A 72,089-nucleotide genomic window follows, 5' to 3' on the forward strand; every position below is an offset into this window, starting at 1 on the left:
GTCTGACATACAAGCCCTTTTACTCTGCGAGTGGAAGGGGGGCATATTATGCAAGAGCCTGTGGTGTTGGAAGGGCAAATTACATCGCTGTCTCTTCCAGTGAGCGTCACATCGTCACACACACTGCTGTCCTTCCCCAGAGCTCACTGTAACCCTGAAGAACACACACACACACACACACACACTCTCTTACACACACACACACACACACACACACACAAAAGAGAACACACACACACACACACACACACACAGATTAGACACTCAGAGCAGTAATTGACTATTTCTGTTGAAGTGTAATGGAGTAAGACAGGCTGGTTACAGTCTTGGAGGACTAACATGATGAAGAACTTTACCACCAGAGTAGTTTGGATGTCACAAAACCTTTGTTTAATTGCCAGTAAGGCTTAAAAAGGAACAATCCACTGAATCAGAAAAATCTGGACCAAAACCTAGTGCACAGCCTTGCTTTTTACTCCCTTAGCTACCTTCAAAAGCAGCATTCTAGCTGTTGTTAGGCATTGAGATACTAACAATCCACTGTATATGTATATTTTTGTATATATATATATAATATATATATATATATATATATATATATATATATATATAGAAAAATAAAACATTGCAGAAATATTGGGTAAAATATTTATAGCTAAAAATATTTTACCCAAATTTTCTGCAATGTTTTACCTTCGAAAGCAGCATTCTAGCTGTTGTTAGGCATTGAGATGTGTGTGTATATATATATATATATATATATATATATATATATATATATATATATATATAAATATATATATATATATATATATATAAAACATTGCAGAAAATATTTATAGCTAAAAATATAGCTTTAGTTACAAAAAATTTAATTAAGATATAAAAATATTATAAAATAGTTTGTATTTTTCATTTTAATTTTAGTTAAAAGTTTTAGTAATTTTTGGTGTGTTTTTGCCATTTTTTTTTTTAAAAAACATTGTTTTTTTTTAATAAAAATATGTAGTTTGTATACTTTTTAGTTTTTATTCATTTCTATTTCAATTTTAGTTTAAGTTGTTTAATGCATCAAGTTAAACTACATGAAAATTAGATTTTTTTCAGCTAACATTTATTTTATATCATGCAACAAAAAATTTATTATTAATTTAAATTGTATTATTAATTAAAAGTGTATGTAAACAAAAATAATGATTATTATTTAATGAAAAAATTCATTCATATTCATATATATTATTTGTACATCATGATTTGGCTAAAATTAATTCTTAAGATGCAGCATGATGTCGCAGCCAACATTTTTGATGAGTCTTTGCATTAGGAGTGACAAACTTGTACATTATAATTTGGCTACTTATGGTTCCATGAAATGCTGTCTAGGTAGGCCGCAAAGTAGGATTTGAAACGCAGCCGTACTGTAAGAACATGGAAGGTCAAAATCTTCCGGTTAAAAAAAAAAAAAAAAAAAACGGTTCATTTTATGATCTCTCTATCTATCCATCTTCCTGTTTTCCCTTTGGTCATGCAGATGAGTCTTGTGAAGATTAATTAGTAAATGAACTGAGCCTCCCTCAGGACTTTAGCCACGCCTCCTGCCGTAGGAGGTGCACTCAATTAGATCTAAACAGAAGCTTTCTCAAGTTCCTGTGGGGAGGGGGACCTTTTAATTGAATTATCATTACGCCCTGTCCTGATTATTCTCTTTGCATTGTCCTCCATCGTGTGAGACGTCCTGCCTTCAGCGACAGCTCATGAGTTTAATGTGAGTAGAGAGGGAAACACACAGACGTGCATGTAAGCCCTCTTCAGCTGTGTGACCCAAGAAATATACGGTGTGGCACTGTGTGAATATGTAATTGGATGTATTCTATTTAATGCAAAGGCTAAATGATATGGACATTTGCCGTCTTTCAGGCACAAGTATTTCGATTAAATATATATATATATATATATATATATATATATATATATATATATATATATATATATATATATATATATATAATATTTTATTTTTCCTTGAATAAATAAATAAATTGATAACTTCATGTTTGTTTATATTTTATATAAATTATAAATCAATAAAATATTTAAAATATTTATTTATATTTTACATTGTATTTATGTATGAGGAAAAGTGTATTTAATATTTTTTCACCATTTTATTTGCTCTTTATTCCATGTAATCTCTCAAAACTCTCAAAACTGACTCTTTTTACTTGATTGCATGTTGCTGATCTTTTGCACAATTTATCAGTGCAAGTCATTTGAATGAAAGTTAAATTTAGTCTTTTATCAAAACTGAATAACTTGCTCTGCCTGTGAAATGCTGAAGCCAGAAATCGCTCTCAAGTTTTCAATGGCTTCCCAATCACAAGACTTCATTCTGATTGCAACATCAACTTTTAAGAATCCAATCAATTCCACATGCATAAACATAAGTCTTTCTTGTTCAGAAGTCTTGTGAGTTGTGAATGGCATTTTTTGAGGTGACTTTAGTATGAGTTCAAGTAGAATAATTCAAGAATTAAGTCCCCACTTATATTTACTGTAAACATACATGTGCACACATTTAAACATATTTGGACATGGCACATCCAAGTTGCGACAAGTTGAAATTCAGATGCATTCATAATTGTGCAAATTGCATTGTTGTGGATCTTTTCCTCTTGCTCAACATGGAACATGTTATCATTTCTTACATGTAAATGTATGACACATGCACACAGATGCAGGTTGAGGCATGTTCTGGCTCCTGTGTGGAGTCAGTGTGCTGCTGATTGACAGGTGATATACTGCAGTGGTCTGTGTAGCATGTAAACTAAGAAAACCATGCCATTCTGGTTGTTCAGTTCCCTCCAATTTTTAAAAATAGAAGTTCCAATCAGAAGATTTTTTTAAAGGAATAGTTCACACACAAATGAACATTTTCTGAAAATGTGTTCACCCTCAGGTCTTCTAAGATGTAGATGAGTTTGTGTCTTCATCAGAAAAGATTCGGAGAAACGTAGCATTGCATCACTTGCTCACCAATGGATCCTCTGCAGTGAATGGGTGCCGTCAGAATTAGAGTCCAAACAGCTGATAAAAACATCACAATATTCCACAAGTAATCCACAGCACTCCAGTCCAGCAGTTAACATCTAGTGAAGCCAAAAGCTGTGTGTTTGTGATAATCAAATTCATCAAGACGTTTTAACTTTAAACCACTGCCTCTGGCCCTTTGTCCATTATCCATAATAATGCTTCCTCCAGTGAAAAAGTCCATCCCCTGTTGTCTTTTCACATCAAAAGCCACTAACATATTTATTTAGGTCTGTTTTGGACTGTTTTTGCTTGTAAACAGTGATTGATCTGTGCAGATTTCTCTTCTGATTCAGACAAGCCAACTTTTTCAATACAGAAAGCAATATTATGGATTATGGACTATTTTAGCCAGAAATAATGTTTTTTAAGTGTCTTGATGGATTTGTTTCTTACAGACATGCAGCTTTTTATGGATTATTGTGATGTTTTTGTCAGCTGTTTGGACCCTGGTGATTCTGACGGCACCCATTCACTGCAGAGGATCCTTTGGTGAGCAAGTGATGGAATGCTACAATTCTCCAAATCTCCCAGTGTTCTAAATGAGAACATTAAAGAAGTCGCCATGGTTACTAAAAAGATGTGATTCCGAGTTCTGATGGAAGTTTAATGTAAAGCTTTCTCCAGGGAACCATATAACCAACTTGAAAACCCCAAATGAGACTCGATGAGAAGAAGAACCATTGATTCTCCGACTGTCCCGTGGCACACAGCCCTGTGTACATTTAGATGTTTGTTCCACTCTGCGGTGATCCGCGAGGCTCCTTCTGCGATGGCCGACAGTGTGTCTGCTTTCTGTCCCTCTACATCTGCAACTGATCTCCAGCAGACCAAAGATTCTCAGAGAGAGAGAGCGAGAGAAAGCAAAAGGGAGTAAAAGAAAAAAGGGGAAAAAGTAGTTTACGGCGCTTTGGTACATCCTGTCTTAATGAGAACCCCCATCTGTCCCCAGCAGGACAGAGAAAGGGCTGGTGCTGCGGAGAAAAAAAGGACAAATAAAGGAGGAGAAACCGAGGAGCCGAGGAAGGGGCAGCTCGGCTCTCAGTCGCGGGGGCCCCGTGGTGACCCCTTCTCATTAGCTTAAGCCAGGGAAGCTTGTTAACCTCGCTAATCGCAGAAGGAGCTCGCAGAAAGAGCTGGAATTTACTGCCAGTTTTTTCCTCATCAAAGGACAGCATGTTGCAGAGAAGCAAGGGGGGCGAGTGTGTGTTTAGGGAAGGTGTGGGGTTGCGTTGACGAAACCGCCAGATAATAGAGTCCCGTGATGGGAAGGAGCGTTCGAGGCAGGTGTGAGAATTTTGGTTGTTCATGCATGTGTAAAAGCGAGTATCAGGAAGCGTTTGCTTATGATTTACAGGAGAACAAAACAACCAAAGAGCAAAGTTGCTAAGAAGATCAAATCAAGTGTTGCTAGAAAATGGCCCTAACCATCTTCACGTCTCTGTGATATTCTAAGACATTTTAGCATGTTGCTTTGCATTACCTTGGTTGTTTTGAGTGTTGGGAATCTTTTGGATTCGACTCACGATTCGATTCAAAATGATTCTTGGGGTCATGATTCAATTTAAAAATTGATTCTCAATTTTGAATTGAATTTCGATTCTATGTATGCATAGATGTGATTTTAGATTTGATTCTAAACTTTGAATTTTATTAATTTTAACTAAAATAAAATTGATCAAATGAAATGTATCAAAAGTGACATTTATAATCTTACAAAAGATTCTATTTCAAACTTTTCAACTTTCTAGTCATGATAAAGAATCCGGAAAAATAAAATGCATATTAAACAGCACAACTGTTTTCAACATTGCTAATAATCAGAAATGTTTCTTGAGCAGTAAATCAGCATATTAGAATGATTTTTGAAGATCATGTGACTCTGAAGACTGGAGTAATGATGCTGAAAATACAGCTTTGATCACAGGAATAAATTGCATTTTACAATATATTCACATAGAAATTTTTTTATTTTAGATTGCAATACTATTTCACAATGTTACTGTATTTTGAATCAAATAAGTGCAACATTTGATGAGCATAAGACACTTTTTTTCAAAAACACAATTACATTTTTAAACAGAAGTGTATTTTAAATAGATAATACGTTTTATAGACTTAAGAAAAAGTGAAGGTATGTGGAAAAGTGAACGTCAGGAAACTTGTTTGTTGGGCGTCAGAATGAAGAAACCAAAGGCCAATGAATCAAGCCGTTAAAGTTTTACGAGCACAGCTCAACAGACGGGATGGCTTGCGTGTTTTTTCCTCGTCTGAATGCACGCACATTAAAAGACTTTCTAAAACAAATTGTCAGCCAAGTTGAACTCAACACATTTTCTTACCAAAATACACAAACTGCAGGTTAGTAAGTACAGCTAAACTTCATCAAGTGCAGTTCCAGTGTTAATAGTGAAGTGTTTCGCTCCTGTCATGCATGAACATCTTCAAGCCTGCAGCAACTTGTCTTGTTTACCGCAGGCGAGAAGAACGCTGCTTCCAGGAGACTTTCCACCGCTCACCTTTTGCATACCTCTCACGGTGCGTCACTCGCAGTACTGCTCATAGATCGGTTTTAATTTGCGTTCAGAAATATGCCCATCGTGCATCGCTCATTTAAGAGCTGTTTCAGACCAGATTCACGGTTCATTGACTGGGTTTCAGTGCATTGTGGGAAATGTTGTCAGTAGGGCTGTGTGCAAAGGGCGGCTTTTGTCGCTTTGTAAACTCTGAAATCCCGCGGCGAAGACAGAAGTGTGTGCAGAGAACATCTAATCCTTATGCTGAGTCTCATCTGTTGCTTCTTGAAATCCTGCCTGTCAGTTTTGGGGAGGTTGTTGTTATTCTTATTTTTCAGAATGACTCACGGTTATTGGAAATGGATAAAAAAAGGTTAGCCTTGTGTTATGAAAAGAGTAATACCGTGGTACTTGAATGCATACCAAAATACTGTGTGATTATCTTATTCATATACCATGATATTTTATGACAGAAAAAAATGGTTATTGGTTAAATAAATAATTAAATGCATGAATGAATGAATGTTGTTCATTTTGCTTTTTTTTGATAAAAAAATGCTAAATGAGGAATTAAGACATTTCATTCATTCATTCATTCATTCATTCATTCATTCGTTCATTCATTCCTAATGTCACTATGATCATTCTGTCTGAAATGATAAATTTTGAACCAACACATGTAGTCTTATTTATTAATGTCTCAAATCTCATGTATGTTCAGGAAATGTGTGAGGTGCAGCGAGATGTTTAGCCCATGATATGGCTCTGAATTCCCACTTCCTTTGAGATTTTGTTGTTGTTTACAGTTATGGGTTAATTATATTTTCCTCCTCTGTGCACTATCGCTTGTTTTCTTCATCACAGAAAACATCAAATAAATAGTTTTCTTTTACAGGACAATTATCTTGAAATAAATAATTGTGGTTTCTTTGTTTGAGAATGAGATGAGGGTGCCCTGCTCTCGGTTACTGAAGCCCTGCGACTGGCAAGAGCAGCTTCAAAATCCTCAGTGCTCATTTTGCTGGTCCTGTCTGCTGCTTTTGACACTGTTAATCACCAGATTCTCCTATCCACCCTCAGAAAGATGGGCATCTCTGGAACTGCACTCCAGTGGCTTAACTCCTACCTGTCTGATAGATCCTTCATGGTGTCTTGGAGGGGTGAAGTTTCTAAGTCACAACAACTTGCTACTGGGGTTCCTCAAGGCTCAGTACTTGGACCGCTTCTCTTCTCCATCTACATGACGTCATTAGGATCTGTCATTCAGAAGCATGGCTTTTCCTATCACTGCTATGCTGATGACACTCAACTCTACTTCTCATTCCAACCAGATGACCCGACGGTAGTTGCTCGCATTTCAGCCTGTCTGAGTGACATTTCTAGCTGGATGAATGACCATCACCTTCAGCTCAACCTTACTAAGACTGAACTGCTGGTGGTTCCAGCTAACCCATCGTTTCATCACAACTTCTCTATACAGCTGGGTTCGTCAACCATAACTCCTTCCAGGACAGCCAGAAACCTAGGAGTTGTGATGGATCATCAGTTAAGCTTCACAAACTCCTTCCAGGACAGCCAGGACCCGGTCCTGTAGATTTGCCTTATTCAACATTAGGAAGATTAGACCCTTCCTGTCAGAGCAATCCACCCAACTTCTTGTCCAAGCTCTTGTTCTCTCCAGACTGGACTATTGCAATGCTCTCCTGGCGGGCCTTCCTGCATGTACTATCAAGCCTCTGCAACTGATCCAGAATGCAGCAGCGAGGGTTGTCTTCAGTGAGCCGAAGAACAGCCCATGTTACTCCTCTCCTCATCAGGTTACACTGGCTACCAGTAGCCGCTCGCATCAAATTCAAGGTACTGATGCTTGCCTACAAAACGACCACTGGCACGGCGCCAACTTACCTAAACTCACTAGTTCAATCTTATGCACCCTCCAGAAGTTTGCGCTCTGCAAGTGAACGACGCCTTGTGTTGCCATCCCAAAGAGGTTCAAAATCACTCTCACGGACTTTTTCCTGGACTGCTCCCAGCTGGTGGAATGACCTTCCGATCTCAATTCGAACAGCTGAGTCTTTACTCATTACTCATTTCCAAAAAAAAAAAAAAAAAACCCTGGCTACATGTTCTGTACTAGACTAACTGAGACTTGTCATAGCACTTGTATACCGTTGTTGTGTTTTCTCGTTGATCTGATTGTTTCTACTGTTCTCATTTGTAAGTCGCTTTGGATAAAAGCGTCTGCTAAATGATTAAATGTAAATGTAAATGTAAATAAATAATTGGCATCTCTTTGTGTCAGAATGAGATGACGGAGCTTATGCTCAACAAATAATAAAAAAAAGATTTAGAAGAAGCAACTGTTTAACCATCATACAGTATGTAATATAAATAAATAAATAAATATTTTTTGACTGTCTCTACACTACCGGTCAAAAGTTTGGGATCAGAATGATTTTTAATGTTTTTTTTTTTTACAGGAGTTTCTTCTGCTCATCAAGGATGCATTTATTTGATCAAAAATACAGAAAAATAATATTTAATAAAATAAAAAAAATATTTGTCAGCACAACTGTTGCCAACATAATTCTAATAATAAATCAGCATATTAGAATGATTTCTAAAGGATCATGTGACACTTTATACTTGAGTAATGGCTAATATAAATTCAGGTTTGCATCAGAATAAATTGTATTTTAAAGGATATTAAAATAGAAGCCATTATTTTATATTGTAATAACATTTTGCAAGATTACGTTTTTTTTTTTTTTTTTTTCTTATGTTTTTTTGATTTAATAAATGCAGCCTTGATGAGTATAAGAGACTTCTTTTAAAAACATTACAAGTCTTAATGATCATTAAATTTTGTTCGGTAGTGTGTATATATATATTTAAAAACATTACAAGTCTTACTTATATATATATGTGTATATATATATATATATATATGATATAAATAATTAAACAAATAAAGTAATGGTGTTACTATGACATTTTTTGAAGGCCCTCAAACAAAATTACTGCAAATTATTCTGCTCTGTTCATTTATTGAGATGTTATTCTTATTGTCAGCTGTCTATTAAGCAATTGGAGCAGCTCAGTTTTGACAGTTCTCCGTCCAGACACACTGCCTGAGAGTCTCTGAGGGGCCCTGAGGGTCACTGTCTCTCTCTGACCGTCTGATGCCACCAGCACCACAAGTCTGTCAGAGCTGTCAATCACATCAGAAACACAACATTCCTTTGACCGTGACAGCGCGAGAAATTCTTGGTTTCAAATGACTAAAGTTACGACTGAGCTATGTATTTTGCTTTTTATGTTAAAACAAAATGCACATTATTCTGGGTTTTAAAATGTAGAACAAACCCTCTCTTAATTGGCCATGAAAAATGGAACACATTTACATATAGTTCTAAACTTGTATTACTTTTTATTTATTTCTCACTTTTTTTTCCTTTTTTTTTACATAAAATGACTGTAATTTTTACACATTTTTTTAACAGAACAAAAAGAAAGTAGGAAAGTAAGAGAGATGAATGTCCTATAGACTGTCATGAGAGAGTAAATGCATGACTAATTTGTAATTTTGGGGTGCACTTTCCCTTTAACATGTCTTCCTTTGAAGGTGATATAAACTCTAGAGTTTGCGTGTGGACTCTTTTGAGGAGGGTTGTTCGAGGACAGGGAAAATGAGTGCTGTGTGTTTGGAGCCAGGGATAATCAGGGAATTACTCTGGAAATGTCAGTTTCATCTGGATTTGATTATGGAGCGCATCCTCACGTGTGCCACTGCTCTAAACGCGCCTCCAGCACGCCGGAGACAATATCTCTGTGTGTGCTTTATTCATCAAGTCTGCAAATAAAATAAATAAATAAATAATTAGAACTAATATATATATATATGGAAATGACTTTTACTCTACATTCTAATCACAGTGCAAGAAAGTGATCTTCCTCAGTATTTTTGTTGTTCCAGTACATATGTCTAAAGATTCTTAAATTCCAGATACATTTACTTTAGAATCAAAATTATGTAAGAAATTGATCAAAATAAAGTGAGTTTATGCTTAAAACAAGAACTCTCCAATGGTCTCCTTAAAATTAAGCTTAATAAGAAGGGAATCAAGTTTACACACCCCACTGACAAATATTTGTACTTGTTTCAAGCATAAACTCACTTAAGGTAGGGTTTTTTTTTTTCTTCCAGAAAACAGCTTCTCATCTTCATTTGGCATCTTCCAGTATCAAGTAAAATACTGAGGAAGATACAAATTTTTTGCAGTGCATGCAACATTTAATGCCTTGGACCTTTTTTGGCCTTAATCTGTTGAAGTAATACTTTTTAAGAACCACAGAACCCTGGTTTAAGGCTTGTTTTAATATTAATCCTGTTTTTCAGTTATAATGCATCCAATTCTGTACATAAGCAGTTGACAAACAACATGCAAAAAATATGTCAGCACAAATATCTTACATTAAAATTTATGTCAAAAGTTGAACTATATTGTGTTTTTTGTGTGTGTGGATATGTTTAATTGCAATACCATGTTTAGGCCATTTTAATTTAATTAATACTGTAGTAATTATGCAGTTTTCTTTTTAATTTAAAATAGTTTTATAGGCAGTATAGCTTGTCACGGGGCGTCAACTGCAAAAATAGTTTTTTTTTTGATCAGCCAAATTTATTGCATGCAACATGCTTTGAATACCAGATTGCAATCTTGTAAGAAAGAATGAAAAGAAAAAAGAAAGAAAATAAAGCACAAGCTGTCAGCGCACTTGTCACTTCTAGCATGTCATGTTATAAAGGAAGCGTATGTAAGCCTCTGGCACTTTGACCTTTAGGAATCCAAAGCAAAGATTTGCTAATTAACCAAGAGCTCTCTCTCTCTCTCTCTCTCTCTCTCTCTCTCTCACACACACACACACACACACACACACACACACACACACACACACACACACACACACACACACACACACACACACAAATTCTGTTTGGTTCATTAGCCAGACATGCAGATTAGAAGATTAATCTGCATAAATGCAAATGACATTGGGATTAGGTTTGCTCAGCTCTTGGAGGAAGCACATTTAAATGTCAAACATCATTGACTCCTTGTTTTTATGGCATTAACTCGTTTGGTGAGAAAGCAACTTTTCATAATGTCATTGCTGCTATTCTCACGAATATTAAAGTCATTGCATTTGGCGCTTTGTCTCCTGCTGCAATATTTGCTCAAATCTGACACTAATTAGTGGGACACAAAGTGTCTTAATTAAAACATAGTGAACATGAATACATTAAAACAAATGAACCTTATGCATAGTGTCTGATTTTCTCACGTTGCACGAGAGAGCAGTGAATCTGGTTCTTCTCAAGATGCAAGATTATGTGCAGCACGCTAAAATAATATAAAACAGGCCGCGCCATAGAAACCATTCTAATCCGCTGATTTGCTGCTTAAGAAACATTTATTATAATTATCAATGTTAAAAATAGTTCACTTTTTTTGTGGAAATTATGATAAATTTCTCTTTAAATGAATAGAAAGTAGAAAAAAAAACAGCATTTATTTGAAATAATTTTGTGATGTAATAAATGTATTTACTCTCTGATTTATTAGTAGTAAGATTATAATTGACAATTTTCAATTTATTTGAAAAAAAAATTTCAAATAAATTATTCAAAAATTTGTTCTATTTTCGAAGGCACTGTGACCTGAGGAGAACGGAAGGAGAATTAAATTGGAAGCCTAACAGAGAAGCAGGCGTTTTTCAGTCCAGTTCTAAAGGAATGTTAAATAAACACTGTGCTTTTGTGTCCTCTCACCGCTGGTGCTCCAATAACGGCGCGGACAGCCGTGTGAAAAGGTGGAGTGAGGACGGAGCATTTACAGCGCCTGGTGGAGGGTGTGAATGGGGTAAGGAGGAGAATTGGGTGGTTGTGTTCATTAGCTGTGTGTGTGTGAGTATGTGTGTGTTTGAGGGTCCTGAGAAGCATTTGATCTCCTACCGAGGGCCCACTGAGATGCACTAGCTAATTATCATGATCTAATGGCTGCTCCGCATGGACGGAGCCAAACTTGGACCCCCACTGTGAGCCTTTACACACACACACACACACACACACACACACACACACACACACACTCTCACACACACACACACACACACACACACACACACACACACACCCTCTTCACACCCAGGCTGTGATACACACATAGCAGAGAAACTGCTTAGAAACAACCTGGAAACCACATAACAACATACTAAAAACATTCAGAATTTCTTAGCAAGTACATAGCAACACCCTGGCAACCACCTACAGCATAGTAGCAAATTTACTCATAATTTCATCGGGAAATGTAAAGCTCTGGTTGTAGTGGCTCACGCTAATTTACTGTGGTAACTGTGGCCATTTTCTTGTTCTTGTCATGTAACTCGAGTTGGCAGCAGGCGTGTGTGGGACGCCAGAGCAGGAGTCTAAAGCCTCCAGGTACATTAAAGTCTGTGTGTGTGTTTCCATGACTTGTGAAAAGTGCCGTGCGTGGGATCATAAGCGAGAGGGACAGTCGTCAGAGCGGCGGGTGTGTGTGCCAGTGACACCTGTCACCACAACTTACTGTGAGGACCTGCTGCTCAACACCTCCAGCGCTAGCCTCACTAGCCTCATGCCGCAGCTGGGCAGATTGGCGGCAGGGCTGGGTTTATCCCGCCCCTGAGCAGGGTTTACGGCCAGGGACTGGAGAGGAAGGCATGGGATGGTGCAAGAAAACACGTTGCGTCCTTCAAAACAACGTGCCCTCGAGAACAAACACGATAGATGAGAGCTCAACAGAAAGAATATTCATTTGAACTTTGCAGTATCATAATAGATGGAGGGAATTAACAGTTTCTTGAGTTGTTTGTAAATACTCCAGGAGAGCAATTGCTTTTTCATAGCAGATGTTTTTTTCCTGCAATTCTGTTGGAGCCATAAAAATAGATCCAGATGAGTCAGTGGTTGTCGTAAAGTAAGAGAACATTTGATGAGAAATGTTTGAGCTCAGATGAGATCTTTGAGCTTTGGTTGCAGACTTTGGCAAATCTGAGCACAATTGTTAAGATCTCTTCAGAAACTTTAGAGGAGATGACTGGGGTTTTAGGAGAAAAATGACGCTATCTCATTGCTGTCTAGAAAATTAGATGAGATATTAAAGTGCTCTCACTTAACACTCAATGCCTCGTTTAAACATGCCTCCACAAATCTATGTCACTGTGTTGGAAGATTTGCATAACACCACCCAAATGTATACGCAAAGAAAGAAGGCATAACTTTTATTCTCGCCGTAGTATTGTTGTCGTGGAGATGCTGTGTGTTTCCAAATATAGTAAGGGGTGTAACATTTCAATCACTCAATGGAGGTATTCGGCCAATCACAATGCACGGGATTACTGGCCAATCAGAGCTCACCGTGCTTTTCAAAAATCAATGAATTCAGAAAGTAGGGGCAGAGAGGAGCAACAGTAATGTACTGTATGTGGAAAATTCGTTTTTTTTTTTTAACCTTACACATTGCATTACACTAAATACACAAAATAATGCTCTTTTTAGCATCATCATATGACCCCTTTTAAAGAGTTTTTTTTTAATTCTGTGGGTGAAGTAAAAGACACTCAATTCTGAGCACATTTTGAGACATTCTTGAGACCTTTTCTAAAACTCCAAAATAGACGTGAGCTTACTGGGGTCTTCACTGTAAGGAGAAACTCCAGCTTCTTGCTGTCTCAGAGAAGCAGTTGAGACAATAAAGAGAGCTTATTTGTGATTTTTCTTGGCCAAACTACTTCTTAACCATCTATCCCCTGGTTTTATTTGAAAAACCCCTGACGGCTTTCCTCTCATTAACGCGAACACAGTGGCTTATAAATGTGCTGTAATATTCTGAACGTTGTTGTTGGTAATGGCTGTAAATTTTGGTGTTGGGCAGCGCCGGGATGGGGGTGAGAGTGAAGAGAGGGGGAGAAAAAAAGCTTGTTTGGTTCAGGAACCATTTAACAACTTCCTCTGGAAATTGAAAAAGGAAATAGTTTAGGGAAGGATTGCAGGAGGGGGGAGAAATGAAGCCCATATGAATTCCAGATGAAAAGTTGTACAGATATATTGATGGCAGGCGCAGACGGAGCTGTTCAGGAATCGTGTGTGTGTGTGTGTGTGTGTGTGTGTGTGTGTGTGTTTGGGGGGTGGTGAGGCTGGTGTTTATGAGGTCATTTACCAAACTTGTGTTTTCAACATTTCCTCTTGACTTAATTTTTTTTTTTTTTTTTGCTTTGTTCTGTGCTAATTGTTTCCATCCCAGCGAGATGAGAGAGTTTGAGAAATGTGCTTTCTGCAGTTCTCTTGCACTTTCTCAATTACATCTCCAGTCCAAGTCTTAGAGTGAGAATAATTCTATTTCGCATCTGTCTGATTTAAAGCCATTTAAAAATGATAATCTTAGCATAATGTGAGAGAAAAGTTGATTTGAAAAAATTCAAATTCAAAATCGACGCCATTAGCTTTTTAGATACATTCTCTTAGTCTTTTTTCCATCATCTCCAACCACCTTATGTAATCTATTCATGTTTATTCTTTTTGAAAAGCTCATTACACTCTAAAACTCTAAGGTTAAATGTGAATTTCTGACTTTAACATGCATAGAAAAATGCCTCAGTATTTGCTTTGTCTATTTTGCTTTAGTGACGGCAGCACTGAAGCTACATGAACAAAACCTGACCATCATGTTCTCCAACATTATTTGAGATCATTTTTCTGAAAGCATCCCGAGCTTCAATGGAATCAAGAAAAACTGACCATCTGTGCAAAAGGCAATTTTCTTTTTCTTATATGCATTATTATTTTAAAACAAGAAAAACTTTTATTTTATTTTACAATATATATTTATATTTCTTATTTTGTTGTTATTATTATTAGCAATATATCATTTTAAAATAACTTAATTTTGTATTTGTTTTGTAATTATTACATGAAAAAACCCACTTTTTCACAGTTTTCACTGTACACACACATGCACTGTTTGCACTGTTTGCACTGTTCAAATGAGATTATCTGAAATCTAGCAGGAAAAGCCCAACCGCCGTATGACATACACCAAGCAACAGTTGTTTTCTGATTATTCATGAAGTGTTTCACTGTCAGTCTGGTTTACAGTAAAGCTCCATCATATGAACTGCTTCTGTTTGCACATGCATACATCCAGATCATTCAGAGCATGTGCACAGTGACAGACAGAACAGAGTCTTTTAAGCATCAGGGTTTTTGACTTTCCTCATTCAACCACTTACTGATCCTTCACACGTTCTAATGTGATTTCATGTGCTTGTGGGAAGATAGGAAAAACCGTAGCGTATGTGATGAATCATTTAGTAGCCTTATCTATGCAAAGTTATGTCATGATTATGTAGACTAACTGGCAACGTTTGTACTGAATGTGCAAATATAGCAGAAAGGAGCTGTTACATAAAGAAAGAAATTATGTGGGATGCATAACCAGAATTTAATTTAGCTAAAAAAATAACAGCAGCATTTTTTTTTTTTTTTTTTTTTTTTTTTTTTTTGTGGAAAGATTAATTAAAGGCCGGAAACAACAATATGAGCATCAAATTTATGTTTGAACAGAAAATTCCTTTAAGTGACATACGTTTTTAAGATTAAGAATTAAATAAGACTGGATTTGTGTGCATTTGTTCCACAGTTTTGCAGACTGGAAACGTGAGACTGATTCAATTGATGCAGAAAGCCTTCAGGCCTGAAGGTTCAGAGTTTGACATGGAAGTTTTCAAGCCAAACAACATACTTGTACGATGAGTGTTTGACTTCTGTTTAATGTTCACTATTTACTTCCAAATCTATGGATTTATGCTGAATGTTCATCTTAACACATTCAGTCGTCTTGCTTTTATTGAAGCTTGCTTTTGCATACATTTGTGTCTTTCTAAGCAGCTCTTTTTGTATATGTGGAGATACAATATACAATTTTACTCATTCATGTATTTGTATTTAAGGAAACAGTTTTGATGTCTGTAGCTTTAACACAGCATCATACCTTACCTAAACTAACTGAAAACAACCAATGACTAATCATTTTAAAACAGGATCAAAGCCAAGCGTAGAAGATTGATGAGGATAAAGAGTGCTTGCCCTGAGGTGAAGGAGCTGTTGTTTTTTCTTCAGTCTCTTTGGTGAATGTTTCATTTTTATCAGGCTGATCAGAATTTGAACTTCAAACGAGAACTTTGTACTAAAAAGAGCCTGTGTGTGTACATCTACAACAAGACACTGATGCTGCTTTCAACACGCAGCGCGTGAGTAAACACTACCGATTACTTGCCATTTTATCTTAAATAAAAAATATCTCAGTTCTCTATTGACCAATGGTTTATCTTTCTATATATATATATATATATAGAGAGAGAGAGAGAGAGAGAGAGAGAGAGAGAGAGAGAGAAAAAGATTTTTTTAAATAAAATTTTTTAAAACTTTTACTCAGAAAAAGGAATTTTTAGTCAGTAATATTGAACTTATTAAAAGGTGTCCAGGGTTAACAAGAAAGCTATAAGCCATAAGTAAAGCCATGAGTATGTGGTCATATTGACTATCATTTTTATTTATTTATTGAAATTTAAAACACAATAAATGTAATTAATTAAAACTAAATATAATGTAATTAAAGATTATTTATAATAAATATTACAGAGGCTAAACTGTCATGTGATTTGAAATAAAATGTGTGAAACTCTGTATAGATGATCAGATGTTCTTGCATTGAAGCTGAAGATGCTCTATGAACATCTCAAATCATGCTGGAGAACATGATGATCAGCTATAGATCTGCCGTCATTAAAGCAGAAGAGGAACATAAAGAATAATAAGATGAACTCTCTCACAGATACAGTGACCAAACTCATCAAATGTCATCAAGCACCTCATTACATCTGCCTTATTTAACTAAATTTATATTCCCGCAGTGCACTGATTATTACGTGTGTGTGAGAGCGGTCCATGTTTGAGTGAGGTGAACCTCAGAGTTCCCTGTGTAACCTGAATGTGCTGCGAGTTCCCAGAGCTCGACTCCTCCCGGATCCACGCACACACACACACACACACACACACACACACACACACACACACACACACACACACACACACACACACACACACACACACACACACCGCTGCAGACGGGACAGTTTAATGTTCCTGTGACTGCAGAGCAGCTGGGATGAGCAGCACTTGTTTAGACACACACACACACACACACACACACACACACACACACACACACACACACACACACACACACACACACACACACACACACACACAAACACACACAAACACACACAAAAACCTTAACATATTTAAATACCCAGCACTTGTCCTTAAGAAATTATACCACACACTATGCCTCAGTAAAAAGTACAATGACATAAAAAAAAATATAAAAGTCGTATATAAATAAACGTTGGGGGGAAACTTTTATATTTTAGAATGAATTAATGAATGAATGTATATGAATTTAATTAAACAATTTATCAAAAACATATATTTAAAGACTTCCATTTTTTATATAAATTATATTTAAATGATATATGGACTTTCATACATTTATAACTTTTTATAAATATTTACTTTTATAATAAAGTATTTATCTAAAATATTTATTTTAAGACTTTTTAATATAGGCCTATAAGTTGATATCAATATACAGACTTTTATAATTATTTATATAAATGTTTTTTATTCATTTTTTTATTTTTATTTTTTTCAAGCTTTCCCCTTCAAAAATAACAAAAGAAAACATCATTATACTATGGTATTTTATACATGTAACATGGTATTCTTTATGTTGGAGTATCATGCCATACCACGGTAGGCTATATAAATTTGCTAATCAAAGTACCATGGTTTTATTTCAATAATGAAAAAATGTAGTAAAATCATATTCTTAAAAAGTTTAAAAATTTGAATTCACAAATTTGTGCACGAAGCACTTTGAAAATGTAACGCCGACTTTTTTGTGTGCGGTTGATGACGTCATTATGCCCTGTTGGGATATGGCGGGAATTAATTAAAGATGACCTTGTTGAGGCCGTCATTTCCACTCAGAGGACAGTCGGATGGCAACCTTCACTTACTCACATTTGTTTTAATTTACTGCCGTGGTAATGGTTGTTATAAGGCAGCCGTTGGCGCTAAAGCCTCCTCATTAATTAAAAGAGCATCATGGGTTGTGAGAGGCTCAGAGGCAGATGTTAAGTTGCTCAGGGTTGTCAAACACTCGTGCACGGAGGGGAATCGTGGGTTTATCTGTCTGGAATAACCTCAAGACATGGATATTGTGAGCAGCACTTCCATATTCGGTTAGATGTATATAGGATTGAACATGATCTGGCCTCAGTGCTTTAGATAACGCTTCAAGTTACAATTAGAGCTAATTGAGACAGTATTTCTTTACAAGTTTTTAAGATATAAATGCACTTATTTAGGATTTGGAAAGCACAAATGCATTCTCTGAATAATCTGTTTTATCCTAAAAAACAGAGATTAAATGGAGAACAAAAGGACTTTGCTATAGGGTCTCCCTTTTCTCAGATGTTTCTTCTCCAGTATGTGTCTCCTGTAGAGTTTCAACAGTGTCTCAAATGTCTCAGATTTGCCAAAGTTTGCAATAAAAAGTCAGAGATCTTAAAACTAGCTCCAACATTTCTCATCATGTGATCAGAATTGCTATGCACATTTATTTTATAGCCTCACTGTGTACACTTAATTACATACTTGCTGCATGTAAGCTGTTGACTCATTTGTGTGTAGTTTTATTTGTCCCAATGAATTTTAAGAGCAACGCCTGAGTTAAATGAAACATAACTGAGAACTTTGTTAAGTTTTATAATCTATGAGCAATATAATTCTGCTCTGGGCAGCAAAAACAAACTATAATCACATTTCCAGATTTACTAGATTCCACTTCAGCAGACATGTTCAACAGGCATGTATCATAATATAACAGTTACTTTTATTAATAATCTCTACTGTGTACATTTGTTGTTGTCTCATTCTGTTGATTTAGATTTATAGGCTGTTTAAATGATTCCTTTTTTATAAATACGGTACAGATATATATATATATATTCATAGTGTATGGGACTTTGTTTTCACTTTATTTCTTCTCATTTACAGTCATGTATATCTGAAGACCACCTTCCCAGAGAATGAGAGCGCTCTCTAGTGGTCACAACTAACTAAAGAACTACACTACAGCACTTTTGACAAGGTCAGTTTTTACTTGCTTTGTACAGTTTATGTGCATATTATGGCAACTATTTTGACCAGCTGTATTTACTGATTTAGTTTCAAACTGAAATCGCATTGGAATATTGAAATATAGCTCATAGAAATATCTTGTTCAGGGTACCCTTACCAAAAAGAAGTATACTTTGAGTTTATTTTATAAAGTATACTTAAGTAAAGTTCAAGTATATTTTTAAGTATACTTTATGTAGCAAATACAGATATCAGTGTTCTAGTAGTATACTTGTAAGTGTACTAGTTCAATACTTCTTGGGACTAAATTGGCCCACTTTCTAGTATATAAAAGTATATATTTTAAGTATACTTTAAGTATAAAAGTAGTAAACTTTGAATACACAACTAGTTTACATCTATGTTTTTAGTTTGTACTGCAACTATACTTATAGGTGTACTGATAGTTTACTAATTAAATACTTGTAGAATTTTAGTACGCTTTGAAGTATAGTCTCAGTGAACTACTATTTTACTAGTTTTATACTGCAAGTATACTTGTAAGTTTTCTTTAAGTGAACTTTACATCATACTTTAAGTATACTACTATGTCCCTTTTTAGGTATTAATTTGTATATATTTTGTTATATGAATATCTGAACATACAAAACATCCAAAGACAGAACAGGGTATCTGCTTGTACACAAAAACATTTTATTCTAGCTTCATGCATTCTTTTTTATAAACACTTGAATGTAAGTTCCATAAATAAATAAATAAATAAATAAATAAATAAATAAACAACATTTTGAACAAGAAGCTGAAAAAAGACTATGAATTGGATTCAGAATGAAGTTTTAAAACGTATATGGAGTCAATTAATGCCATCAACAGCATCTGTTGTTTCGGTTTCTTCTTTGCTTGTGTTTTGGAAATTCTGTACAGAAGGTGTGTAATAGCACTCCCTACCATATAACAAAGAAAACGTTGATTCCCGGAGCACAAGTAGCTATAGCGCATATATATTTAGACTTTTTCTAAGCATAAATCAAGTATACTTAAATGTCATTTTAAGTATATTTCTGCGAAGTACATAAAGCGCATTCTGAGAAGTACATAAAAAGTAGACTGAAAGTATACTTTCCTATTTTTAGTTTAAAAGAAGTATACTGATAGCATACTTCAATAAACTTCTTTTTCGTAAGGGTAGTTTGCATACAAGAAATCAGCATGTCCTGCAGTGTGACATGCAATTAAAACTGTTTTAAAAAGTGTATACTTGATTAAAAAAAAAAAAAATTAAAAAAAAAAAAAACCTAGTAAATATAAAAGAGTGATTTTAAAAGATGTTTTTTTTGTTTTTATTAATGTATGTTAATGTGTTTTATATATTTTTTATGCTGTTGAAGGAGTGTCCATTTTATTGATCTTTATATATATATATATATATATTTGCAATTTAAAATAACTGTTTTCTATTGTAAATATTGTAAAGTGTAATTTATTTCTGTGATGAAATGCTGAATTACACAATCCTTCAGAAATCATTGTAATATGTGATATGCTGAATCTGTGCTCAAAGTGAAACATTTTCTCTGAAATGCTGAATTACACAATCCTTCAGAAATCATTGTAATATGCTGATCTGCTGCTCAAGAAACATTTCTGATAATTATCAATATTGAAAGCAGTTGTCCTGCTAAATATATTTGTGGAAAGCGTGATACATTTTTATTTTCAGGATTCTTTGAAGAATAGAAAGTTAGAATAGCATTTCTTTGAAATGTAAATTACATTGTGTCAAGTGTCCATACTGTCACTTTTGATCACCTGCACATTAATTTTATAGCTGTATACTTATTGTTTACACTTAATTATATACTAACGCATCCTTGCTAATTAAAAGTATTAATTTATTTTTAAAAAAATCCAGTGCATATGCATGCATAAGTGAACCAGTCCTTGAGGTATGTGTAACAACACAACTCTAATAAAATATTCTATTGAAGGGGCGACAACAGTGAGCACATCAATAGCTGCTACAAATGGCTCTCCAATTGGAATTCCAAGGTTGTCCCAGACCGATTGTTTGCATGATTGAGGTCAGGTCAGCCGCAGTATGACTTCTGCTCCTCACACTGTTTCAGGCTGGGCCACTGAATAGCCGTCCCGGCCTGTAATTACCGGGTCCATTGCCCTGCCTATTGTCATGCATAGACGAGCAGGCACGACCCAGGGAGCACAGACAACATGCCAAACTAAATGTGGGGTGTGGCGGGTCACCTAGATCACCATCTCCTGATAATTACCCACAAGCCTCAGTCAGTAAAGGTGGAGGGGTCTGGGGGAAGGCGCAGGTTCCCACACAAAAGAAAAAAATGACAATAAACACATAGCTACATAATGACTCATCTTACCTTGCCTTTTTTCTCCTCCCTTACAATGGAACTTACTCATTTCTTTTGCTTTATAATTACCATGAGTGAGAGCAGGTGGGGTGAAGGTACAAACCCTTTAAAGCCCAGATTGGTTTATGATTGGAGGAGGTGATCACTTTTGTTGAAGGTGTCGGCTTTGCTGAACATCCACATTTCAAATCATTGTGCAATCGCTTTCAAATGAATGTATACGAGCGATATGTTCGGAAACGGGCAATGGCGTTTGATCGCGGGATGAAAGCTGTGGCACATCCCGTTTCCTTAAACTTTATATAAGGCATAAAACCACTTTCTACCGTCCTCAGGGCAGTAGTCACCAGGTGAGCCCAAAGAGTATAATTAACCAAGACTGTTGCAGTTAAAGAATATAGAGCGTGTCAGAGAGGCTTCTGTCAACCTTGGCCTTCGGCAGAAAACGGGGATTAAATTAGTCAGAGGTTCCTCTATGTGAATGTGCACATAGCCAGAAGGCCTGTGTTACGAAGATACAGATAGATAGATAGATAGATAGATAGATAGATAGATAGATAGATAGATGTGTGTTATTTTTTTATGTATTGATAGATATTCTTCTTAGCTACTATTAGAGGAACGTTCCATTTTTTTAAATATTTGTTATAGTGTAACATTAATTTCATTTAAAAACCATTACGAAAATGTTATTTCTGAATTGTTTTCAAATGTTCATAATGGGTATTTTAAAATCTATTTAGAACGTTTCTCCTTTGTTATGTGAACATTGGAGAAACATTCCATTCTGTAATTTTGAAAATGTTACATTTGAATGTTCTGTCAATGTTTAAAACACTACTTTTCATATTGAAAGAATGTTTATAGGAGGAACATACAATTTTATCATTTTAAAACTATTATGAAAATGCTCTCTCTCTCTCTCTCTCTCTCTATATATATATATATTTTAATGTATTAACGTTTTTTCTTGGTAATCCAATTCTTAGAGGAACATTCCATTCTATCATTTTGAAAGCCTTATGAGTGTTACATCTGTATGTTCTCTCAATGCTTAAAACACTCGTTTATTTCTTGGTTGTGGGAACGATAGAGGAACGTTCCTCTTTTACATTTTTGAAACCATTATGATACATGTTATTTAAATGTTCAAAACATCCAGAATGTTTCTTATTGGTTATGCAAACATTGCTGAAACTTTGTTTCTATTTTCATTAATGAAAAACATTATTGAACAGTTCTGAACAAGTGCTTGGAATGACTAGTAACATCATAAGGGCGTTCCGGGAACAATCTCTTTCTCTCAACATCACCAGAACGTACTGTATATCAAATATTAATAATCTTAGAGTGTTCCCTAAACCTTATTTAAGGTATGCTTTTCCTAACATTTACAATAGATAGTTTCAAAGTTCTCCAACAATCCACCACAAAAACAAAGAGAAAGAGGCAGAAGAAGGCAGCATCTAAACACACTGACATTTGCTTTGGATTTAGGATGTCTCATGCAAGCTCTCTCATCTGGTGAGGATTGGTTGAAGTGCACAATGAGCCTCTGTCCCATGTATGCTTTTGTGTTGTTTGGACTTTTTTGCAAAGTAGTGGCACATGAGGAGGGGCGGGTTGGACATTTTCCCTCCATTACGTTTTAATCATCTTTGTTTCTAGCAGTTCAGAGAAGCTTTTCTTCTCCTGGCTCTCTTTCATTCTTCACCCGCCACTCTTTTAATCGGCTCTGTCAACTCAAAGCAGCACAGTCAGATATGATCCCTTTTAGTGTTTATTTACCCCTAAACAAGCAGATAAGCATATGAAGAGAAACGTCCCGAGGGCTGAGAGAAGCCAAACGCAGGCGCTTGAATTAGCCCTGAATTAGAGAATACCTGAAACAATACATGATGCGGCAGAACAAAGGCCACGGAGACGATTGTTGTTTGCGTGTCTCAAACAGGCAGAAGGTGGTTTGTGAAATAATGAGGCGAGGTGAGACATTGTTGAAGTCATTTGCCAGCACTGGGAGCCTCGCGTGACAGCGCTGACTTTGTAGACTCAAGCTCTGACTGACAGATGCGTTTGGTTGTCTTCTTTTGTCTGAAGAACGGATGGGAATCTGTGAGAAGGGGACGGGTCCGGTTGCCTCGTCTCATGACAGAACTGCCTCTGGCCTTCACTGAGGATGCAACGTATCTCTTACAAAGTCAATCACAATATTTCCATAACATCTCTCTACTTGAATACAAATATATACATGTGCAATACTGAATTAGCCCAGAGAAAAGTTGTATTGTTGAGAGGCTGCTCTTTTAAAACTCAAAACCTTAAAAAGCCTTGAAAGCATATTTATTGTATTTAATACTCAAATCTACTACATGCCTTCTGTCGTCTGATTGATAGTTCATAATTTTTAATTGTACAAGCGTCCACCTTCAGCTCGTGTCCTTTTGCTGTTTTTATAAAGTAAATGCAAGAGTAACTTTGATATTGTTAGTAATATTTTGAGATGAACACTTACTGAACTGAAGCAAAATCATGTTCAAATATGAGCCTCAAATATGATCATCCGGTTTTTGAGGAGCGTTTATTTGTTCATCTCTTAATCATCATTGGGATTGGATTAAATGTTTTGATCATGTAAATATAATCTTACTAAGACATATTAATGGAGATACAGAGGGACGACTGACATTTATAGCATTTTATGTAATTATCTGCTATACTGTTGTAAAGATGTTATTGATTTACATTACATGCATCAGAATTTCATACTTTTTGTCCATACAAATATCAGCATCTGCACCAAATTGCATATTTTTTTTTTGTTTTTTATTTAATATGTTGTTACTATATCATGCCTTATGATCCATAAAAGCTGGATGTATCCCCCAAAAAAGCTGAATTCTAAACTTTTTTTACAAAAATTTTAATTTTTACTACTTACTTTTTTTGGTACAATAAATTGTTCTATTAAAAAAAAAAAAAAAAATTTTGTCTCATATTTTTCTTCTAAAAATCCTTTATAGAAATGCATTTAATTTTATGAGAAATATATTATATACTATATTAGCAAATCTAACTACTGTCTTTTTTATGTTGATTACTGGTCTTCCTCTAAGGAGAAGCTTATAAACGAGAGACTTTTGTCTCGTTTTGTTCTCCATTTTATCTCTGTGCTCGGATGTCTTTTGCATGGTTTATCACCTTGTTTTGAGCTGAAACATTTGAACGTTAAACAAATCCTCACAGTGAGCCACAAAACGTGTGCTTCCAGAAGAGCAATGCATTTGCAAGTTGCAAATGATGGTGCAACTTGCAAAATTAAGTAAGCAGTGAATGTAAATTACAAACTGCTTTATATCTATATGCATAAAAGCTGAGAAGTTTTTGAAATAAAGCTTCAGAAATGCATGGGTTTAATCAATAGGCAAAATATGTCACCTATTTTAAAAGGCTTTTCTTGTGAAGTAAGAGAAATATGGCTGGTAACCACATCACAGGGGGTAATTGCAGTTTGGCAGGTGTGTCATAATGAGCAGAGATAGAGCTCCCAACAGGATGCAAATGAATTTTGGCCCCGGGCTCTTCCAGCGCGATGCATTCAAGTCAATTAAGACTCTGCCACTTTCTACAACAGGGGTCAGATTCCCTACAGATCATCCCAATATGACATGAAAGATCTAAGAGAGCAGCTCGGCGTGTCAAAACTTGACGCGAGCCGGGGTGGCGATGAAAAGGAAGAGTTGGATGAACTTTGATAGACATCAGAAATCTGGGAAACAAAAACAAGGTCTAATTCTGCCAAGAAAGAGGAAGGATAAAAAAGGAAGGCCGTTTCTTTTGGAGATTATGCAAGCGTGTTTGGATGGGAAGGAGTTCAGATAATAATGAAACAATTAAAGGCTTTAAGGTTGACCTGAGCTGTAAAACTTTTTTTCCACTCCACCTTTGCATAAATCAAATGAAGAATGCTGAAGTTAAGGATCTGAAATCTATCTCATTCTCTTTATAGGGCTTGACTGGACTGATTACGCGGTCACCACACCCCGAACCCTTTCCTTCACATGATGCCTCGGGCTACAACGCCACACCCCACGAAAGTGCTCCCCCTCCTGAGTGGGACGGTCTCTGTGCAGGTGGGACAGGTAATTAAACTTTTACATCGACTCTCTTCTGTGGTGTAAATCAGCTTACTGTCACAGATCCATTCTGCTGGAAATGATGGTAAGACGAGGGCTAGAGCCGTTCAAACTAAATAATAAAAAAAGGTTTAGTAATGCTTTTTACTATATGCATTTTACTTTTTACTATATACAGACTCAAAATACTACATAGGTTTGAAATTGTTAATTTTTTTATTTTTTTAAAAAGTAACAAAAAATATATATTTTTTAAATAAATAATACTAATGAGATACAAGATAAATAATACAGAGATAAAGAGATAATAATATACTATAAAACTTATATATAATTTTTGATGTTTGTACTTATTAAAATAAATTACTTTCAAGCTTTAGTATTTTGAATCTGTGTATATATATATATATATATATACAATATATACAAAATAAATATTATATAATATGTATATATATATGTATATTTAAAAATATTTATGTTGAGTTATTTTAATAATTTTTGTGTTTAAGTATTTTATTATTTTTTGATTTTTTGTAATGATTACTTCTTTAATTTATTAATTAAATATCATTAATTAACAAATGCATTATAATCATTCTTCTTTGGACTCAAAAAAAAAAAAAAAAATTCTCATTGTTGGCATTTACACAGAGCAGTCCAACTGTTATGGGGTCAGATGGATTTCACAGATGGCATATTTTGTTCTAACAGTGTTTTGTAATTGGAAATCATGTATTTTAGTGTTGACATGATTAGCATGCTTCTGTTTGCTTCAAAGCTGTCTTCCTGCAGCTGTGTTGACACTCATGAATTTACTAGTGAAGAGCCCGAGGCAGACCATCACATCAGTGGGAATAGCTCACATGCCTCGTACTGCCAAAGCACAGCTCAGCTCCGTGTTAAAACTGGATCAATGATGCCTCGTTTCTTTCATTTGACCTTTTTTTTCTGCTGTAGGTTTTGATCTGTAACCTGTTTGTTACAAGAATTTTTAAACATGCATTTCAATTAAACAAAACCTTCAAATATCGTGATCCAAAATGTATCGGGATGGAAACTTTTTCAAAATAAAATAAACAGTCTATTCCATTAACTCTCTCAAAAGATCCTAACCGTTAACGAAATAATGTGTTGACAGCCTAAAGCAAATATGTACATATTGCATAAATATGAGTCAAGCAAATGTATTAAGAAGGAAATCAAATAGATTTCATGGCTATTTATATACGTTTTGTTTAAAAACACATTTATTTGTTGTTACACACCCATCTCACAATGAGCTGCTCATTTGCATCACGCAGATCACGCTATAAACTTCTCACCGATTATGAATCGGGAATCATTTGAATTGGCCGCCAGGAGGCTTAATATGTAAAATATCAGTTTAGCATTTATTAAACAAAAAAAAAAGAAAGAAAGAAAAAGAAATATTATTACTTATCTAGTATTTTGAGTCTGTAATAAAACAAGAAATGGACTTTGTTATATTTGTTGATTCTTTGGAACAGGTAAAGTTTAAGGAAGAGGAAATAGTGTGACAGGTAAAGATCCCTGTGTCTGATGAGTGCAACATCAAAACCGTGCCTATGTTCATGAGTCAGAGGCATTTTGCATACATATATATTGACTATAAACAGCTTGCCTTCCGGGTTCAACCCTTCAGCTAAACACAGCTTGAGAATCAGACTAGATATTCATGTGAACAGTCTTCAGTGTCACATTGAGAAATCTGCTTTAGAAATCATTCTAATATGCTGATTTGCCGCTCAAGAAACATTACTGATTATCATCAATGTAGAAAACAGCTCATATTTTGTGGAAACTGTGACACATTTTATTTTCAGTATTCTTTTAGTTTTGTACAACTATTACTAAAACTAAAACTGAAATAAAAATGATTAAGAACTGTTATTTTAACAATTATTTTATTGTGCATTAACGCAGTTTGTTATTATTATTATTATTATTATTTTGAAAGTAGGTTACTCACTGACTCTGAATTCACATACTGACAAACCATGGGTCACAGGACAGGTGGGATGTTGATCAGTACTGACCTTGGAGGGGCGTTGTCATGCGTGTCGACCAATGAGAGCATTTGGGGTGGGCCTAAGACTGCAGCAGCTCTCACATGAACGCTCCCGATAAAATGATTTAGGTTACGCATCAACGTTAACAAACCACTGTTCACTGTTACAGTATTTTAACAGAAAAGCAAGCATGGGCTGCTGCGTGCATGCCATGGCTCCCTTTATTATCACTAAAAAGTTGACATTTCAGTTCAATCGCTATCTCATAGCTCTGTTATAACACAAAAAATATATGCATGATGAATCTTGCATAATGTCGACACTTTGTGTGTTAATGAGATGATTCATAAGCACTACACATGAACTTTTGAGCGGTGAGTACTTAAACACACCTTTGATTGGCCAGTGTGTTCCTGAAATCAACAGATCTGTGACTGTCTACATTGCTCAATGCAGCAAACACTTAAATAGAAACTGTCTATGTTTGCACATTTTAATCATTTTTGTTACATTAGTTGTTCTTGTTGCTTTTGTGCAATGGATTAATAACAATTTATATATTGTTTTTAGATATTTTATGTTTAGATTTGTCTATTTTGCGGGAGTCCCACGAATCATTTTCTTCTCCCCATCCCGTGCACACACACAAGTCTCTACCCGCCCACACTCGACCATCAAGTGTTGTCCCGCGCCACACTCTGTTGCTCAGCGTTGGGTCTCTATTCAGAAGGTGCCTGTTATAATGTTATGATTGAGGCTCTGGATTTTTTTTTCTATAACAAATTAGACAAAACGTTAAAGTTAGTTCACAGATTAAAACTAGCCTGTGGTTTACTCACCCTCAAAGCATCCTAGGTGTATGTGACTTTCTCCTTTCAGACGAATCCAATCGGAGTTATATTGGGTATTGGTTGGCAACAGTTCAGAAGATGTGAAATAAAGTGCTTGCATCTGTAATAAAACGTCCCTAAGTTGTTTGAGGGATGTGATTGATGGGGGTCGTTTAGTGAATCCATGCATTTTTTAAAGATAAATTTTTTTATTTTAAATCTAATAAATATTTTTTACCTATTAATTACTTTTTTTGTGGTATGCGGAAGTCGTGCAGGTTGACAATCAACACCTGCTTACCCCCACTGAAAGGCTTGGAGGGGCCAGGACAATTTTTAATATAACTCTGATTGGATTCGTCTGAAAGAAGAAAGTCATATACACTTAGGATGCTTTGAGGGTGAGTAAAACACAGGCTAATTTAAATTTTTGGGTGAACTAACACTTTAATGCCATAGCAGTGGCAAATAGCTTTGGTTTTATATTTAATTTGATTACATTACTGTTTAAGTTGAGATTTACAAGTAGGGCTGCACAATTAATCAAATTTCTAATCACAGTTACAATTATGAATGCCTCATTTAAATAATCATTCAAAGCAGCGATTAATCGTTCATGTTATTCGGCATGCTTAAAATGCTGTTTTTTTTTCTTTCTACATGTTATCTTAAGTGTTTTTCCCATTATTTTTATTTATTTTTAGTATAACATTATAATACCATTCATATTTTTACTTTTTGAAAATTTAAAGAAGAAACCAATACAATGTACAGTTGACATTTGAGGCTTAATATTATAGAAAAGCACTAAAGAGTGTTTACAGCTTGTTTATTTTCATATAAAAATACAGCATGCAGTTGCATCAAACAATGGTATAAACATCACTCAATGTAAATTGTGATAATCGTAATTAATAATCGCAATTACAATTTCAAGGGAATAATCGACAATTATTATTTTTGTCATAATCGTGCAGCCCTATTTACAAGAAATAATTTAAATGCTACTATGTAAAGGGAATACTGCTGTAAAACAGCACCTTATTTCTTTAAAGTGTTTGCAAACAAATGTGATTGCACTTTTGTCCATATAGCAGTATTTTTAAAATAAAATTGCACAATTCACTACTTTTGAATTCATTATTGAATTTTGCACACAGAAAATCATGTGATTAAGCATGATTAAAAATGTTAATAATTTCCCAGCACAAATATATATATATATATATGTATATATATATATTTGAGTCATTTTTTTGGCATGAAGTACTGCTCATATATTTTTTTTTCATCGTGTACTTTCTGATGAACTAGTCTTGGACATATAGTATTGTTGTTATGCATTTGAAGGACATTTAAGCCTATAGAAATGCAGTCTGACTTAATTAAACCGCTGTGAGTTCGTCAGAGATGCTGTCAGTTTTGGCAGGTAATTGGTGTGTGATTATCTCGCAGCTTGGCTCACGCTGAGCCGATTGTGAGTGTCACTTATTAACGCAGGATGTTAAAAAGATTCTTTAAAGTAGTGTTTAGGGAGCTGCCCCGACAAGTTATGCAGGGCGAGAGGTTAGCAGTGTGTGTGTGTCATTATGTGTGTCAACACTGTCATATATGTGTTGAGTCTCATTTAAACAAACTCCCCATGCTCCACTTAACAGCTATGAAAAGTATTAAAAGTGTAAAGTTTGACTAAAAACGCCCTCCGGGTTTACAGTCATTGTTTTTGTTTTGAGTTTATTGTCTTATAAGGACAGTACGCTTTTTTATATCGCACATGAGTTCTGCATGTCAAACAAATAAAATACAAGCAGGATCGCTGATCAAATTAAAAGTGCTGATCTGATCAAGTGTTTAAATGAAAAGGTTATTGTAGGAAAATTCAATACGAGTCATTTTGTTTTAGTTATACGTCTGCATGATGCACTTTTATTTATAAAATGCAAATACTTAGAGGTATCAGAGTGTTTAAATATCTTTTGTGAAATGTGTTGGCTGTATTTTTTGATTGCAACAATATTTCTTATAAAATAAGAAAATGTCCTCATATAAGTAAAATACTTTTAAAGGTTTCTGCAGAGCAATAACACACGTTGCTAATAGTGGAACAAAAATGATGCAAAACCAATTTTAACTAAGAAATTGCAAGTACATTTCACAATTAATTACAAGGAAACTGCAGTCGCACACTGAATTAAGCATGGAATTTTACATTTTACATTTTTATATGCAGACTTAGTAAAACTTTATTTACAACTTTTGTATTTATTTATTTATTTTGTGTACATCCACATATGGCAGAGTCTCTGTGTGGCCTTCTTTTTCTTTTTTCTCCCCCAGCGGAACCACAGGACCCAAATTATAATTATGCTCTTTGAGCACATCCAGACCTTACCGTAGTAAAAGCCTTTCTCACAGGGGCCTGCGAGATCCGGATCTGTCCTGCAATGAAGAACTGTATGTGTGTTGGAACATACTGACTCAATGAATCACCAGTCAGCTTTATTTACAAGAAACTGTCATGCTTTTGAAAATGAAACAATAACTTTAGATACCAGCTTATTATATCCTTTCATGCTGCGTAACAATTTTCCAGCTTTCCATAGTTGAACGAACTTGTGTTCATTCTTTAAACAACGTAAACATTCATCTAAAGGCACAGAGCACATTTTATTATCACATGTGACAATGTTGCATGTAAATACATTTGTGTCACCCTGGAGCATAAAAGCAGTCTTAAGTCGCAGGGGTATATTTGCAGCAATAGCCAAAAATACATTTGAGGATAAAAGCAGTCTTAACCATTTTTCTTTTAAGCCAAAAGTCATTAGGATATTAAGTAAAGATCATGTTCCATGAAGATATTTTGTAAATTTCCCACCATGAATATATCAAAACCTAATTTTTGATTAGTACAAAATTATTTATTCTTATTAATTTGGACAACTTTAAAGGCGACTTTGTCACATGTGATAATAAAAAGTGCTTTGTGACTTTATATGAATGTTCACGTTGTTTAAAGAATAATAAAAAATTAATATTTAGTGGTTTTCATGCAACAAAAATGAGATTACATGGAAAATAAACTGAAACTTTATCTTATGTGAGTTTGAGTAATTTTACAGCTGTTTTCCAACAGTTTCAACCATTATGACACCACTGAATTATGAAATGCATTACGTCAATGAAGTCTTTAATGTTTTTATTTATTTTTTAATTAATTATTTTTATTTATTTATTTTTTGATTTTTTATTTTTACTTATTTAAAGTATTGTTTATTAATAGATTCAGAACTGTAAACAAATAAATAAACAAATGGTATTTTTAATATAAAAAAATAAATAGAGAACAAATGGAAACTTCTCTGCATTCTCTCAAATATATCTTATCAAATTATAGTAAATTATATTCACATTCACTTTATATTCACATTGATTTCATAACTCTGTACTTGTGAACTTAATGTTAGTTATTAAAAATGGTTATGTTAGTTCACAGTACGTTAACAAACACAACTTTTGATTTTAATAATGTATTAGTATGTTAAGATTAACATGAACTGAGATTAATGAAGGCAGTGCATGTAAAGTATTTTTCATTGTTAGTTCCTGTTAACCAATGTTGGCTAGTGAAAACTTGTAAAGTGTTACCATTTCCTTAAACATATCACTTCAAATAGAGTAAATGAGCTTATATCCACATTGTTTTTAAACCTATGACCTCTGAAACAAAATTGCTACTTCAACTGAAACACGATCTCTGAAGACTTCACTAAATCTCCAGAGTTATGAAAACAAAACATGAGCAGAGGATCCAGTAAATGATGCAACTCCACCAACTCTATTCAGGGCAGAGTTTAGTAATAGAAACTGGTCGTGTGCGAGTACAGTGGTGTAAATGCTCTGCTTTCTCACACTAAATAGTGCTAATGTGGCTAGATCCCTTTCTAGGGAGCTCGTCCCCACCCTCTTCACCGCTCTTCCCTCAAAGTCTTCTCCTCTTCCTCACATCTGTATAAAAATGTGCTTTACGTGTTGCTAATAAATCAACGTGACTAATCATGCCTTTGCAGTTTGATTCATGGCTCGGCTGACAGGTCAAATTGCCGGTGTGGATCTCTGGCATGGAATGAGAAGAAACTGAGCTGGTTTGGTCCCGAGGCGATGGGTGGGGGGAGGAGAGCGTGCTGGTGGGAAGCAACCCACTGCGGCTTTCAATCCTTTCTGATTTATGCCTCCTCTGATGTGCAAAAAACAAATGAAGAAGTGTAATAAATGCTCTTTCTCTCTCCGTATATATTGGCTGTTAAGCTTCAAAGTTTGAAATGTTATTAGCCTTCCCTTCCCAGATACACTTTGTTGTGTAAATCTACCTTTAGGTTCTTCCGTGAGAAAACAAGTGGGAAAAACACAATGTGCTGTATACAGAAAAGCGTATGAACTTTGGTATTTCTGTATTTTTTTGGAAATGAGATTTGACTGTACTGAAAAGGAAGTGAAAAACTATATCCTGGTCAGGTGTAAAAACCTCTGAAACAGACGGAAAACTGGCTTGAGAAACCTGGACTGAGTAATCAAAAATATTGGAGGATGTAAATAAAAAAAAAGCCCCCATGAAATCAGTGCATTGATATGCTAGACTGGCGGTTCTCGACTGCTTTTGCTTTAGGACACAGATATCAAGTGGCAGAAAATTATCAAATGTCCTTAAATTCAAACATTAAAAATGTAATAAAATTGAACTGTACTTGGTTTACAAATGCCACACAGTATAACTACTGCACATCTGAATGTTGTCAAATCCTCATGATAGCATAATATTGGTTCTATTTGCAGTGTGCTCAATTTATAATTGTACTATATATGTTCTGTGTGCATGCAATGGCACTGCTACACTTTCCAAAATTTGGTGATACTGCTTTTTGACTGCACAACAAATACAGACAACAAATACTGTATCCCTCAGATGCAGTGTGCTCAATCTGACCATACATTTGCAGTGTGAATTGTGTCCCTGGACCACAAAACCAGTCTTAAATGTCAAAATTGAGATGTATACATCATCTGAAAGCTGAATAAATAAGTTGTCCATTGATCTATGGTTTATTAGGACCAGACAATATTTGGCTGAGATACAACTATTTAAAAATCTGGAATCTGAAGGTGCAAAAAAATCTAAATATTGAGAAAACCACCTTTAAAGTTGTCCAAATGAAGTTCTTAGCAATGCATATTACTAATCAAAAATTAAGTTTTGATATATTTACGGTAGGAGATTAATAAAATATCTTCATGGAACAAGATCTTTACTTAATATCCTAATGATTTTTGGCATAAAATAAAAATCTATATAATGCTATTGCTTAAAATATACCCCAACGACTAAATACTGGTTTTGTGCTCCAGGGTCACAATTAATCACGATTGATCACACCCAAAAACAAAAAGAGTTTGTGTTATATATATATATATATAATATATATATATATATATATATATATATATATATAATGTTCACATGAATATCTAGTCTGATTCTCAAGCTGTGTTTAGCTGAAGGGTTGAACCCGGAAGGCAAGCTGTTTATAGTCAATATATATGTATGCAAAATGCATCTGACTCATGAACATAGGCACAGTTTTGATGTTGCACTCATCAGACACAGGGAATGTGAATAAAGTAAGTTAATTATATGTATTTACATAATTTAGAAATTATAATTTATCATATATAATTAATATTAAACAAATGATAACGAACGTGCATTAATTAATTTATACATATGTGTATATACAGTATAGCAAAGTTCTGCAAAGTGTGCAGAAAGGAATTCACCATTTCACTTCTGAATATAAAGCCAACATAATGACCATAATTACCAATCCAAAACCTATTTGAAAGGTAAGAGTTGAGCCTTTTCACATGTCTTGTGAGAGTTTGTGGTCACAGATATTTTAGCGTTTCATCATCTACTGTGGTGAAGATGCTTGAGGCCAGAAGCTCACAAATGTGCCTGTTCTGCTAATGCTGCCTACGTTAACATTGATTTTAAGAGATGTGTTAATCTAGAAATGTACTGTGAATAAGGTCTTGTGTCATTTAGTCATCTAAGGCCATGTGAAGGCCATTTCTGAAGCGAGGAGACGTGGGAATATTTTGTGTGAAATGATACGTAATTTAGCTGCGCTACAAACTGTTAGATGTGGGGACGACTCGGGTCGTATCTCTTGCAGAAACTAAAGGAACATACAAATTAACTTGTTAAGGTCTCTGAGGTCTTTCACCCCGTCCCACATTCACAGCAACACATGTGGCTCGAGCAAATTAGCATGTCGCTGGCTAACCCCAACCCTCCCGCGTCTCCCGCTTTCTATTTCCACTCGCTCTGATGTAAAAGCCCGTCTTTACGGTGGAGTTTTACAGTTCATTGACTCGACAGCTTGTTTACATGCAATAAATTGATGTGAAAATTGGCGCTGGAGCAGCCGGTACATTTGAAAGCCATTAGAGGGACACTGATGATGGAGCGGCTTCATAACCTCATAAGACCTTGCTGACTCAAGCTTTCAATTATCCCCGGGTGAATAAATCAACTTTAACAAAGTTTGGTGAAAAATGAGCACGTGCGGTCAACGTTGTAGGTCAGCGAGGCTCAATATTTCCAGAGTACCGTAATCCTGGTCAGCCAAACCTGTTGGGAAGAAAAAACACCAGCCAGCTCTGTTATATCTCAGTGCTTTCCCCTATAGACTGCAGTGTGATTAAATGGAGAGAGAGAGAGAAAAAAGTAAATTTTACAAGAAAATATTTTCAAAATATCTCACATTTACAGTAATTGTGCTTTTTTTCAGTGTGATCTCACAGGCATCTCCTTTAGTGTTTCAGATCTCAATCATGTCTCAGATTTGACAGGCAAACATTTCTCAGTCTTTCTAAATCAAATTAGCTTCATTGAAAAAAAAAAAAAAAAAAAAAAAAAAACATGTTTTATTTAATGTGTTACACTCTTTTTTCAGTGTAATCTCATATGCATCTCCTGGTCTGAGTTTTTCAGACCAGATCTCAACCTCTTATACTTTGTTTGGTTTTGTTTGTCATTTATGTTTTTTATTGAAGATATTAGCTTCGTTTACAGTTTTGCATGCCAAAACATTGTAAATTTTATTTTTTTTGTCAGTTTTTAGATTTATTTATATGTTAATTGACATTTTTTTTTTTTATTTTGGATTTTGAAATACTATTTCAATCTTTCATTTCTTTGTCATTTGTGAAATTTACTATCAATTTCTGAGTGAAAAGTGTTTAAAAAAAAATCCTATACTTTTTTTTCTCACATGCATTTCCTTTAGTGTTTCAGAAGAGATCTCAGCCACGTCTCATTTCAGACCGATTTGCCTTCATTAAAAGTTCTGCATGTCAACACTGAGAAAAAGAAAGATTATTAGAGAACATTTTACAAAAAAAAAATATTTTAGTGTATTTGTTTCCATTTCTTTGTAATTATTCATGTATTAGCAATTTACAAAAAATAAAAAAATAAAAAAAAATAAATCAGTCAGTTTTTTTCAGTGCCGTTGTGTTTAAGTGCATCATTTTATTCCTAAAAAGGAGAAAGATATGTAGAAAAAGTTGATATGTAAATAAAATAGTGTCTAATTCATAATACTGATATTGTAATTGATGCAAAATGCATGCTGTTATAAAGCACTAAAAGTCCCCATTATCAGTCTTTCTACTTGTTTCTACTGACTAGCAATTTCTAACTGTAAATTGTTCAAAGTATTTTTAATGCAGTTAAGTGTTATTTATATACCCATTAAGGACAAAAATATCTGCAAGAATGTTGTTATGTAAATGAAACTCTGTCGGATTCATGATAGTGATAGAAGGCTGTAATTGATGCCAAATGCATGCTATTATAAATAGTGTGGAGCACTCAAAAGTCCCCATCAACTCTCTGCGGTCTCTGAGTGAATGGTGATTTTGTTGGAGGCCTTACATGTGGCATCTCAGGCAATTAGTGTTGATGGCTCGGAAATTTGTTTTGCGTCCTAAATGTAAAACAAAAAGCACCGCATCAGGAAATAATGGATTTTCAGAGGAGGCTCTGGTGTGGCGTACAGTAAAAGAAACGCTCGCATTGTTACATCCAGCGTTTCAATCTCACGTTTTTCCAATTACTGCCGGCTCTGAGAGATGTCAGCGTTGTATACAGAAAACATGTTTCCACTAAAATCATGTTCTCTGCTGCCCCGAATGGAGTTTGGCTGGCTCAGAACACTGCCGGGCTCCAGGGCTCTCTGCGGTCCGTTTTCCCACAGAGAAACAGAGTCTGACTGACAAATAACAGGGCCCTGCCGGCCCTCGGGCTGAGATAGGCCTCATGGTTGGTATCGGAATCGGGAGAGCCGTGGAGATCGGGACCGGGACTCATGGACGTCCGCTCGATGGGAGAGCCACAATGTGGGCTGCTCTTCAAACGCCTGTCTAATTTAGTCATATGACGCTGAGGCTAAACGTCCCAGACAACAATATGTCATTTTAATGTCATTACAGATGTTTTATTCACAGAGTTCTGTGGTCGGGGCAGGGATTGTGAGGACTGGGAGGGTTTTTCCATCCTTTTCTTTTAAAATTAATTTCATATGTCGCAGTCTCGGTGTGCGGCCACGTCTTTCTAGTGTAAAGTAGCAGAATGATGCACTTCGTATGCTCATAATGAACTGCAAATTAAAGTACACCGTGACAGAGTTAATAAGGACTGTTCTGTATCAGAGTTAGATACGGTGTGCACAGCTGAAATGTCAAATGTATGTGATTTGGTTGTTGTTGTTGCATAAAATAAGTGTCACATTTATTTCATTAAAAAAAAATAGACAAACATTTTTCTTTGACTGTTATGTTATTTGAGAATTTTGGATATAAATAAATGCATGCATACATACAATAAAATAATAATAATAATATTAAATATTGCATTATAAAATCAGCGATTTATACCATTTAGACAAATTTTCATCACATATCAAAAGAATAAATAACATTTTCTGAAAGTCAATTACCTCTTTTAACTGATAAAACAAAATTTAAAAAATCATCAAATGACAGTAAAAAGAGTATTTCTAAGAATGGTAAACATGCATTTTAAATGCATATTTTAATTTCATTTTTAAAATGTAACTTTTAAACTGACTTTTATCCTGAGAAAATGTATGAAAGAAAATTGATTAATCCTCAATGCTATAATTGTATTGCATTAAGTCATATTGAAAATGTTGCTTTTTTGTTAAATTATTGCTACATATATTTATTTAGTGATAATTAATTTGAACAATCAATCAAAATTACTGTTTTGTTAACTGATCAGATTAAAAAAAATAAAATAAATCCATGTATAATCAATAGACTGAGCTTCATTCAACACATTAAAATCTGTCTTATGTTTTCGGGTCTTCATGCATTTCCCGGGAGACGACACTAAACACAATCTGCGTTAAGAGAGCGTGGACAAGATGCTGACGGCTCTAGACAAAACACAAGACATGACATCAAAGTTGAAAATATCCTATTTTTGTGTCTTGTGTTTGTCCCCACATCCTACAGTAACTCAGATTATGGCACAATGTGGCATTTGCTTAGGAAACAAACCTCATGACAAACAAACCTACGCAAAAGCAGCAGAGAATGCCTCACCGAGACAAAAAACAAAACAAAAGACAACACTGTTTAGTCGAAGCTTGATTAAAACCAGTGAGACTGTTAGAGCAGCTGTTTCATAATCATCTTCAATAAAAGTCGAGTTGTATCACAACATACAGTACTACTTGAGTTGATATTTTTGCATGCGTCTGTTTAGTCTTAAAAGAAATCTTTAACTTGCCAAAATACAAAATAAAATAGTCTGTAATCAAAAGTCAAACAAATACCAATATAAACGCGCAGTTCTCATTAAAAGGCAAATGATCTACACCAATGTAATCCACATATTTATGGCTCTGCACTCTTACTGTATGACAACCATCGTCAATTTTTATTCTAGATTTTATTCAATATTTAAATGCATTTAAAGTAATTTTAAAAAAGAGAAACATCTGAACATCAGAACAGATTTAGAGTAGTGTAGCATTGCATCACTTGCTCAGCAATGGATCATCTACAGTGAATGGGTGCCGTCAGAATGAGAGTCCAAACAGCTGACAGAAACAGGTTTTTTTTTTTTTTTTTTTTTTTTTTTTTAAACAGTGCTTGATCTGTGCATATTTTTCTACTGATTTGGACTAGATGACTTTTTCCCACTAGAGAATGCAATATTATAGAAAGAGGACTAGTATTTTAGCCAGAAACAATGGTTTGAAATTAAAACGTCTTCATGATGGATTTCACAAACACACAGCTTTGGCTCCTCAAGTCGTTAATTGATGGACTGGAGTGTCTGTGGATTATTGTGATGTTTTTATCAGCTGTTTGGACTCTTATTCTGACGGCACCCATTCACTGCAGAGGATCCATTGGTGAGCAAGTGATATTACTGTATACTACATTTCTCCAAATCTAATGAGGAAACAAACTCATCCACATCTTGGATGGCCTAAAGGTGAGTACATTTTCAGCAAATTTTCATTTTTGTGTGAGCTATTCCTTTAAGGAGCAATAAAGTGCGTAAGTAAGCACTAAGTATATCTCCCTATAAGACCCTATTAACTGCATAGCAATGCTGCAAAAACACTGCAGACTGTTTCTTATAAACAAACACATGCTTTTTGAGATGCTACCTAAAGACAAGCAAATCTGTATCCAGTCACAGGTCAATCATGAAAACTTTGGTCATCTGGGACATTAAGAGAGTGTTGGAACCGGAGCCCAGAGGTCTGATGTCGGAGTGAGAAGCTATTGTTCAGCGCTACACACAATCTGACCAATCTGACCCTGCTTGCTGCTCAAAACACAACTGCTCCGTTTCTTTATCATTTACATCTGGAGCACAAACAGTCCAGGATGAATTACACATTGAACTTTAATAATAGAAGTTTTCACAAACTCCGGAGATTTTGAGATTTGCATGTGTCGTATCTTCAACTTTATGCACAATAACCTTCAAAGCATGCAGGAAAACACAGACTCTTGTATTCCAACATTCTTCTTGAGTCTAAATCCAGTTTTCCATGATGCAACTCTCACACAAACACACACACTCTCTCAATGTGTTTTTAATCTCAAATCCCAAAGCGTGCAAAATGTACACAATCCCTTGCAGATCCTTTTCTAAAGGGCAGAAACGGAGACGAGAAACAAGAGCCATGTTCTCTGGTGCCCTGGGCCGAACGGATGGAGAACGTGAAGGAAAATACAGAAGAACATTCACAAAGAGACAATCGATGATGCATTTTGTTTGTATGAGGGTTTATTACAACACATTGTTCCTAAAACTGGCCTGGAAAATTGTTTGGCTGAACAGCAAAGTAAGACATTAAAACATATTCTATGTGTTTTTTTCCCCCTCCAAGTGTCTGTGTCTGATTACACCTGTCCATCATTTTCAGAGCCACGTCCTTCACGCAGGTCATCCATTCAACATGGACCTGAGGAATTCCGTCAGGAAACGAGATAACGTGATTTCACTTTGATTTCCATGCGCAGATTAAGTTACAGGATCCTTATTATATTGCTTTTGATTGGCTGATTCATGTGGGTGATTCTGTGCATCAAGTCAGACTTGTCTTTGTGCAGTTTTCAATACTGGGGCATATTGTCACAAAAGGTCAACTTGGCTTATACAATTGAAATGCATCTTTTTTTTCTTTGCAGTAAGGATGGAAATGTTTAGATGCTGCTTTTTTTTAATCAAAACATTAAGGTTTGTTTTTATAAAGAAACTGACTGACCCACCAGAAAAAAAAATTCCTAAACACAAGTATCCCAGTAACAGGGAATGTTCTTTAAGCAACAATCATAGAACGTTCCTTGAAAGTTTAATAATGTTCCAAAATTTTAGCACAAATCATTATTTATACTTCGCTCATTGTTTTAAAAAAAATGTTTTAGTTGGATTTTTTTTTTTTTAAATGTTACTACTCGTTTTAAAATGTTTAAGTAACCTTCCCATAATGTTTGCAAAATGATAAAACTGAATTTTCACCTAGTGTTCATGAAGTTTTGAACAATTCTATATAACATATTTTTGTTAGCTGGGTTAGTGCTTGTTTGAATACTGTATGTGCACTGAATGATTCGTTTAAACAAATTAATCGTTTTAACGATGGTTTACAAACTACAACTACAGAACTTTTAAATGTCGGAAAAAATTTTATAGGTTTAAAGAACACTGAGTCAAAACCTTCTCATTAGATGGTTAAAATAGATTTAAAACCTTCACAAAAAAAGTGAAATCAACTAATAGTTTCCTGGGTCTGTGCTGAAATCACAAGTTGGAACAGATCAGAGAGAGATCCTCAGGCTCTTTACTGATCACAGATACAGAACACAACGAGTAAGAAATAGTGCTGTTATCTGTCCACTAGCTCATAATGTGCCAAACTCTAGTATGGATGAAATAAAAGTGCAGAACAAGTTAAATGTGCCATTTGACAAAAAAGGGCAGATCACGTGACTAAAGATGAGCAAACATTGATATGACACGCGGTTCCACCTATTGAGCAAAGATCAAGCAAACATCACCTGGACCTGATGAGTTATAAGATAAATAAAAGAAATGTGAACATCTGAAATGGTCATTCAACCATTTTATTCTGTTAGTCATAAAAACAGAAATATGATTATTGCCTAAAGCTATTATTTACATGACTGTAAAACACGTCACCGGGTCACCTGTGGCTGTGTGGTGTAGATAAATCACAAAAGCACTTTGACAGTTCATTGACATGTCCAAAAAAAAAAAAAAAAAGATTACCATCATACCGCATTTTTGTCGGTACAGCACATAGGCCTATGATTTATCTTCATCAATTAAAGCAGATTGATGGAACCTGTTTGTAGTATTGAACTCTGAACGAAGTAAAGGCTAAAATAATTTGTGTGAAATGTAAATTATTTATATAGGCCTATATTCTTTTGATAACAGAGTTAGGCCTAGTTTTCAATTGATCATAGGTTGTTTAAATTATGTTCCTCGATGGAGTTTGGAAATCAAATGTGTATTCTGGGCCCCATCTAGTGGTCAGTGGCTGTTTCTAGTTCAAGCCCGACTATGTTTATATATATAGATATATTTTTTTTTTTTTTTTTTGTACATATATTCTAGATTCATTACATGTAAATTAAAGTTTTTTACAGCTCATGAAAGTAAAAAAAAAAAAAAAAAATTAGTGTATCTAAATATTTTAGTATTTTTATTTTTGTTTTTTTTTATGTGAATATCTACAGTATAAATCTGGGTATCTCTTGTAATAATGGCTATGGTCCAAAAGATCCTCCACAAAGATGGTAAGTCACAGAAGGTCATTACTGAAAGGTCTGTCTGTTCACAGAGTGCTGTATCAAAGCATATTAAATGCAAAGTTGACTGGAAGGAAGAAAATGGGTAGGAAAAGGTGCACAAGCAACAGGGATGACTGCAAGCTTGAGAATACGGTTAAGCAAAGCCGATTCAAACACTTGGGAGAACTTCACAAGGAGTGGACTGAAGCTGGAGCTGCATGAAGAGTCAAAACACTCAGACGTCTTCAGGAAGGGGCTACCAAGCCACTTCTGAAACACAAACAACATCAGAAGCATCTTACCTGGGCTAAGGAGAAAAAGAACTTGACTGTTGCTCAGTGGTCCACAGTCCTCTTTTCAGATAAAAGTAAATGTTGTATTTCATTTGGAAATCAAGGTCGAGTCAGGAGGAAGACTGGAGAGATATTTTCAAGAGAAAGATGAGAAACAGTGGATCCAACAATCCAGATGAGCTGAAGGCTCAATAGTGCCTCAGCAGTGCCACAGAGTGATGGCTTCCATGCCACTCCTCACTGATGCTGGAGTTTGTGCTAAAGGAGCCCCGACCAAGTATTGAGTGCAGAAATGAACATACTTTAAAGAACTTGAACTTTTCTGTTTTGCAAAGCCTTTTTTTTTTTTTTTTTTTTGATCTCAGGAAATATTCTAATATTTTGAGATACTGGATTTTTGACTTTCATGGGCTGTAAGCAAAGTTTATTGAAAAGTTTCACTTTTTGAAATAAGTTACAAAAAAAAACCCCTTTTTCGCAATATTCTTATTTTTTTGAGATGTACACACACACACACACACACACACACACATATGAAATGCGATATAGTAATATTCTTTGAACTATGATAACTTGGAAAGTTCATGTAATCATGTAATAAAATGGTATATAGCCAAGATAACAAAGAATGTTCTCGCAACTTTCACTAACGTTTCTTTAAACGTTATATAAATGCTTGGACAAAATGTTTAAAATGAAATATCTATGGAATGTTCTTATAACTGTTATTTTAAAAAAAAAAATGTTAAGAGAATGATGTTAAGAGAAAACACTCTGAGATCAACATTCTTGGTATATCCTGCTGTTATTTGTACTGGATGCACGTTCTAAGAAGCGTGTTTTGCAACCTTTAAATAACGTTATAATCAAGACAGAAAAACGGGACATTATATATATATATATAACGTTATGTTTTGGGTAACAATAAAGTTAGTAAGAAACGTTTTTGCAACCTTTAAATGACATAAAAGATTTATGAAATGGCAAACTGATTCAAAACAGAAACAGATTAATTATATAAATAATAATAAAATAAAAACACATTTATGAAAAATACTCATCCTGAGAAATGGTAAGGACCTTTCAGTTCAGATCTATCAACATTCTCAGGAACTGTCACTGTGGTGGTAATCTTCCTAATACTGATATCAGTCATCACCTAGGTATAAATAAGATGTACCTTTGAGCTTTTGTAACTTAGGGTACCGCCCAAATCACCGATTTGTACCCCCCTTTGGGTGTGGTGGTAATCTTCGTAATATACATCAAAGTATGTTATAGTATTTATTTATTGTAATGGTACGTGTTTTCAATTCTGCTGTACATACATAGTTTGGCCGCTTGGTGGTAGCAGCGTCCTATTTAAGATGAAAAAAGCCTCTCAAGAAACATCTCAAAATGCAGTACAGTCACATTATAAAGCGTTGTGTTCATAGAGATCCACAATGATACGCTCTCATTACAGCACTACACACTCACAACACATTAGATCTGCTGCACGCTGTCCATCAAACTAATTCAAGTAATGAGCAATAACACTCTGAATCTGTCAGGTTAATATCCACACACACACACACACACACACACACACACACACCAGGATAAAACGCAAGACAACTGCATTACCAGAACAAACACACATATAAATAAAACAAAACTATTACATCATATTGGAAATGGCACGTTGCTGTTCTGGAAAGCTTCAATGCATCACATTTTTGATGTCTTGAAATGTGTGATGAATGTCAGACATTAGCGCACATGCACCACAGATGGCATAACTGTCGAATGTGGAGATTTGTTGTGTCTGGCCTCAAATCACTGTAATGTGTTTCTGCATATTAAACTATAAAAGAACTGAAATGAATATGCATGCATCTTTAGAACACTGTGTGCAATTTATTGTTGTTCTCATATTTAGATTAAAAATAATCCACAGCTTGTCTATTCACTGTTATTATAATAAACTGTCAACAAAAACACAAAAAATGAAAGCTTCTGAACACTTCTTGAAAAGAGATCTCCGATTAGTTAATTATGTTTTAACTGTAGTAACAATAACTGTAACTATAATAATTTGGTAGATCATATAGTTATAATAAGGGCACGCAAATAAATACATAAACAAATAAAAGGTATCTTAAAAAAGTCTTTGAAAGATCTCAGATTATTTATGATTTTTTACCACAGTAACATTAACTGTAAATATGATATATTGACCAATAAATAAATAAATAAATAAGAATGAAAGCTTCTGAATACTACTTTGTAAGAGATCTCATATTAATTAATTATGACATTACCCTAACAGTAGTTTCTGCAATTATTGCATTATAAGGTATAATAAACTACACTGTATGTACTATAAGTAACTGGTATTTTGGCAGAAATGTATGGTTACCAGAGTAACATTAATTGCTCAGAGATTGCTTGATTGCTGTATCAACCCCGTCTCAGATGCTTCTACTAAAACTATTTTGGATAAACTAAAACACAAATAAGACAACTGTTAGCAGACATTAATAAGTACACAACTATGAAACTAACAGCATAGCTTGAGTTCGTATTGAGACGTTTGACTTCTGAGCATTATTGAGATATGTGGAATCTCCTGCACAACTCCAGATGAGACACGTGAGGTTACTGAGTGGGTTTTCTTCAGGAGAAACATCTGAGAAGGAGGAGACTGTTGGTGCAGAAGTCTCAATTTTCTCTCTCCATTGCCTCTAGGAGACAGAATTGAGATCTCATTTGTGATTTGTCCATGCCGTTGGCTCTCTCTCTCTCTCTCTCGCTCTCTCTCTCTCTCTCTCTCACACACACACACACACACACACACACACACACACACACACACACACACACACACACACACCTGCTCTCTGCTCTTTCAGTATGGTCACGGCACTGGTTGTACTGTACTTTGGATCAGAAAGTATCATTACTGTAATAAGGCTTTTAGTAATGCAGGTTAGTACCCATAATTGGCTTGAAAGGCACAAATGCACTCAGTTTTTTTCAGAGACCTGCTGGACTTCTCTGGAAGTTGCATTGTTTGTGTTCCAAATGAACAGAGAAATGGGAAAGTTATAATTACAGAGAGGCTGTTGTGATGGAGCGGGTGAGGAGATAATACACGACCCAAACCTGCACTTCAATATACATGAACAACAAGGATGAAAAAGAAGCACAGTTTGCAATGCTAAAACAATTTGTGACAGTGAATTATATGATCTAATGAATCACATTCACACATTTTAAAGTGTGATTTAAGTATCCAACTCTCTTTTGTTTGACCTATATAGGAGAAACAAGCTAAAGTTTTCAGAAAATCATAGCGAAACAGAATGTTTGGATTTCATATCTGAAGCGATATCTCAGAGAACACAAGCCCAAAAGCAGCTTCTCCCATAAGACAGTCCCTATATTCTGGAAAATTCAGCAGATTGGACTAATCAGTGGATGGAGAACAGTATAATAATAACAATTTTAGTATCATTTAGAAATTATTAGTTTTTTAATATTATATTCGGTATATTTTTATATAATTGTGTTTTTTCTTTATTAGTTTTTATTTTTTGTGTTGTGTTTTTGTCATTTTTATTAGTTAGAATTTAGATTCTGAAGAGATCTCATTTGTAATTTTTCCGTGTTGTTGGCTCATACACATTCTCTCTGGCTCTTTCAGCTTTTAATAATATATTAAATTATTATATTAATGATATTAATATATATATATGTTTTGTGTGTGTGTGTGTGTATGTGTGTGTATGTATACACACACACACACAGACACACACACACACACACACACATACACACACACACACACACACACACACACACACACACAGCAACTGTAAATTTATATATACTGTAAATGTATATTTTTAAATGTTTTATTTTGTAAATATATATACACACATTTTAGCAACTACATAAAACAAAAGTAAAATAAATGCTTCATTTATTCATTCATTCATTCATTCATTCATTCTAATTCAATTAAATTCATTCATTTTTAATTTTGGTCAACTATAATAATCCTGATGGAGACATTGAACATCAGATGTTCTGGAACAACAAGAGGGGTAAGAAAATTATGTTTGCACCAAATATCAACATGCAATGCTTGCAACCCATTATTTATTAGTCTCCACTACATAACCATCATTTTTCACAAGTGCAATTCTTTATAAAAGACTAAAAACAGTCAAATGCTGCATAAGGTTCAATCTTTTGTTTTGAAAAAAAAAAAAAGAAGCTTTTTGTAAAACACACTGACACCTGTGCAGTACTCGGACATAATACCCAATGTACTCCTGTGCTTCAATCCATCCAAACAATGCTGCAAAACAAAAGTCGATGTGGTGGAATATATATATATATATATATATATATATATATATATATATATATATATATATAAAGAGCAGAACATTCACTAGGCAATATTATAAAATATTGCCTAGTGCCTAGTGAATGTTCTGCTCTGCTGTTATTGCTCTGAGCCCCAGCGTTAGCTCTCAGAAGCAGGATCAGGATGTTTTGCAGATCGAGTGGGCGTCTGCTGTTTGACTGATTCCAGCTCTTTAGCCCACTGTGTCTCCAGCTTTGCTGCTGTCAGAGCAAGGCCTCGTCTCAGACGCTGTACCCTCTCAGACAGAGAGACAGGTGGGCTGTCAGGAGCTTCCTTATGTGCCGCAGCAGCAGAATGCATCCGCATCTGTTTTAATACATCTTTTATTACAAAAGGATCAAGAATGGCAATGAAAAATAATAGCGGTGATTAAATATATTGTGGTTACTTTTCATATCGCAGTTTATCCATTACTTTAATACTTACACTACACTTATTTTACAGTAAAAACATTCTTAAAAAGACACTTTACTGGAAAGAAACTTTGCATAGGGCTAAGGAAAAGTACACAATGAAAATACCTTTATTTACTTTAAATACAATAAACATTAAAATTGTGTGTGTGTGTGTGTGTATATATATATATATATATATATATATTATATATATATATATATATATATATAGATATATATATATATATATATATATAGATAGATGCTATCTGTCAAGGCAACTGTTCTAATTATAGTAACTAAGATACTAAACCAAAACTGAAACGAAAAATAATAAAATATGTAGACATAAAAACAAACCAAAAACAAACAAAATTACTAAAAACATAAAATTTTATGAAAAAAAAAAAAAAAAAAAAAACAATAATATATATAAAATATATATAAACTGATTTAAAATATTAATAAAAACTAGCAATACTTTCTGAGTGATACTAAACACTGGAGCATAAGATACTTCCTCGCTAAATTTAGAGATTTAGCAGTTTAGAGATTATTATTTAAAACAAGACAAAAGAAGAAACAATTTACAGAGAAGAAACAATTCTCTAAAAATAGTCTTGCTTAAAGCAATAAATGTTGGTATCATTCTTCTAGTTTTTCCATTACAACAACCTTTTGTTAGATAACCTGAAAATATGATAGCATCTAAATTAACTGATTTGATTTAACTCCAAAAATATACTTAAATGACTAAATCAATTAGATTGCTTAGTGATTAATTAATGCAATTACTTTGATAACTGAAAACAAACAAAGAAACAAAACATATTTATTTTCAGAGAATACAGTATATCTTGATTTTTTTTTTTTTTTTTTTTTTTTTTTTTAATGAGTGAATAATTATTTTGTCTTGTGATAAATTTAAGTAAATATCCTGAATGCAAGTCACTTTGGATTAAAGTGGCAAATACATGCATGTAATAATGGTAAATGTTAGCCATCCTTGCCTATGCAACAAAAATCCCCTCTAGTTTAGTTCACTTTTGTGATTACAGCATGTAGATAAATGTTTTCAACACAACACATGTGAATGGAGACCAGTGTTTTATTTATTTTTATTATCACTACTAAGATACTGTTGTAGATTTTTAATATTATTATTATTATTTTCACTGCTAACCTGTAGTAAAAGTAACTGAAGAAAGAACATTTCCATTGCTGTAGAATGTAATATTTTATTTGCGTTATATATTAATTGTTTCTTTTGAGTTTGAGGGGTTATTCAAAGGTCATTTTCACATTCTATGTGAGTCTATTCGACATGCTCCTCAACCACATTTGGTATTCATTCAGAAGGCTTCTATCTTCTCTCAAACCCATTAATTCCGGCTTCACCGAATTTGTCGTCTGGTCAATCTGACACCTGCGTCGCTCCATCAGAACCCCCGAGATAAGACAGATCGGCGGCCCGGCCCGACTGATGTATGTTCACATCCGCCGTACTGACAAATTACACTTACAGTCAGTCAATATCTTTGAGAGCCATTGGACGTAATGCAAAATTCATGACGGCGCTATAGATAGAGCCAGACCAGAGGAGGTCAGTTATGATTTCATGTCAGGACAAAATTTCCTGACACTCCCATTCTGAAGGGCCCATTTAGAAAATTTACATTATTGAATATAGTAAAGAAGACTTCCGCTATGTGAAGGCTTTAGAGCGTCTGCAAAACTCTCGGGAGAATACATTATTGAGCCGCTTAGAAGTGAAAGATTTACCTTCAGATTCCTTTTATCCGTGTCCCATGATACTCGGCTGCTTAGACAGCGCTTTATTCTGTCTGATATGATTCTGTGAATGGAGTTAACAGACATTTGTCTATCCAGATGGGAATTGTTACTTCAAATCACAGTTAAATGGACCAGAGGGACCGTCTTATCTCACGCCTTTGTAATGGAATGGAAGTTTTACAGTGTTTGTTGGAGGGAAGCGTGCCGAATGAAACTCTCATATAATAACTGCTTCTTTTCGCAAATGGATGAGCGGCATTTTTAGGTGGTTATCAAGATGGAATTGCTGGCCATTTGTCCTGTAGGATTACTAATGATCAGCACGGATGTAATCTTGAGAAAATGTTTTTCTCCATTTTGCAAAATGGGTGAAAATCAGCAGATTGGAATTCAAGGTGAAATGCGTCTTTTTAATGTTAAAATAGAGTTTGCATCACCCTGGTTCCTTCAACAAAAACCCAGTAGGATTTTTTTTTTCTTTTGGATTACTGCAGAAAATAAGCTCCGTGACCAACAAAACAAGAACAAAACTTCAACTTTATTAAGCTGGATGCAATGCATTACATCTGCTATACATCTGCTTGACAGATGAAGTGCAGTATCAGCACTGGTATTAAACTGAATTGAATCAGCAGTGAACTGACTCAAGCTGAATAATTTCTTTTCATACTTGAACTGCATTAACACTACATGGTTCAAGGGAACCAGTTCCGATTTTTTCCTCCCATGAGGCACATATCGGATACGAACCACAAACAAGAAAAATGTGTAAAACAGGAAAAAGGGACATGAATCCCGATATTGTCAAATCAGTTTCAGGCCTCATTCATATGTGGAAATAAATCAATTATAAATTGGATATGTGCATGTGAGCCATGTAAGCAGACAGATCAGATATTTCCCTCTCAGTGCAAGTCATATATATGACTGTAGTGAATGACGTTGACTCAGCTGGGCTACTTTTACACTCTTGCCACAAATTGTTTCATTGCCCGCAGGTCAAAGCGGTCTCGACAGAAGGGGACCCCCGCCAACTTCAACTTCATCATCATAATATTCAAGTTTCTGACAAGTTTTCAGTCTGAGTTTGAGTTAGAATGGTTTGCAAATATATGATTATAAACACAACAAGTCTGGGAAATGACTAATCAGTAGATGAGTTTAGCTTTTTAATGTAAGGATGTTTAATGAACCTAGTTTAGTTACCGGCTTTTTCAAGACAGTTATGAAGTTATGTCATAGAATAAAACATTAAAATACCTTGAGCTCTTGTTCATCACATATCTTCAGTTATGAATTTATGTCGTTTGATAAAACATTAAAATACCTTGAGCTCTTGTTCATCACATATCTTTTTTCAGACATTTGTTCTCCATTTGTCACCTGATAGAGTTTGGGTTTGCATGCACACATACTTATAGACTGAACACGTAATATGTATGCACATGACATCACCATTTCTACAAGTTCGTGTTTTTGAAGTTTAGCAGTATTGGTTTAACTTCGTTAGTTTTCTAAAGTTTTTAAAATTTTAATTTCTATTTTAGAATTTTGGATTTTTGGATTTTTAGAACACTAATGTTCAAATGTTTTATGGTTTTATGGTATTAAAAATGTGAAGCCATTATTATATGAGAGTTTCATTTGGCCCGCTTCCCTCCAACAAACACTGTAAAACGTCCATTCCATTACAAAGGTGTGAGATAAGACGGTATAAATGTCCTCTTAATATTCAATGATTATGGAATTAACTGCACTGACACTGCTGAATGAAACTAAACTTGAACTGAATTGAGTTGAATGATGACACTATTGTCTTCTGTCCAGCTGTTTATAGCTGAATGGCATTTGTTTCAGAATGAATCACTTCACATTTACATGGTAAAATGTATTAAAAAAATGGAGCTAAGAGAATTGCTGTACCATCTTATCAAAAGTAAGCAAAAAAAAAAAAAACATTATTGAGAACTTGTATATTGTTCTTGAATTGAGCTCCTGACTGATCTTCATTAATGTCAAACCTGGAGCAACACAAATGTTCTTTTTTGCTCAACTCTTCTACTTGGCTATGAATCATTATAAACGGCACGTGAAGTCATTTCACCCTCAATACCATGACAGATCACACAAACCACGTGTGAAGTCAGCATGTCACCTTTAGACAAGAAATATTTCATTTACACCATCCAAAGCTTCTCCCTGCATTGGACTGACATAAAGTTTAGTTCACCAACCTGCCCTGTTCTGTCCAAGGTTAACATTAACACACGCGAGAGCTGATTCATATGTTTGTTTGTTTGTTTTTTGCTTTAAGGTACATGCAGTGTACAACATTGAAGGCCTTATTGAAGATTAATATTGTCCTGAATGGAGGGCACTTAAAGATAGACATTTGTGATTCTAGTACAGAGAGATAAACAGAGAAATAAAAGAAAAAAACTAAAGCAGCAAAACAAGGCCTTCACATGTTCTCAAAACTTTCACTTACGTTTTCCGTTATGTAAATGTTGGGACAAAATGTTCTTAAAGTAATGTTTATGGAACGTTTTTATAACTGTATTAATATCTGATATATGTTCTCATTACACTGAGATCAACATTCTCGGAACGTCATTTATGATGTTATTTATACTTGAACATTCTAAGAAATGCTTTTGCAACCTGTAAATGACATTCCAATCACAAGAAGAAAACTGTAAATTGTAATGTTTCTAGAATATTAAAAATAGTATTATAATATTATTTTATAATATTAAAAAAGAGATGAATATCTTAAAATTCATTAGATGAAAATGGTTGCCTCAATAAACTCCTAACTACTGCTTATAAATAGTAAGTAAGGTAGTTGTTAAGTTTAGGTATTGGGTAGGATTAGGGATGTAGAATATGGTCATGCATAATATGTGCTTTATAAATACTAATAAACGGCCAATAGGAATATGCATGCTAATAAGCAACTAGTTAATAGTGAAAATTGGTCCCTAAACTAACGTGTTACTATGGCAATTGTTACCTGTATTAGTAATTCAGTTTTAGGTTAGGATTAGGGTTAGTAGAATAAGTTGACATACTTCCAAAATTACTTACAGTCAGTAGAATGTCAGCAGATATTAAGCAAAGAGTCTACTAATACTCTGACTGTTATGTAAGTGGACATTCAAAATAAGTGTTCTGGTTATATATCCTTGAAATGAAACATTTCCATAGAAATCAATGGATTCCCAGTGTAAACTCCATAGTGCAGGTGCTCTGTGAATGATCAAAGTTGTCTGTCCTGTCACTCCTCTGTCAGCGCAGGCGGTCGGTGACCATGATGAATTGCGACCACCCTTGATCATGCGTTTTGAGCCTGTGAACACACACACACACACACACACACAGGCCCCGGGGTTCTGTGAGATCGTTCAGGAGAAGACCTTCCTATTTAATTACTATGAAATTTAATCATAATTAAAACAAATCGACTCCCCAAGCATAAGAGCGTTGCATAGATGAATGAAACATGATGAAACAGATATTTAAGATAGAGGAGAAAAGGGCAAAACACATATAATCACACTTGGATTAAATGAAACTATTAAAGGTATGCATTATTTATGAAAGAATGTAAGGCATTACATAAGTGTGGACTATTAGAAAGTGAACGCTAAAAACCACCGCTAACTAATTTGTTCAATGATACACACACACACACACTGAACGCTAAAAACCACCGCTAACCACACACACATACCTAGTGTGTGTGTGTGTGTGTGTGTGTGTGTGTGTGTGTGTGTATATATATATATATATATATATATAATATATATATATATATATATATATATATTATACATATATACACATAAAATATAATTAAAATAATAATTACTTATAAAGTATATATATATATATATATATATATATATATATATATATATATATATATATATATATATATATATATATATAAGTAATTATTATTTTAATTATATTTTATATTTTCATACTTAAAGACTGAAAGTCAGGAACAACGGTAAAACAATAAAATCCAACTAAAGACATCTGAAAAGTAGCAAAAATAAATTCAAAATACTTACAATGCAAAAATGTGAATCTGTAATTTTAATAAAAATGCAATATAAAAGTGCCTGTAGTTGAAGAAAATCCAATGAGCTCAACTTCATCTTGTTCTACATAAACTGGCAAATCCCAAGGTAAGAATGAGAGCACGGATGACTATAAATCAGCTGAATTTACATTAATTCAATTATCTGACCTGAAGCGGGAAACGTGTTTATCCATCACGAGACAAACTCAAATTCCCTTCTCGCCTCAATTCCATTTCACTTTTCAATGGGAAAACATCACCTTGAAGAAGAACAACCAGCAGTGCCATGGGTGTGTAGGACACAAAGCACAGATCACTGCATTTTAATAATTTAGTACGGTGTTGAATAATGGAAAAAAACAAGAATATTTACGAGAAAATTATGAAGAGTTGCATGGATCCTGTTTTAAAATCAGGTGAGATTTCAGTCGGGGCAGCCGTTCCCCCTTGAGTACGTTTGACAGAAGATGTGTAAAAACACACACACGCTTTTTTTTTTTTTAAACCTGTTTTGACTCTATAGATGGTTCTGCCCGATATGCAAATGGCGGCTGTGTCTGAGGAATCACTTTGAAAGATAATTGAAATGCACCTCAGGGTCGATACAGTTCACCGATCAAATAAGCAGCTTGAAACAAAACTATATTTTCCGTGGATCCCGGAGCACTTGAGTGCGGATGATTGTTTGATATCTCCTGATCGAGTGCACGGCTGTCAGAGTCCCCCAGTTTATGTTCACTAGTTCTCTTTCCCATATAAAAGCATTTCCTTGAAACAGGAAGTATATGAAAGCAATAGCCTTTAGCTTACATTAGAGCCCAAATGAACCAAAGTTATCAGTTTGCTCTATGTTTAAAACACTGCAGACATTTTAATCAAAATGATTAAATTCTAGCAACTTTCTCAAAACTAATTGAAGTGTACAATCAAACACACTGACAAACCATGATCTGCTATTTGCTATTGCAAATCAGAGGAAACCTTCTCATTCCACTGTAAGAAAAAAGTCAGTAGAAAAATGGAAAAGGTAGATCATCTTCTGCCAAGATAATCTATGAAGTTTACAGACAATTCCTAACCTAACTCTAACCCTAAAACACAATGCAAAGAGAATATACTGAAAATACTGTATGGGAAACTGTTGGTGGAAAAACCAATGTGTAATGCAACTTTTAAATGAACTTTTCTTAGATTGTAGAAAGCATTTTATTGATTAAAAAGAATGTTTACTACAATAAGAGTAATTCGTATTTTTATTTAATTTCCTAGAAGAGAAAGACTATAATATTTTAAAACAGGTACTTTTAGTAAGGAAACATTGTTAAAACAATCAAATGGCAGATTTTTAAAATGACAGAAAGTTATAAACAAACACTCTTCCCCGCAACGTTCTCAAAACTCAAAATTAGCACAAAATACATTGTTCATGGAAACTTTTCTTTCTGAAATGTTTCGGTTGGATGTTCATTTAATGCTTTTTAAACGTAATTACTTATTTCAGAATGTTTTAACATTCAAAAGTAACATTCTCATTATGTTTGCAAAATGATATAATGGAATGTTCGCTTCATTTTTATAACCAAGAAAGAAAAAAAAAAACACTTTAAAAGTGTGTTTAAAGCTCTACATGTTGAACAGACAGTCTGTCTAAGTCTGCCTTTCTTGGCCACAGTAATCTGCAAAGTGCACAATACTTTTTGCTGACAGTCTGGTTATGCTAGACTAAACATGACCCTAGACTTACAATGACGATTTTTGCACCTTTTTCAGTCTAATGCAATTCATACAGGAATACAAAGCAGCATTGCTATGCATAATCATTTATTAAAAGTGCCTTAATGCATAATTCACATCTACAAATGTTTTCTCTGTCGCATAATAGAACGTGTTTCACAATAACAAACAACCCTGAGTTCAGAGATGCACAGCTTCCCGAAAATAGCTTCCTCTAAGGTGTGGCCTACCTTTTGGTATCTAGTTTCTCTCTGTGTGGCGACTTAAGATGTTTGGTAGCAGGACAGGCGCGTGCTTTGCTATATAGTACCACGCCACCTGCTGAAGACCAGCCTGCCGGATAAGTGGTCTCAATGGGACCAGTTTGAGCTCGTTCCCGTTCTCTCTGATGAGTGCTCAGGTTGTGCGGTCGGTCCCGGGACGCCTGGGGGATTCAGCGCTTTCCCTGATGGATGCTCTGCAATCCTTTGCGATGCTGTGAGCATGTATTGGGTATTGGAAGTGTCATGTTGTTATGTTGTTTGGATGTGTGGCTTTGTTTGGGGAAAGTATAGCTTCCTAGATTAGATTGCTCAAGGGTTTGTTGTAGTGCAAATGGTTCTAAATGAGACAGGAACATGTCTTTGCTACTGTCTTCCAGACCTCAGAGATTCGGGCCTAAAATAAATGGTGCAGTTTCCTCTGTTGTCACAGTGCTGCATACTGAGCTAAAGTAAGACTTCTAGTCATTGTATGTGTTCAGAGTTTATGTCAACTTCTCAGCTGTTTGCCATGCACTAGCTCAAGAGACCAGACGAGGTTGACTTACACACAGAAACAATGCAATGTGTGTTAAATCACTCAGTTACATACTGTATTAGATGGTGTGCAACTATGAAATCACAATTAAAAAAAAAACAACAACAAAAAAAAAAAGGTGTGTTAAATCAGTGTGGGAGTTAACTGGGTTAACCAGCAAAACTCAGTAAACCGAGTCAGTGGCTTAGTTCAACCAGTTATTTACTGTATTTATTGTATTGTTGAACTAACCCTTTAGTTTAACCAATAATTTTCTGTAATTCAGATTTTGAATTTAGAACATTCTAATTCATTTAGTAAGAAATATGGATACAAAATTGCATGTATTTATTTATTAAGCAGAATGCAAAATATCAGCTTTTTAATAATAATAACTGTGATGTTAAACTGCATTCAAAGTCCACTTGGCTTAAAAATGTGAGGATGTTAACTAGCTTAACTAGGAAGACTTACTTCAGTTTGGTAAACCAGGTAGCGCTTCAACTTCAGCTCTTTATTTTCTGCATTGAATTTTGATTTAGATATCAAGAAATATGAACAAATATTTCCAGTAAGTGCCTGTCATTGGTTCAGTATGATTCTAAAAACCAATCCATTTTTATATCTTGCATTTCACATAGAATATGCATGAACAATTTATGTGGATCAGTTCTTTTTTTATTTTAAATTATGCAAAAAAGCAATATCAGTTATTAATTGGAGCTGAGAAAGTTTCACATCTTTGTCATGTTGTGCATTAACGGATGTTGAAGTGGCTCTTATACATCTCAAAATTAACATCATATTTTTTACATTTAAATGTGTATCTTAATCATAGTGCCAGATATTGGATATTTTTAATTTAATTTGACATTAAAATACAAAAAAAAAAAAAAAAAAAAAAAACATTTATTATTTAAGACAGAAGTCAAAAGATGCTAATTAACTCACTCTCAGCCATAAATGTTCCATTTTGAACCAAAGACATTTTACAGAAGAAGCTTTTCAACATCCATGAAAAGCTTTTTACTCTCCAGTTTCTCTGAAATCCATCTATGTGCTGATACTATAAAGAATTCACAAACCAATACATCAATAGTACTCAAAGTCAGCCCTGTGGGCCAAATCCGGCACCCCATGAGCTTATCAGTGGCCCCCTACCACAATCCAGGCTCCTTTTGAGGATTCAGACAACCAACTAACGCTCCAATTCTGCATGCAGGAGCATTTTGAGAATCGTTCAAGTAATATTTCACCAAGATAACTCGCCCTCAGGTCATCCAAGATGTAGATGAGTTTGTTTCTTCATCAGAACTGATTTGGAGAATGACTTGCTCAGCAATGGATCCTCTGCAGTGAATGGGTGCCGTCAGAATGAGAGTCCAAACAGCTGATAAAAACATCACTATAATCCACACCACTCCAGTCCATCAATTAACATCTTGAGAAGACAAAAGCTGCATGTTTTTAACTTGATTCTGAACAAAATATGAGTCCATAATCCATAATAATGCTTCCTCCAGTAAAAAAAGTGCATCTTCTGTTGCCTCTCACATCAATATCCACCCATATATTTATTTAGAACTGTTTTGGCATGTAAACAGTGCTTGATCTGTGCAGATTTCTCTCCTTATTTATTTAGAACTGTTTTGGAATGTAGTAAGCAATATTACAGACTCATATTATAATGCCGTAATGATGGATTTCTTTCTTACAAACACACAGCTTTTGGCTTCACAAGACATTAATTGGTGTACTGGAGTGGTGTGGATTACTTTGTGGATTATTGTGATGTTTTTAATTAGCTGTTTGGACTAACAGTGCTTGATCTGTGCAGATTTGTATATGATATATTGGGGAGCAAGTGATGCAATGCTACATTTCTCCAAATGTGTTGTGGTGAAGAAATAATCTAATTTTTGTATTGGATGGGGTTGAGCAAATTTTATTTCTTTCTAAACCACTAATCCTAAATAATTCCATCCAGTTACTATGAAAGCACCATCCCTCCTGTGCGGATAAATTTGCTTACGTTCTTAAAATAGCAAAAGAAAACTTTTTCTTCCAGCAAAAGCCAAGGGTGAGCGTGGCACGCTTTGGGAAAATGGCTCTCCAGTTTCAATAGCAGAAACTGATTTAATAAAGTTACTGATGTGAGAAATTTAACTACCTTTGGAGTGTAGCACTGTTTACTTGAGTTCATACTGTACATTGCTGGATCTGAAGCGCAGCCCTCGGGACGAGATCACGAGGGAAGTTTCATTAGAATCACATTAATCGAAAAACTGCAGCCATATGGCTCATATTTAGTCCACTAATCTCAAATATAATACTGTTTTTGTGACTTTAGTCCATTTTCGGTTAATCCAAGATACTAAGTGAAGCTTTCTGGAGTTTTCAAAGCATCATTTCATGATTTTTGCTCATATAGAGCTGCACGAACACTAATTGAGGCAGGTGCTCCCACCCATTGGCTAAATAATTGTAAGAACATTAATTGATTTGCCTAATTCATAACCTGCGATGGTCTTCTCAGCAGTTAGCGGCTGATTTCGCGTCTGGCAGTTCATTATAAAGATCATTGGCTTCTTGCTTTCTGTAACTCTGCAATTAATCACATCAGTGCCTAATTACAATGATAATTGATGTGTAAAATCACGACTCATTTCACTCACAGGCAGCTTCGGATTGCCCATAATTTAAATTAATCATATTATATTCATATTTCTAGACTTTAAGTAGAATTAAAAAAACAATGAGAGAGAAACACATCTTGTTAGTTTGCAATGAATTTTCATATTTTTTTTTGTTAAAAATAGAAGCACAATTTCGAATATTTGAAAATAACACTTGAATGAAACAAAATCAGCAGATGAATGTCTTGTTTAAAATATATATTTCTCATTTTTATGTCTTGTTTGAAGATTTTTTATTGTTATAAAGCATAATATATATTAAGCACATTTTAAATTAAAATTTAATTAAAATAAATAAAAAAAAAACCTATATGATATACTGGCAAGATAAATAATATTTACACTATATTTTTTGCATTGCAGAAATCTAAACCAAGTCATCAAAATACACAAGCAAGTGCGCTTTTGCCAATAACTGGGTAAAATTCCAACAATCTCTTACCCATTATAAAGCATTGCTCCTACATCAAGACAGGGAAATTGCTATAGAAGTATCCAGTAAAGTATTTGGTTTGCCTCCTTTCAGAGCTGAATGATCAACAGTTTACGTATCAGCTGAAGCAATTGAAAACCCAGTGGAGCCCGTGATCTCTCGGAAGACTGAATTCCATATAAATCTGAACCAGGGTTCACAGACGTGTGAATAGGAGAGTGTTTTTGGTCCTGCTACAGCTCTATATTTTTTGTTCACAATGCATACAGTATCTAAATGTTCACAATGCATATCTATTGGGGAGGGGGACCTGGAAAAGTTTAAGTAATAATTTTATATTAAATAGAAACAAAGTGCCAAATTACAGGCTTGCCATCACGGCATTGGTTCTTGTATTTCTGGTAACCAAAGCTAAAAAATGCATATAAAATAAGTCAAAACAAAAAGCTCTATAAGCTATGTAAAAATAATTTTAGTGCTAAAGTTTTGAGGAAATTATTAACTCTTTACCTGCCACTACTGTTAAAAAACAAACAAACAAAAAATAAAAACCTTTCCAGCTACTGCCAACATTTTTGATCATTTTACACAAAATTGTCTTGGCCCCCAGAATATTTTGTTGTATGAATATCTGAAAATGCAATATGTCAAAAGAAAGAACAGAACCTCTGCTTTTAAGCAAACAAATAAACTAACACAATTGTTTTATTCAAACTTCCGTTTTCATAAGTTTCAAGTTTGAAGAAGTGTAGTGAAGATGCATAATAGCACCTCCTACAGAATAAAAGTGAAAAACACGGAAAGTGGCAAGGAAAGAGTTAAAGACCAGATACTGTAACTTTGAATGAATGTGCTATTAATGTTACTGAAAGAATGTTTGTCCATAACTTTGAGAATACCTCACCAGAATGTTCTGAGAACATTCCCTGTTATCTGGAATATACATATAGAGCATTACAGGTAAAAGAAAACGCAACCGGCCACAACAAGTGGATCAAAACAAGGGCTGATGACCTACAGAGCATTACAACAGGGTTTTGATAAGAATTCATTTCAAATTACCATGCATCACAGAGCGGGTAATGACGGAGAACGAGATCGCCCTGAGACTGTGATTAGAGGAACCTTGATGAGATGAAAAAAGATAAATTCAATCTTAATTAACAGAGGCCCCTTCATTAGTTCCATTAGCTCTTATTTTAGTTCCATCTCATTTTGGGTTTGATGCTCAAACAGCACAGATATTCTGCCCTATAATTACATCAACTAATATCTTCAGAAGCGCTTTTGCATTTCTGTATTTTTAGATTTTTGTTTGCCACTTTTTGCTAGTTAGCCTTTTTTAATGAATATGTGTTTTGCTAATGTGATTATTCCAGCTAATGAAATGCATTATCGAGTATATGTTACTGTTAGTGGCTTGGTTTATGAGACACACTCATTTAATACAAGCTTTTATGTCAGCAACACATTGTCATGCTAATTGTGTTATGCTAATACAAGCGCCGTCTCCAAACGATGTTAGCCTATGTGTCTTTTTATAGTAAAGCAAAAACAGATTTACTGCTTTTATTCAGTTTGAACATATTTACATAAGCTCTTACATGTCAGGTAGCAAAGTCCCCGTAGTCTTTGTCTGTAGTCTAATTACTGATATACAGTGTTTTGTTGTAATTGTTCATGTAAAAGTGAAATGCATGATGGGAATGGTCACTTGCTATCTACTCCACATGATGACAACGTACAGTAATTAAAATGCATATATTTCCATGCAGGTCTTGGTGATTTGACATTGTGTACAATACATACAACCACACACAGCAGGAACCCTCTGACTTTGCTGCAGCCTGCAATTAAACTGCTGGTTTTGTTTGGCCAGAGAAGAACGATGGAGTTTTGGTTCCTTCGACACACAATCTTTCTGTTTAATACTATAAAGCTGCTTTGACACAATCTGTATTGTAAAAAGTGCTATATAAATGCAGTTACTGGAGTTTACTTGATTCAGTTCCGTTAAACTGTAAAGCCTGGTTCATTTATTTTTTTTCTGACTTCTGCCTCTTATTAAAGATGCAGTCATAATATTTGTAAATGTTTGTTTGTGAACATTTTGTTTAACTTTAGTCTTTTTTTTAATTCATTTAACAAATGTTTAACAAAATTTGCAGTTGTATTACAAATGTAATGTTTGACAACTGGAGCACTTTAAAGGGATAGTTCACCCCAAAATTTGCTGTTATATTACTGACTCTCAGGCCATTTAAGATGTCAGTGACTTCAGTTCTTCAGTAGAACAGTAAAGAAGATTTTTAGCTGAAACAGTGAGTCTTGGCTATTCATATACTACATGTCCTTGGCTGCCGGTTTTTGATTGTTTAGCTTCATGAGACCTCAGTGTGTCCTCAGGAGCCTTTGGTCCTGTCTGTACATGTTTATTTGACTCTCAAAAGCTGGCAGACAGAGACCTGCAGTTTATGAATTGCCAAAGACAATGGTTTCACCTAAAACCGCCTTTACTGTTCAATTGAAGAAAAAAGTTAACGTGGCCTGAGTGTGCGTCAATAAACAGCAAATGTGCATTTTTTCGGTGAACTGCCCCTTTAAGCCTGCATGTTAATCTGTATGACAAATGTTATAAATGCAGATAAAGGCTATTACTTGTTACAATGTGTGTTTAGTGATTGATAGACACTAGTTAATAATTTTCTTAAACTCAGTTTAAAATGTAATGTATACTGTATATACATATATACATATACACATATATATATATATAATATATATATATATTATATATATATATATACTGTATATATATATATATATATATATATATATATATATATATATATATATATATATATATATATATATATATATATATATATATATATATATACGTGTTTGTGTGTTTGTGTGTATGTGTGTGTGTGTGTGTGTGTGTGTTGGGGGGGGCAGATTTTGCTATGGCATTTAACTTTTATTGGTTATCTTTTGTTGCATTTTCAGCAAAACTAAATATATACACTTCCAGCTAAACTGAAATATATGATTACACATGCTGCAAACATTAGTATTAGTATATGTTATATGTTGTGTCTACTGTATATCAAAAGGACAAAGAAATAGAAAACAATACTGAAGAGTTCAATCCTTTTTCCTCAAGCCCATGCAAATCTCATCAACACATTTGCGGCAGTGCAGGATTCTGGCGTGCATCTTCTCAGAAAGCTTGCGGAAGCGCTAATGTTAAATGTCCTGACACAGCAGGCCTGTCAGCTGCAGTTTATACAGACACTTTATGCCACTTGCAGTCCATCTGAGCAAATAAATCTCTAGAATCAGTTACAAACCTCGCTGTGCCACCAAATACTATATGCCACCAATTTTCTATTGAAATGCCACCTGTACAGCTGGGCTAGAAAACTGACCCTGCTATTCATTTACAATGTGTTCTTCAAAGAGCACAGCATGTTAGAATTACTATAATTATGATTTTCCAGCTTTTAAGAACATTAATGTCTTCGTCAAACTTGTAATATTTTTGTGCAGCGTGGTTCATTTCAGCCGATGCTGCTTGTTGTCCTTTCTTTGTTCTTCACTATTTTGTGAGAGCATTTAGAAGTGAATTAACAGCAAAGATGCAAAAGGAATCCTTTTTGGAGTTCTGAACGTTGCTATAGAAACAAATCATTTCTGAGTTTGAGGACATGAACGGCTCAGAGTCAAATCTGAGAGTTGTCGTCTTATAATTATGGTAAATCCAACATGACTTAAATACAGCATTAGATCTGAGTAGACATGTTTTCAGTGTAAGCTGTGTTAAAGCCTCTTCAAACCAACAGCAACACGACAGCTGCTTGAATATTGAATAATAAGTGAGAATAACACGTAATTATATTAAGTATTACACACACACACATACAGTATATATAAATTAATATATAAATTAAATCTTACTTTCACAGTATATGTACTGTATACATATCACACTTTTAAAGGATTTCTGTTGTGAAAGGTGCACTGACTGGATACAACCAATCTGACAAGTTTTTAAACATTTTAACCAAATTATTTAACTTTATATTTTTTATTATTTAAAAAAAAATAAATGATTTATAATTGTTTATTTACTTTATGAAAAATAAATGTGTAATATTTATTTATTTATAATATATAACATTAGTTAAAATTGTATTTAATTTTGAAATAAAATGAATTATAAATCTAAAAAAATATGCTTATTAATTATTGCTTATGTAGTTTGTTAATAAAAAAACTGAATCTAAAAAATACAAACACGTTTAAAAAAATCTGTTATTACAAACTACCAAATTATATAACTCCCTCTCTCTCTAAATAACTCATAGTTTATAAATAGTTATAATATATACATCATTTATATAGATACATCTGTAGTCAGTTTGTTGACGCCTACAGCTTTTATATTTCTGTTTTCACACACGGATTCCATAGGGAGGCATTGTTTTGTGGTAATATCTTGTTTTGCTCGGTGTGAATCGGCCTTTAGTCGGGATGAGCTCAAAAAAGGCTCGGTAGACAACTTGGGGGTCAGAGGTCAACATCGCACCAGACACAGAGAGATGGAGAAAAGATGAAACACAATGACAGTGAGAACAGGTTACAATTAACACGGAGCTGCTAAAAGAGCTGAAGGAGCCGCTGTGATCCGCAGCTTTAATTAGACACTCTGCCATTATATTCCTCCGGGAGGACGAGGCACCAGAGATAATAGCTTTGTTCTGAGCTGTCGGAAGCTTTTTAGGGCACGTTTTTAACACAAAGACTCTTCCAAAAGGCACAAAGCATTATTCTGGATCCTGCATGCAACCTCAACTCGAATCTAAGAATTGAATTGATATAAAATGCATTGTCGATTCGATTCTGAACGATGCATGAGCGAACAATCCCTCGTCTCTTCCTAACTTTCTTTCCCTCTCTTCTCTTTGGGATTGGCCAGGGCCTGTGTTGCACATTAGCAGCAGAACGGCCCTTTAATTAGCACAGTGTGCCGGAGCCTTTGATCTGCGGCGTGTGTCTACTGAGGCTCTTTGTTAAGCTGCTGAGACTGACCCCTTCTGCCCTTCAGTGACAGAAACACACAAATTACATCAGAGCTAAACCTTTCTGTCTGTCTACTGACTGAAACCAAGCCTTATAAGTGGCTGATCTTAAACTTTATACTTACACACTCAGTAAGTGAAGCACTGGGACTCTCAATTGATTTAATATACAGTAGTAAGCGACACAATACTCTAATAAGCACAGAAATACACAGCAGGCAGTTTTTAATGAAATCAGTAACTCTGTACAATAGGGTTCCATTTGTTAACATTAGTTAGTGGTTATTAATAATTTTTTTAGAGTTTTTTTTGATTTTTGTATGTTTTTTTTAAAATTTTTTATTATAGTGTGGTATATTTTTTTAATTTTAAGTTGTATCTGTTAATAATATATGGACCTCAAATAGCATATACAAACAATGAACAGCTGTATTTTTATTAACTAAAATTAACTTAAATTAATAAATACTGTACAAAATGTATTGATTAATGTTAATGTTAGTTAAGGCATTAACTAATGTTAACTAATGGGACCTTACTGTAAAGTGTTACCATAAAATAAAAAAATAAAATAAAAAATTAATCAGTATTTCAGAGCATTTCATTTTGCGTAGGGTCATTGTTATTTTATATACTATATTTATATAATATATAAAAAAGTATTTATTAATATTATGAATTAATATATTTTTTATTTGTATATATTTTTTTTCATTTTAATTTTAGTTTACATTGTAGTCATTTTTATGGGCTTTTGTCCTTGCATTATTTTTTGATATTTCTATTTAGCTTTAATTTATTTTTATTGGAGTTTCAGTAATTTTAGTACTTCAACTTAAGGCGATATTCTCAATTTTGATTTTTTTTTCATATTTTATTTTATTTTAACTGTATTTAACAGATATTGTTTTAGTAAACAATAACAACACTTAGTAGTGTACATCAAGAGAAAAAGGCTTAAGCAAAATATTACATTTTTCATAATTAGCAGCATGTGAAAATGTTTAAAATGTGTGAATATGAGCTCCTGTATAGTCTGCCTTTAGCAAATGAATGATGCACTGCAACAATGCTAACATAAATTTCTTTATGTTGTTTGTTTACCTTTAGGGCCTTTAGCCCAACTCTGTTGACTCGAACATCTCTGATGAATTTTTCACTGAGCTCATTACGCATTTGTGAAAAATGTTATGATTCTCCATTAAAATGCTGTCTAGTTAGGTTTTGAAACATCTTAAATATTGCAAAACCCATCTGAGTTATCTCCTAAGAGAAAAAGAGAATAAAAAAGAAAAAAAGAAACTTTATTTTTAAAATTGTTTTACACACTTCCTATCATGAGTCATATCAATTTTATCCACCATTGCACTTTAACAGTCTCTATTCCACTAGATAATTATGTGAATGAATATCTCATCATTTTTGTGGACCTGCATGGTGCTATTTCAAGCCTTGCTCAAATCTAATCATTTAAAGTTTAAAGTTTAACTAAGCAATCCATAAAAATGAGGGAAATATGGACTCTTAATGCACAAGCCGTCTTCCTCTGTAAATGTTCATTTCCATGCAACTGCTCAGTGATTCCCCAGGTGGCCTCAGTCGGATGAAAGAAACCGGAATTGAATTTTTCCCCTCTTTTTGAGCAGTAGCACAATGCCACAGCAGCCCCACCGGGGAAAAAAGTTCAAACCGGAGAACGCCATTGAACTTGAAAGCGTACGGCACTGCTCTGCCCATAAATTGTACATCCATTGGTGGCTCCAGAACTTTCTGAGGTCTGAACAGAAGCCATTGTGCTGCATTGTCCTCGGGCTTGTTGCCTGGACTGAGACTCCATTAGGGTGAGTTACAGAACGCCTAAACTGGAAACGCAGTATACAAAGGTATGTCTGCAGGAAATCAAGCCATCGTTCTTTTATTACCAATGTGGGGTTCTGATATTTATTAATAATTTTGCACGAGTTCTAATGGGGTCAATGGCATACCATTGTTTGTTCCCTCCCCCACTCTGATATATTAATTTATTATGAAAGATATTAAATATGCAATTCATATAGACTTTTACTGCTCATCTTGTATGGTGAATATATTTTGAATTAAAAATTTGTAAAATATTTTGCGAGTATACATACAGTATACATTTTGTATGTTAAATGTGGTGCAATCATACTAATATCACAATGAAGAAAAAGTCTCAAAAAGTTAAACTTTGTATTATTTCAAATTAAATATTAAAATATTAAACATTATTAAATTATAATATAATATTGATGACATTTACAATTATATATATATATATATATATATATATATATATATATATATATATATATATATATATATATATATATAACTAAATAAATAAATCTAAAAAGCTGAAATTCATATTTCTAATTAAATATTATAAATATTATTTTGTATAGTGATTATTAAATATAATGAAATATTATAAATTTCTTAAATAGGTAAGTCTCAAAAAGTTGAAATTTGTATTGTTTCTAATTAAATATTCTAAATAATATTATTAAATGTATTTATAATATGTATTTATGATATATTATTAAAGATAATGAATCAATTAATCAATCAGAAAAAAAACAAACAAAAAAAACAAATTTGTGTTATTTTTAATATTATAAATAGTATTATTAAAAATTGTTATAACATGTATTTAATATATCATTAAAGATTATAAATTGATCAAATAAAAATAATTAAAATTGGAATTTGGAATTACATATTCTAAATAACACTATAATATCTATTTATTAAGTATTATAATATGCTAAAATAAATAAATTAAAATAAGCCATTTTGTTGTCATGTGACAAAGTCAAGGTGAGTAAATTGCTCTATTAAGTCTATAGAGTGCATGTCTGTTCTGTGAGCGTGTATTGAGCATGTGTATTATATGTGTGTGTGTGTGTGTGTGTGTGTGTGTGTGTTTGCACATGAACCTTATAATCCTAATCATCGGCGCTAACAGTATGCTGTTTCCACACAACTCGCTCACAGCTTGATAAATATATTCCATTCCCTCACCAGCTGCTCCACACACCGTCGGTAAGGACTGATTTAAAACCAACTGTGAGATTATTTATTTATTTTCACATAAATATCCACCCCAAAGTCTCACACACAGCTAAACGCGTCCAAAACTGGTCCATCTTTATTAGTGTTACTCACATTAATGGCGTCCCTCGGACTCCCAGCATGCATTGCGCACGTAACCAAATCTGTGCAGAATCGCGACTGCTATCAAGAGTGATGAAGTTCTCGTGAACAGCGCACCGGAGAGACTCGCATTCATTACCGCCGCTTTCTCCTTCCGTCTCCTGCGCGATATTAAATAATGGCTGTTTTCTGTGAGTTTTTATGTGAAGCCAAAGGTAAAAAATTGTTAAAGTGCCGAAAAATTAATCATGGAAACTATATTACTGTGATGGGAATTAATGTAACTGTGAGCTGTCTGTGATGAATTGGCAAATGAAATGTAGCTTGGCCAAAAAAAGGGAAATGGAAAAAGTAAATGGGGGGAGAAAAAAAAAAAAAAACTGATTCCAATGACAAAGACAAGTCAGCAAATCCTCTGCGTTTCCCTGTGGAGTTACTTTTTCTTCATTTATTTACAGCTGTCGGCACAACCGCCGGCATGTACCGCTACACCGCCGGGGCGTAAAATAAAGAGACCGCAAGCTGCTTCTCTCTTAATGATAATGAAACGGGACATCAAAAGATCCCACACAGCACTACAGGTGATCTGTCACACAACTCACAATTTAGCTCTGCAATAAAACACTTATGCTCACATTTACGCACCGCGCCGCGGGTGAGTTCACCTTTGCTGTCTGTTAGCGGCGAGTAAAGAGGTCTTATGTAATCCCAGGATGCTTTTGATCCCAAACGGCATGATTGGTCTTAATGCCACAGTGTACAGAAAGGAAATGGACTGCAAGTGTGACCTTGACAACCCTTGCCACTATCAATCTTGTAAAACCTTCTCAAATGCACAAAGAAAAAAACATCTTCCAGTACTGAGAAGACTGTTTATAAAGTCAACATACAATAAAAATGAACTGTTTGCTTTCTGTTCAGTGTCCAGTGTTATTTGGTGTTATTAACTACGACTAAAAAAAAAAAAAAATAATGTTTGATTTATGTTATGTTTCTTGTTGTTAACGATTTTTTAAAAAAAAAAAAAAAATTCTTTGTTTCTTATTAGGAACAGATTTTGAGAAATGTAGCATTACATCACTTACTCCTCTGCAGTGAATGGTTGTCTTCAGTGTGTGGGTGCAGTCAGATTGTGAGTACATAATAATGATATTAGGAATAGTTTTTATCTACACCACTCCAGATGGACTGGAATTAATCTCGTGAAACTAAAAGCTTTAAGAAACAAATCTGTCATTAACACATTTTTCTTCAAACCATTGCTTCCATCTGAAATATGAGTCCATAATCCATAATAAATCTTCCTCCAGTGAAAAAGATTAAACAAATCTCCTGTTGTCCTCTCTCATCAAAATACACAAATATGTCTGGAAGTACACAAATCAAGTACTTGAGTAAAAGTACAGATACGTATAATAAAATAATACTCCAGTAAAAGTAAAAAGTACTCCTTTTTTCAATTTTTACTCGAGTGAAAGTACAAAAGTACTCAATTTTTTTATGTACTTAAGTAAAAAAGTACCGATAGATAGATTTATTTAGCAATTTTATATAGGCTGGCTACTTAATTTTATATTAGCACATATTTTTTTTATAATCCTACTGCTCAAAATACCTGGAACTTTCTCAAAATAACCACTACTTGGAGTCAAGATATATTTTTGTTGTTGATATGGACTACGCTGACAAGAGTGATGTAGTAATGTTCACTGTGAAGCTAACACTGCGATGTACCTGAGAGAAAACAGATTTGTGACCCTGGTCCCCAAAACCATAAGGGTCAATTTTTTGAAATTGAGATTTAGGCATCATCCGAAAGCTGATTAAATAAGCTTTCCATTGATGTTTTGTTTGTTAGGAAAGGAGTGATATATGTCTGAGATACAACTATTGGAAAATCTGGAATCTGAGGGTGCAAAAAAAATCAAAACACTGAGAAAATCACCTTTAAACTTGTCTAAATGAATTCTTAGCAATGCATATTACTAATCAAAGTTTGGATTTTATATATTTACAGTAGGAAATTTAGAAAATATCTTCATGGAACATGATCTTTACTTAATATCCTAATGATTTTTGCCATAAAAGGAAAATTAATCATTTTGACACACACAATGTATTTTTGGCTATTGCTAGAAATATACCCCAGCGACTTCAGACTGCTTTTGTGCTCCAGGGTCACATTTGATCATCAGATTTTCACCAGTAAGAAAAAAAGTGTTTTAAAAAATTTGTTGTTTTGCAGAACATCACAGTTATATATGACATGAGAATAAGGCCTGAAGTTAGGAAGAACATTTTCTCAAACCTTGTCTGTGGTGTAAAAAACACTCCTGGCCAAATACTCCCAGAGGGCATCACTTCCCACTTCAGTAATTACTGTAGTTACCATGTTCTGAACATCACAGCCTTTCTTTTTTCCCCCAGATATAATATATCTAGGTGGTTGAATAAAAATATTTGGACTTTATTTTTTATAATTTCCCTCAACTTAGCACCAGCAAGCTTGTTAGCTAGACAGTTAGCATCAGCTACCAATATTTACTTATTTTCAGTATGGTTATGAATAAACATTCATATCTGTCTACTTGGGTGGTTAATTCAAACAATATAAACATTTATACTGTTGATAAACAATATAAAAACAGACGTCACATAGGGATAAATGCGTAACATTTTAATACAACTGTTAATGTTATGGCAGCGGGAATTTGAACGTGCATAAGTTATTTTATTTAATCTGTGTTAATTTAATGTTTTGTTTTTTTTGACCTAAAAGGCACAGATGCTGATGTGTTTGCATTCAAGCATTTCAGTGGGCTTAAATAGATCACCCTTTACAGAAGATTTAGTTCACAAACAACTGACAATTTTGACCTAAATATGATTTTCAATTACAATAATTAATCTCAAAATTCGACATTAGTAACTTACTTTTAGCAAGGTCGCTCGCGCGCTCACAAGATCTCCCGGTTCTGAATTCAGTTTACTAGAGACTCGCACTAAACGGTTCATTTGAATCAGTGAGTTGTAGACTCGAGAACAGCTGCAATCGATTCATTCTAATTCGTGAATGAATCGTTTGGTGCGATTTGCGAACCGATTTAAAAGGTTCATTGAAAAGAATCAGTTCGTTCTTGAATCAGACACCGCTTCTGCGTCTCAGAGCACGTGATATATTATAAGGAGTAACGATATGTTTTATGAAATGTAGTGAAGTAAAAAGTACGATCTTATGCTTTGGAATGTAGTGAAGTAAAGTAAAAGTTACTTAAAAATAAAACTACTCCAGTAAAGTACAGATACTTGAAAAATGTACTTAAGTACAGTAACGAAGTAAAGCTACTCCGTTACTGTCCACCACTGTGTTATTTCTCATCAAAATACACAGACATATTTGTTTAAAACCGTTTTCACATTTAAATGGCGTAGATCTATGCATATTTCTCTCCTGATTCAGACAAGGTGACTTTTTCACTGTAGGAAGCGTTATTATGGATTTCGTATTTTAGCAGGAAGCAAAGGTTTGAAGTGAAAAACATTTTTATTATGAATTTGTTTCTCACAAACACGCAGCCTTTGGTTTCTCAAGATGTTAATTAATGGACTGGAGTGGTGTGGATTATTTATCAGCAGTTTGGACTCTCATTCTGATGGCACCCATTCACCGCAGAAGATCCATTGGTGAACAAGTGACATAATGCTACATGTTTGATGAAGAAACAATCTCATCTTGGATTGCCTGAGGGGGAGTACATTTTCAGTGAACTGTTCCTTTAAGAGTTCTTCAGCACAATCCTAACCTGCTTTATTTGTGTTGTTTCAAGCCACATTTTAAACACGTATGTTTCATTATATAAAGACCTTAAAATCCTTTGCTTTACAAGTAGTAAACTATCTTTGGATGTAAAAGCTAAAAAAGATTTTTCCGGAGGCCTCTTCTTTAAAAAAATCCTCTCATTAGTGTCTTTGATAGAAGTCAAGGCCACTGCGGTTCCTCGCAACCCTTCTGAAATGCAAATAAAAGCCTTAATTTATTTTTAGTAACCCTGAACATGCTGCTGCACATTAGGTTATTTTCTTATGTCCTTTTTGCCACCGAGGAATTCATGCAAGGTGACCCAGAGTCCGCCCGCCAGTTTGTTCTGTCAGACGGGTGGCCAATAACACGGAGAAAACAAGACCTGTAGGAATAATATTATTATGATCTGCATAATATTATTCACATATTATGTCTGGAAAACAAGATGATAGCACAAAAATAAGGAGAGCAGGTGGAAAGCAGAATTTACATCTATCATTCTCTTAATTTGCCTTGCACATTTTGACGTGGTTTGCGGTTTCTCGGCAGAGCATGAAGTCCAGTCCTCGGGGCGTTCAGGGTGGACGGCTGGGAGCTGGAGCGTAAAAAGAGGGTTATATCGATCCGGCCCAGACTGCAGGCTTAGTGAGCTGTAAACATCCAGTGCATGAGTGCCTCTTGACTGAACGACAGGTCGCAAGGCAATCGTTAGTCTATTCCAAATACCGCGGGGCCTTCTGAGGCGCCCATCCCGGTTTCTTGCTTGTTTGAGGTTATTGAGTGAGTGGATCGTTTTAAAGATCAGTATTTGTCTTCCAAAGCATACATGAGGTATTCTTGCTTTTTTTCTTCTTGCTGTAAGACCTCTTGAGCATTTACAGTAGCGGAAAGGAAACTTCTGCGTGAAGGTCAATAAGTTGAGGAACAACAGTTGATGAAAGACAAAAAAGCAGAAGAGAGGAACTTTATGAGGTGAGCCATGTCAATTACACTTATTCTAAAGGAACGGTAGTTTGAAATGACCTAAAAACAGTAGACTGTAAGGTTAAAAATGTTAAAATGTGTTAAGAATGAAGTATTTTAAAAGTGATTTTTATTTATTTTATTTTTTTGTGGATATTGGAAGATGTTGCTGTCAGGTCTTATTGTTAACAAAAATAAAACTGAAACCATAAAAAAAAAAAAAAATTAAAAAAGTGATTTAATATAAGCTAGTTAACATTTCTAATTACTCAAGTGCTAAAATAAAAAACTGAAACAGAATATAAATAAATAAATAAATAATTTCTAATTACTCAAGTGCTAAAATAAAAAACTGAAACAGAATATAAATAAATAAATAAATAATTTAACATACAATTTTGTTACATTTTTATTTTAATATTCATGAAAAAAAAACACATTTATTTATTTATTTCAGCTAGTTGCAAAGATAACATTTCTAATTTATTTGATTTGATGTCTAAAAGTAAAACAGAAGGAGAAAAGGAAAAGAAAAAAAATACTTAACATTTGTGACTTTCATTTAGTTTTACTTAAAAAACAAAAAATTGAAAAAAAACAACAACAACAAAATAATAATGACACACACACACACACACACACACACACACACACACAAAACAACATTACTTAAGCTTTAAAATTATAACTGAAGGTAAAACTGAAAAC

The 72,089-nt window shown here is 34.4% G+C and overlaps 1 long non-coding RNA gene across 2 annotated transcripts; it reads left to right on the plus strand.

Annotated features, from left to right (window-relative positions):
- The first annotated feature begins 18,790 nt into the window (after positions 1-18,790).
- Positions 18,791-31,067, plus strand: LOC122137716. 2 transcript variants are annotated; one of them, XR_006155061.1, is made up of 3 exons: positions 18,791-18,922; positions 25,306-25,438; positions 30,633-31,067. It is a non-coding gene; the product is annotated as an uncharacterized LOC122137716 (long non-coding RNA). The 2 variants fall into 2 exon arrangements; XR_006155060.1 differs by lacking the exon at positions 18,791-18,922 and adding an exon at positions 24,749-25,203.
- Positions 31,068-72,089: the final 41,022 nt, after the last annotated feature.

Source organism: Cyprinus carpio, chromosome B6, assembly GCF_018340385.1.
Source record: "Cyprinus carpio isolate SPL01 chromosome B6, ASM1834038v1, whole genome shotgun sequence".
NCBI classification, from domain to species: Eukaryota; Metazoa; Chordata; class Actinopteri; order Cypriniformes; family Cyprinidae; genus Cyprinus; species Cyprinus carpio.